Source organism: Mauremys reevesii, linkage group 4, assembly GCF_016161935.1.
Source record: "Mauremys reevesii isolate NIE-2019 linkage group 4, ASM1616193v1, whole genome shotgun sequence".
NCBI classification, from domain to species: Eukaryota; Metazoa; Chordata; order Testudines; family Geoemydidae; genus Mauremys; species Mauremys reevesii.
In genome coordinates, this window is record NC_052626.1 from 121,007,399 (window position 1) to 121,078,638 (window position 71,240).

Sequence of the window (71,240 nt, forward strand, 5' to 3'; positions counted from 1 at the left end):
GAATCTGGCCCCTCAATATTGATATTCAGCAGGGAATTATGCAATAGATTTATGCATTGCATTTTAATTCTTAAAATGTCCTCCTAATTTTAAAGTTGTAAAAGTATTTAACTTCCTTTTCTCTCCCCTGATACCTCCCTCAAGAAAAGAAAATGACTTCCACTTAGCATCACTGTTCTGCAAAGCAGAGCCAGAGGACTAAGCAAAAAATACTCAGAGTCCACACTCTAACACCTGCCCAGCACACGGCTGCACATCTCCAAGAACAAGCCATCCAGCGAGGCTAAACTTACTGCAGCCCAGCTGTCTTCCAGGGTAATTTCCTCATTTTTAATAAAATAGTTTCTCTGCAGTCTGTGTGCGCTTTAAAACTGCTGCTTACAAGAGATTCAATGTGATCGGAACCCAAAGAGTCATCAGGACACCAAATGGATAACTGATACTGAAGTTTCACATCTCTGCACAACTGCATGTAAAAAACGTATTACAAACCTACATGGAAAAAGGTGAAAGCAATGTTTTGTGGAATTCTAGAGAAAACAACCCCTCCATTATATTTTGTGGAAATCAAAAGAATTCCATAAGTGGTGTGAACTGAAAGGTATTGCTGAAAGCGGACAATGGAACTGATTTAATTTTAACTCAAACGTAACTAATCCCTCTTTCCTTATGTTTTAGAAACTAACCAATTTACCAGTTGTAAATAAGCCCTCAAGAATTGTGAAATTTTCAAACCTTCCATTGGAAAAAAACAACATTTGCAGTTCCCTGCAACTGGTGCAATTTGTCCCCACAGCCTTAAGTGGCCAATTGACTATTTCTGGTATCCAACTTTCTCTCTGTATTAGATAGCCTGGAAGGCTTATGAGTCTAGACCTGTTCTCTCTATCCATAAGTGTAGCAGTACTGATCCCAGCTCACTGGGTACCTGCAGCTGCTGAGACTTTTGCACATGCTGTCTCATTGATGCCTACTGTAGACGATCACAGGACAGTGAGACAGCGTTGAATTTATTAGAGTTTGGCAAACATTTCACATCTGGGGCGGGGGAGAGAACAGGTCAGATACGAAGAGGAAATGGTTACTTGAAAAGATTCTCATTCTGCTATTTAGAGCTGTATCTGCTCTCATTTGTAAATAAGTCTATGCTATTACTGTAGACAAGGTTTCTTGTATCTTCTCAATGTTTACTGCAGAGAATCACGTATATGGCTTCAATTAAACTGTAGTAAAACCAAAATAAAGAAATGTGCATGGAATGGCTTGCTGTCATTTGTTCTGGGCTAGCTGGTTTTAAAATGATGATTCCTCAAAGCACAAAAACATGAACCACAGAGCTCAGAAGCAGCAGCCATACTGGCCCTTGTCCTGTAGCAGCTGCACACACAGACCTCCCACTGCAGCCAACAAGCGCTCCATGTGCACAGTGGCCACAGAGTTAAGCCAAGTGACTAGTCTGGCCATGCTGTGGAACTTCCAGTCAGTGCTGCCTTGGCTGGTTGCGTGGGTGCCATTTGCAGTCAAGTTCCCCCCGACCTCACTTCACCTGTAGTAGTCTGAGGCTGCAAAGTGCTGAGCATCCTTGGTCTCACTTAAAGAAGAAATAAGCATTTATAGGCACAGCCCCTTGCAGGATCAGGCCCTAACGCCAGCTTCGGCAGTTCCTTCAGGTGGCACAATGTTGGCATACAATGTTACTGGAGGGGTCAGCATGCACGTATGCTTTAAGAACGGAGTGAGCTACTCCTGGCATCACTGTGAAGCTGTAATGATTCCTACAAGGTTTGGTTAAAAGGAAAGTGTGAGATATACACTGACAGTTGAAGGGGATTTCCAGGTGAAAACGAGTTGTTTACAGCTACTGAATGCTGCCACTTGTTGGGAATTTTATGCAAGGCATAGAGTATGGGGTAATGACAACTTGGACCAGCTGAGGTTTTCCCCCCAGAGTCTGAAGTGCTAGCAGGGTAGTGGTGCTGTACTTCCCGGCAAACATTCTTCAAGCTGACATGTATCCACCTATTGTAACAGGCTGGCTTTGGACATTTTTTCCATTGCATTCAAGTGAGGAACTAGAACTCTAGCAAGAGACTTGCCACCAGATGTGATGAGCGACATAGGATGTCTGCTGATCTCTATCCAAGCCACTGGCAGCAGAAGACAGCACTGTACAAGACACCAGTAGGTCTAGAGGTCCTGTAGTCAAGCGTTAGTAGATCTCTGCTTAGTCCCACCTTATTCGCTACTAGCTGCGCATCTTATTTGTGCAAACAGACCGATGTGGACAGACCACATAATATGGGAGCACATTTCCAGAAATAGTTGGAATAAACTAGAGAAAAAGGCTAAACCGTTTACTCACCATTTTAATACTGCCAACAACTATAACAGGTTGAAACTGTACACATGACAAATTGGGAAAAGTCTCATAATGCAATAGTTTCAGCAAAGGAATGCACTGACTTGTTAAGAATATTACTAGTAAAAACAAATGGCAAACAGGAATTTGGCACCACATTTACAAAGTAAAGGCATGCTGTCAATACAGTTTAGAAGTCTCTGAACCGAAAAGGCCATGGTAAAATGCAGAACAAGGTGCATCTTTTACAAGATTCCCCACTGCTTTAGACCAAGAAACAAACAAACAAACATACAAGGATCTAAGTGGTTGATTTAGTAGCTTTGTAGCAGCATGTATGCTCCATCCAGTTTGGAATTTAGCAATTTGTCCCTTCAGATGGAAGCATTCCTAGGTAAATTGTCACCCAAGAAGCCGTCTTTAAAGCTTACTACCCCAGTACAAATCTCAGTAATCTGGTGACCAGCATAGCCCAGGTAAACCCCAACCACAAGTTAAGACGTGTTATCCTGCTGCAGAAACCTCCACTACCTCTTTTAAAAGCCTTAAGGTATTTGTAGCAGGATGGTAACAAGTTACACATCAGAAGAAACTGAAGCTATAGTCATAAGAATTCTATGGATCTTTTAAATAGTTGCAGAAATATTCAACTCTGACCATACCAAGCATTAAAAACAAAGATTTCCTACTAAGAGGAATACTTTCTGCATGATCTGGTCACATCATGTGCATAGTTAAGTGATTTTTTGTTTTTTAAAACAAGATTCATTTGCAAATAAAGAAATAAAATTTACTAAAAGTTATATAGTTTTCTTGATGGAAAAAATCTTAAAAACAGACTAGTGGTGGCTTGTTAATCAAAGAAAGAGAAAAGCTACATACTGAAGTTCTGGAATCCAGCACCTCAGTTTCACAACAGCTGTACACACTTGAGATTATGCAATCTGACTGCTGCCTGAATGATCAAATCACACTTAACAGTTGTTCCATTTTGAGATCTTTAACTTCAACATCCCAGATCAATAAAAAGGTCCTAATAAAAGAAGATTGTGCTAAGGAATGCAAGAATTTTGCATGCTGTTTTCATTCCCCTGGTCCTGTTCATGCTTGCAGCTGTCCGTGAGGCAGCAAAGAAACAGTCTGCTTCTCAAAACGCCACATCTTAAAAACTGAAAGAAGAACACCAAGTGTTAGAAAAGCACATTCCAGCCCCACACTGAGTTGTCAGTGTAATACTAGAACTCAAAGCAGTTAGATAGCTCAGTGTTACCTTCCTCCTTAATAGAGTCCACATTCCTTCAGGTTGTTTTTAATGATAACATCTGTAACGGCATCAAACACAAACTGCACATTCTTTGTGTCAGTGGCACAGGTGAAGTGGGTGTAGATCTCCTTGGTGTCTTTTCTTCGGTTCAGATCTTCAAACTGACACTGAATGTATGCAGCTGCCTCCTCGTATGTATTAGAGCCTGGAAAATAGGACACCTGACTTTAGCCAGCAGCTTGCAGGAGAGAGCTTGATTCAAATCTTTCAAGCAGAAGTTAAGCTTCTTGCAACCATATGCTTTAGCAAGCTACAATCTTATCTTTAGCCCCTTCATGTCAATGGTCACTAGTACTTAATACCAGTACAGCTTCACCCACTAGATTAAACTACTAAATTGAAGTAGGGGATGAAACAAATGACAGGTATGAATGGAAGCCCCATCAGTTGGGCTACGACTAGACATAACCCCAAGAGGATCACACTAAAGGGCAGATGTGGGTCTGACCTTTAAAAGACTAGGCACAGAGGGATAGATTAGGGAGAATGATCTGCCTGCACACCATTTGGAATAGGGAGGTGGCTGCAAATGGTACTCTAGTGGAAGAAATGGGGACTTTCATTGCTAGGGCAAATGAATGCTCTAGCATTCACCCAGATTCCTTTTATAGTGTCTCCAGAATTTCCATTGGAGCTGAAACACAGTTATCCTTACGCCACCAGTGAGATGCAAAGGACCCAGCTTTGGGGAGCACATGAACGGGTCAGACATCTGTTCTATCCATACGCCAAGTCATATGAAAATGTGGACAAGGGTTCCACGTGGAGCCAAAGCTGCTCAGAAGAGAACCAGTGCTGACCATGCCCCAGATGGGCTAGCTCTTGCCCCTTCTGACCACCTTTAAATCATTAGACATGTACTGGCCCAGCACAGGACAGAACCCTCTCCTTGCCTGTATTGGAAGTCCAGAGGATGGGAATGACAAGGAAAAACAGGCTCAAGTGAGCTTGGATTTCCTGAGCATTTTAACTGCCTGGCTCTAGGAGACACCTTCATTCTATTTCTTCATTCCTGTTAGCCCAGCTCACCTGTGTACTCTGGGTAGCAGATCGTTAATGGGCTCCTCTTAATCTTTTCCTCAAACAGGTCTTTCTTGTTCAGGAAGAGAATGATTGAGGTGTCTGTAAACCATTTGTTGTTACAAATGCTGTCAAACAGTTTCATACTCTCATGCATTCGGTTCTGAAAAGTAATTAAAAAAACAATGCATCATTCCAGCAGTAAGTTGGGAGAAGGGTTTTTCTTTGATGAGCTTTAGAACAAAGCTACTAGTGTTCACAATGTGGTGTGTCACTGCTACGCAACCACACAAATGTTAGTGGTGCTGCATCAGGCAGAGGTCAGGTAATTCTGCACTGTGCTTGACCCTGATCAGAGGTCTGTCCAGGAAAGGTTGAAACTCCCTATGTCTTAATTTTCCTCAGCGTTTCCCCACCCCATAATCCTTCTCTGAGATTGTCAGGGAGGCACGGGTTCCGAAGATAGCGTGTATTTGTAGTGGTTGTCACAGCAACTGATAGGTCCTGGAGAAAAATCTCACTTCCTACAGTAACAAGAAAAGGAGTCCGGTGGCACCTTAAAGACTAACAGATTTATTTGGGCATAAGCTTTTGTGGGTAAAAAACCCTCACTTCAGGTGCATCTGAAGAAGTGAGGTTTTTTTACCCATGAAAGCTTATGCCCAAATAAATCTGTTAGTCTTTAAGGTGCCACTGGACTCCTTGTTGTTTTTGTGGATACAGACTAACACGGCTACCCCCGATACTTGACTTCCCACGGTGTTTGTTATTATGTGCTCTTGTAGAGGAAGAGGCTAGAGGCTGCTCTTGAGAAGCTCATTCCCTGCACAGTGCTACTGCCATATGACTTAGGGGAGAGACTGCTTTCTAACACCCTCTCAAACACACTACTAGCACAGAACAAGTTATGGTTAGAGTCCCATAAACTTAGATACAAAGTCTGTCAGGCAGCTTGAAGCTAACTTCCACGTTAGTAATGACAGTGACATACCATTTCTTCATCTTCTGCAAGGACAAGGTCATAATCACTGAGGGCTACACAAAATATGATCGCTGTCACGCCTTCAAAGCAGTGGATCCATTTCTTTCGTTCTGATCGCTGGCCACCAACATCAAACATCCTGGAAGAATGAAGGGAAAGTGGCTCAGATATCATGCAGCACTCACCTTCCTACTCACAGGAAATGGTGAAGAAAAACTTTTCAAGTATTTTCAGCAAGCAGATTGCAAGGGAAATGTAGAGAGATACAAAGCCTTTCCATCAATAAGGCCAGAAGAAACTCAAATCCTCCAATTTAGGGGATTTGAATTATTTTTTCTAATGAACTCAAGTTTTAATTTAAAATATGATGATTCTATGCCTCCCAGTTGGAAATAACCTTCAACAGTAACTCCAGTGGAAAAAATAGAACCTGCTGCTTCACCTTGGCACTCTTCCTTGTTTGTTATCTCACATTCCCTGCAGCAATAACCCATTGGCTTCACTGGATGCAAAGCACCCACTCTGCATAGGTCAGTTCTTCCAATTACCTGTGCTTGGTTCTCTGAGGTAACATGACCTGGACCTACTATTGGGATGCTGATGGAACTTTTAAGAAATTGGGTGTTGCAGCAGTTTAATATATAGTTAATGAGCTACAGCAGTTTGAAAGCTTGGGGCAAAACATTTCTAAATTTTGCTGGAAGATTTCTGGCTATAAAACAAAGATATGCAAGTTTATTGGAAAGTTACAATGCCCTCCTCTCCCAAGCGTTTTAAAGAGAGGCAGTATTCTCTGCTGGTTTCCCACAATCATTAATTAAATTGGGTCAGATACAAGTCAATATCCAAGAGGTACAAAACCAAAATCCAAGTTGACAATCAGAGCAAACAGGCAGTCAGACAAAGAGAGGCACTATTCAGTGTGTGCCAACAAGAACACAATTTAACGATTCTGATCAAAAGGGCCAGAATTGTGGCTCAGCAACTCCATGCTTTTATTTAAAACACACTGTCCCAGTGGACCACACTACGAAAGAGGGAATTGCATAAAGATATAGGTTATTTCGTTTGTAAAGCTCTCCATTACCTTTAGTGTTATTGCAAAGATATCTGAAAAAAGAACAGTGCCTCTCAACCCCACTTCTCCAAGTTGATCCTGAATTCAGTCATGCCTTTAGAACATCTCAGCCCAGTAGGGAAGTGTAATCCCAGACTCAACATTGTGACTTCATTGCAGGATGAAAGGAAGATACAGTAGGTTGCAAGAGAGAAGACTGATGCTTTGTGTTTAAAATCTATTTAAGCATTTCCCTAAGCAGGCCCATCCCTTTGAAATGAGACACCTTGTGTCTCAGTTTCTATGGATGCCCAATTAGTCTAAGCAGGCCTTGTTAGCCCTGTATAAGCCAGTCTCCTAAAGAGAGGTATGAATGCTCAGCCTTAATCATCTAATTTAAAAAATAAATAAATTTTAAAGACCACAAAACCCCCCCAAAAACTTATTTAGCAATATAACAACTCTCTCTACCCAAGCCCATATGATCTGAAATTGCCTCTTACTTGGCTGAGCCCTTCTACCCTCATCATGTACCTACTCTCACATCTATATCCCATTCATATGGATACACAGAGGGATATAGTCGTGATTGTAGGCCCCAACAGGAAGTTGGGTGAGGGCTGCAGAGCCTTAGATAACATCTGCTGCACAGCAGATAGCTGGAAACTTTCCCTATTCATAGAAATGGTGAAAATAAATGTCTGCTATGCTGATCTCAGTTTCCCAGGAGTCCTAAACAAGTGGCTTTTTAAAACAAGCACTGCACAGCATAGCAATGTTAATCCCAGTACATAGTGATGGAAGACGACAAGTTTCCCCTGAGCTTACCAATAGCCATAAAAATAGCTGATGCAAAGTGCGCAAGCATTTTCTGTTAACAAGTCACCGGTTAGACAGCTCAGAAGCCAAGGTGCCACTATACCCCCCAGAAGTGTGCAATGAGTCAGATTTCATACACAAGTGTTTAGATTGTTCCTATGTCCCATTCAAACCTGGTTCCACAGAAGGATCAAAATCATAGCTGGCAAATTAATGCTTATTTAAAGATCTTATGTAACTAAAACTTGACAACAGAATTCCAGACAGGGAAGAACCTGGTCCATAATACAAACAGCAGTTTCCTATGACAATGTTACACAGCACTAGTGTCCACAACACAGAATTCTTGCTTGTGTGTCAGTGAACACGCTCAGAATCCAAAGCAAGGGTTAGCTAGAAGAATAAATAGCAAGCTGGGGAAGCCTGTGCTAACCCTACCCTTTCCCCCCCACAACAGCTTGCATGGAGGATAAAGAGGGAACTCTGATTCATCATACTTCAAGGAACACTGTCAAGGCTAGGCTCAGTATCTGTACCACTTCAAAAGGTTTTACTTGTATTACAATAGAGGGCAAGTCCCTGCCCCTGCACTCTTGCACAATAAAGGCAGCCATTTTTGCCAACACTTATGCATGCCCCCTGCTGTACTACTGTATCTTGAGTTTTGCTAACAATGCCATGCAGGCCAGTCAGAGCCAAATTAATTTCAGCTCCCTTAGAAACAGGAAAACAATGCACTGCAAATGACAGGAGACCAAGGCTATAGGGAAGGGCTCTTATCTTATCAAATGAAGCAGTTAAATGCAAACTAAAACCAGTAGCCAACAGTGTCCTTTTAGTAGTTTTTGATCCTGTAAGCAAGCATTCAGTACCTGTGTTTGCGATTCCAACAGAAAAGCAGCTGAAAAGAACAAGAGAATGTAAATAAAAAGTCAGCAGTCCCCCAAGTGAGCAACTCCAGTAAGAACAGAGTAATTAACAGGTCTAGTCACAATTTACTTGAAAGTGCTGAATGAGAACAAGGCTCCACAATATGTGTATGAGGGAAAACTGGATACCAACCATCACCAAGCACCAGTGCACTTAGCAGAAGAAGGCAGTGCAATCTGCAGGGAGGAATGACATCCTGCAGTAGCCTGCACCATACTCACTTGAAGTACAGGTCCTTGAAGGTGAAGTGAGTTTCCACAATGCCTGTAGTCTTCACTCTGGTCCGCAGAACGTCTTGCTGAGTTGGAATGTAGGTCTGCTGGGATATTCTATCCAAGTCATTTAGGTAACTAAATGAAAGAGACAATCCAAGACATGCTTTTTTTAGTCTGCTTCCTTCCTATGAATCTTTTATAAACTGTGGAAGAAAGTCATGGTGAAGTGCATTAGTTCTGTTAGCACAGCCCAGACCTCCAACATACACCTCTATTCTAGGGTTTCCTATAGCCGTATATCCAGGCTAACATAGCATCGGTCAGTACCAGATGGTGCTCAGCTAGTCATAAGCTCAAGCTGGGCTATAGAATAAGAGTGTGGAAGACAGAGTGCAGAAACAATGATCACAGAACTCCCACTGTAATTAATACCCTTTGCTAAAGACTAACACTAACGTACCAGAAGAGAAGTGAATAAAGCCCAAGTTTCTGCTCATTGTAAAGTGTAAAAGGCAGAATGTGGCAAAACAGTAAGCCACGTTCATAGCTCTATCCAAAGCATGACAAATCATGCCATCCACTCAGGCAAAAGCAAGCAGGAAACTTTCCCTGACAACTTGGAGCCCCTTACCCACCAATGTCTGGAGAACAAACTCTCAATCTCTAGCTATTATGGGGCAAAAATACTTGTGACCTGATGTACTTCTACCTTCCTGTGCCTCCAGGCCCTCTGAGACCAGAATTCTGAACTGCCCAAGGCCCATCTCTTTGCTCAAGCACCCCTCCCATATAGCTGGGCTATGCACCGGAGCTCCCCAGAGGAATCCTTTCCTGTCTGCACTGAGACCACATTCAACTCCCAGCTTCATACAAATATCCCCTTTAGAGCTCCAAAACATGTAATGGGTGCATCTCTTCTAGTCTGGACCCACAAATCCTGCTCCTGCCTTTCATCCATTTCAGAGGAGGTGTTAACTGCAAGCTCCTCTCTCTTTGGCAACCTGAGAGTAATCTGTAACTGTCGGTTTTGAACTGGCAGGCTTTAGCCTTTGCCTCCACTTCTAGCCCTGCCAGTTCTTGGACTATTGGTAGATAAATTTTCTGGCTAGACCCTCCCTCCCCCCCCCACTGGATAATTTGTCATAATTTGGTTCTACACAGTCCTTCTTTCCACTCAGTAGCATAACAGACAAGTTGCCAACTAGTTCAAAGAGTAAACTTCTCAGCTGTCTACAAGATATGCCAGGGCACAGAATAGGGTATTTTTAATGAGGTTTTAGAAAAAACTATATAACTGCATTTGGTGTAGGTAGTGTTACCTTTAACAGACTTGTGATAAAAGTGTATTTCTGATGAGAAATAAAGATCCTGGGAATTTCTAGTCCAGATTAGCCTAACACCACAGGAAAATGCAACTGCTCTAATCACACACACCAAAACACAGCTAATTTAGCAGCAAAGCACTAATGGAAAAGAAGCTACACAAACCAGACAGGAGAGCCAAGTGAATTAAGTAACAGCACTGGCAATAAGTATTAAACTCTAAACAAGCTGTGTCCTGTTGGTAGAAGAATGCAAGTGCTACCTCAAGAGCTGGCACTGTAACAGCTTGGCTTTGATAACAAGCATGTGACTAACTAGTGAATTATTTAAACAGATGCTCTGCTTCCTCCATTAGCACACTTGTAATCTACTCACTACATTGTCAGGTTTCAGCACAAGACCTATTGGAAGCAAAACTGGTTTAGTTCTCTCATCAGCTCTTTCTACAGCAGATGGAGGAGCTAAATAACTTCAGTCAATATCTACCACCAAATGAATTGAGAAATCCCACACACATGCTTACAACACAAAGCTACTTTAGTCCAGTAAGCACCTTGTTTCCATTAGTGATTGAAGTATGACTCTTATAATGATCAAACAAACCTGGTCTAACTGACTGGGGAGAGAATCTACAAAATACTATATTAAGACTCCATGAAAGATCTTAACTAACTCATTTGAAAAGGTGGAAATGAACAATGCTACAGGCAAATACTCATCTGAACCTCCCTGGTCGGCAGAAATGCATTTTAAAATGATCAGAACACTGGCAGCATCAAAAGGACTCTCCTGACACCAGGAAGTAAGCCTTCACTTTTCAGTTTTCCCCATACGCACTTAGCAACAAAAGCTCCCTCATCGCACTTCCTTATCTGGCATCAGCTGCCCATGACTTGACAGATGCGGTTTGCTCTCTGTGGGAAGTGGCTGCAACCACACCCATGCAGCACTGTCCTGCAAAGAAGTGCTTTCTACAGAGGAAAGCTGCAGAATCCTAGTCAGTTACAAGCTGCTACTAGATCTGTGTGCGCACAGCTTCTGTATAGCACACCAAGTAAAAAATCTGTCAGCGTGAAAAAAAAGTAGAAATGCAAGAAGAGAAAGTGGGGGACGAGAGAACGATGCAGAGACCACATTAATAATCAACCTTTACCCACATAGTAGTGGGAAAACTGAAGACAAACTAAGACAAGACAGATTTATCTACCATTCAAAGAACAATGTGTTTATCCTAATATGAGAGAGTCTTTCTATATCCTACCTGGTTTAACAATGTTCCCTTCCTGGGTGAGCGCCCAGGGCTTTCCCACACCTTGTTAGATAATTTCTTCACTATTTTTGACACAAACATTTGCTCCCTACCCCACATCCTCTCTTGTGGAGGAAGCTTGTTTTCATGCTTCAACTATCCCCTGTAAAACTGGATGTCCTAAAATTAAGATTTCAGCTACAGAGGGGGTGAAGTTTTCATAATTAAGCCCAGGACTTGGCTCACCATTGAAGTTTCCCAGGAGAACCCATACTAGTTTTGGGGCAGCTCCCCAATGCTCGCATGTCCAGAGATTTATAGCTCCAACTTGAAATCAAATAAAATCTGGCAGCTTCAGGTTACTCTGAATCCAAAACTCAGGAGGAACCTCACAGTACAAAGCAGAACATTGATTTCTCAGAGCTTCTCAGGAGACAGGCAGGTTTTGGCAGACGATGTCAATGAGTTGGACAGGATTCAGTTGGTGGCTACAATAGGCTCTCCCTCCTCCACATGTTCACATGAGCACCAGGGTGGTATTTTCCTAACAATGCAGTCATGTTTCCTTTAACTACTGGGAAGAACGGTTACAAGGCCAAACAAATAGCTAAAATCTTAAAGATTCATACAAAGCATTTATTATGGAAGAGGCTGTAGGATACTTAGTAGTCACAACTTGAGCTATGGGAGGAGTTGTCACTAACAGATCTCTAGGGAAACGCAGAGAACACAGAAGACTGCCTTCTGACTCCACACTGAGGAGAGGGTATAAGAGGGCATGAAATCCCCATGACAGTATTCAGCCAGTTCTGTATTTGGGACCACTGAACTACAAGCTTTCTAGAAAGGCTGTACCCAAAAGGCCAACACCCATAAGATATGAGAACCAGGGAGGTACAATATCTTTCAGTGCCTGGGTAGAAGCTCTTCTTCACAGAAGTCCTAGATATGGTCTAGTTATAGCTCTTCTTACTCACAACCAAAGAATATCCATTCATCCCTTCCTATGCGGTCCTCGGGAGCCAGTCCTTCCTGAACTGAAGATAAAAGTCAGGGAAAACAGCCCCATGACAAAGTTCTGATGAGCCAGGCATTGAGATAGGAGACTGAATTCCCTGTATGCAGAAATAGCCTGTGCCCTCCCTGCTGTGGTTAGCTGAAGTTAGGAAGCTGTTGTGGCTAGGTAAAAGTAGAAATGGATGCACCAAACTGAACATGACCTTCAGCACCCACAATGAAGGAAAAGGCAGATTTTATTTAATTAGTTTTGTCAAACTGAATATGTCCCTTCAACTATCAGGCCCAGCTGGGATGGGGTCAGGAGTTCTCTATAAAGGGCTGGGACAGCTCAGGTGAGGAGCTGCAGGAGGGAGGAAGGGTTCCTGAAGTACGCCCTGTAGCAAGGGGAACAAAGGGAAGGTGTGTTCTACTTTCAGCACCAAGGGGGAAAGCCCCTGGGAGCTGGGTGGAGGATCTGCTTTTGTTTCACCTACATTTTCTGTATGAAGAATAAAACTGTGTGACAAAAAGGATTTGGATATGGCAGCGAGTCCTTCCTAGGAAGGTAAGGTGCATGAGTGAGGGGAAGCCAAGGCAGTGAATAGCCTGGCGCCCGACGAGGTAAGGTGATGTTGCTTCAATGGGCCTTTACACAATACAAAGTCCATTGTACACGAAGCACAACAGCACAAGTGGAAAGGTAGGAACGTGTGATTAGCAACCACCTCTGAAAAGCCTGGGTTAAGTGACTTGCCCAGCATCACATAGGGACTCAGACACAGCGAGGGATACAATCCAGTTCCCCAGGAGCCCATCCTTTCTCTTCCTGCAATCCCCTGCCTCATTCACTACACATCTTCCAACTTCTGCAACAACTGAAGCAGGGGGCATTACAGACAACACCCACCTTTTGCTGGAAAGATTGATTCTGTAAACTGAATGAGACTAAAGTGTAGAAAATAATACCATGTGATCACATAATTAGATTGCACCATAATGCATATGCACAATGAGGCTGGATTCAGACTGCACAGGTAATCTTAATTCCAACATTTCCCAGTTTTGGGGTGATTAACTTTGCAACATAAGCATTCGTTTCTTGTACTTTTTTTTTTTAAATGAAAGAACAGAAATTCCATCACATGGGATCATACTGACACCCACAGAGGTCATCAGCAGGGTTGGAACCATTAGATCCACCACACAGACTTCTGACACTTGATAACTGGACTAAATTGTCATCAGCTAAGCCGACCAGCGCTAGACAAGAATGGGACACTGCCATTTAGAGGGCTTCCAGATATTTACTGATAGCAGATGAATGGTGAGACTCAGGAGGGAAGTGTGAGACTTCAGCTCATTTCCTCTGCTCCCACCCCATCCCGGCCCTGTCCTCTAGTTCTGTCTCTTCCCCACCTCGGCCCATCCTACTACTCCCCACACCTCGGCTCCTCAGCCAATTTCTCCTCCCCTACCCCCATCTCCCTTCCCAGACTTCTCGTCTATTCTCATAGTAGTCACCCTCCCAGCTCCTTGTCCCGCTCTTTGCCCAGCCAATCCCAGTTGACCCCTAGCAACCTGGCTCCTCAACAGATCAGTGTCAACCCTTTCCCCTTCTCCCCAAAAACACACACTTCTTCCCCTGCCCTCTCAGTTCCAGTCACTTCTAATCATCACCCCCCTCGGCGACTCAATCTCAGTGTCTCCCCCGCCCCCACCCAACATACCAACTCAGTTCCCTTGCCTTCATCATCTGTCTTCCCCTCCACCCTAATTCCAAGTCTATATCCACCCCACCTCTTTGTCCCAACCTACTTCCCTGCCATTCCACCCTCCCACAAATCCAGCTCTAGCCTTTGAATCAGGCAGCTTCTTCCATGGTACACTGGCCCTGAAGGGGAGGTCAGTGAGAGCACAGGAGAGAGAGGCTCCCCTGCTCACAGGAGCCAAGCATGATCCCCAGCAGCCCAAAACTGCAACTTCAGGGAAGCTTCTACTCAGCATGGACAGAATCTTCAGGGAATTTGGCTGCCAGAAAGGAGTCTCTAGTGAGCATGTGCAAACTGCAATTTTTCCAAAGGTTTATAATTTGGTGGATTTTTGATGCATTTTCACAGGGCTGGCAAAAGCTACATCCCTGACACAAAGGCCAGACCCCTGCCAAATTTCAAGCCCCTGCAAAAAGCAAGGGGGCAATAGAGCTTTCCAAAGAAAAGGTCACCAAAAATTCCAGGCACCCAGGATGGAAAACTTAAACCCAAACAGTTAAAGTTTGGCAAAGTTGTAAGCAACCGAAAACAGGTTCTCCTAATGGGAAGCATCGGGGCTGCCAGACCGGGCTAAAAAAAATCAGGCAAAAGGGGTAGTTCTGTAATTGTTTCCCATCTGGTGCAACACCAGAAGAAACCTGGTAAAAATTACTAAAATGAAGAATTGCAAGAAAATGGTTTTTCCTATATGGTTTTAGGTCCTCACAGTTAAACGTTGTTCATTACATATTTGGTAGCTTAATTATGAATCTAGTTTCCAGGAAATACTAATCCTTACATTAATACTGAGGAGATCTCAAGTCACCTTCCAGATAAGCTACAACAACTTGTCTCACTACACTGATGTTTACAAACAGACTAAGCTACTTTTACACTGGGAAGGCAAACCGACAAGTTAATTTATTCATGACGTTAGAAATTACAAGTAAGTTTTTCATGTGATAAGGGGAAGACAGCAATAAATTCTATAATGGAGGCAGTCAATCCCTTTCCTTTTCATTGCAAGATCTACTTTGATCAGTTAAAGCACGGAGCCACAGAATCAGACATGTAGGACTGGAAGAGCTCTCAACAGAGCAGGCAACTGGACTAGGTGACCTGAGGCAGGACTAAGTATTTAGAGCCAATCCCCTCCTGTCCCAGCATATCCCATCCTGCCAATCTACCCATTTTAGGTAAACACCTCCTGAAGTGTGACTTGTACTCCCATTAAATGCTTTCTGACTGTCCTTTAGAGGAGCACCTAGGCACTGGAAGTACCCATTGCTCTGATCACAACACAGTCATAAGTGGCGTGGTTCCTACACAAAACACTGCCAGTAAAGGTCTCTTACTAGGATGCTGAGTCATTAAGTTGATACTCTCTTGATCTGCTGAAGCAGGCTTGGACCCCAGCATCTCGCCATAATCGTTTAATCACTCCAGCTAGCTCAGGAGTCATCACTCCTTCCTCGGCACTTCCAGCCAACACAAACAACTGACGGGCATCGTCCTGCAGGAAGAGAGCGAAAGAAAGATTCAGTCAAACACCACTACAAGCTAAAATGAGCCTTCACCACCACAAACGCCTGCAGTGGCGCCAGTGATAGGTTCCCGAATGGCATAGCTAGATTCCCCTCCCCCTGCCGTCTACACACACTGTTAAATCAATATTCCTCCTTCAACCAGAAACACATGGACCGAGCAAGAGGCAAACTGCTCAAGAGCACGTGGTTTCAGGCAAGCAGGATGTGTTAATCAGAGGGAGGTGGTGGTCATCTGTGGCATACAGAATGCCCATAGCACCGCAAACCCTCTCTTCTGAGAGGAGGATCATAGTTCCAACTTAACAGGCAATGTTTAGCCGTTTTAATGAGGTACATGGGACAATATGAACCTTCAGCATTACATCTTGTGCCTGGGACATCTCCTCAGACGTGCTGCTGGCTTTCGAAATACCACCAGTTCTGTACAACAAGCTACTGAAGGAATTAAAGCTTTTCCTGTCTAAAACAAGTTACTGTTTATTAGAGGCCATAATGTATAATACCCCAGCAGGGAAAACCCCAGTATCAAAAAGCAAATACTGGGTGATTGAAGGTTTTAGAGCTTTGAAGAATTGCCATCTCCCTTAAGGGCTGTCAAAAGAAAGGGGAATTCCAATTTCTTATTGGGAACATTTCACGGGGAGGAAGGATAGGGACCACTCAGGATTCCAGTGTTTGTTTGCATTGGATTACATGAAACACTTGTCAGAAAAATTATAGGCTCTCGCTTTTCAATACGGAAATTATCAGCCAGATTTGCAACTGAGAAATAGGCTGACCTACTTTGAGGTTTCTGTGATGATGCAACTTGTATCAGCTCTATTTAAGGGGTAATGTTACAAGGCCCTTTTACTCTCCCAGCAAGACCCCCAACTTGAAGAGCCAGTCTGCTCCCAATACTTACTTTCTCCTGAAATCAGTCCTTAAAATGCTGCTGCAGGGCATAGAGTCAACGAAGACCCAAGGTAGCCTGTAGGATAATGCCCAGGTGCCGACTCTAAGGGTATGTCACTGCAGAGTTAGCCCGACTGATCAATATCTGGCCTGGGTTTATGCAACCACACTGCAAATCCCTACCCGAGTTAGAGCCTTCATTCGTGCAGCACTCCTCTGCGTCTTGCTAGGACAGCTGGAGGCATAGCCCAGGGCTCTATGGGCTGCTGTACACTGAGCTGCTTTAGGATTCTTTCCCAGTAAATTGTGGGAGGAACTGCCTGTCCTTCTGGGCACATAGGAAAATTGTACGAAGGCACTGGAGGACTATCAGCACTCGAATGCTTTAGCCTGGATCACCCCTGCAGAATGGACAGGATACCAGCCATAGTGAAAGCAGAACCAGGGCTCTAACCTCACTCCCAGCCATGCCAGCTAGCCCAGGTTGAAAGCACAACTGGACTAAGGAGAGCAGCTTGTGTTTGTGGACAGGGACATCCTGGGGGGCTTAATCCCACAATTACACTATTTACTTCCTGCTCTTTTGTATTTGTGCCACCTTTTCAAGTGTCTCCTGGGATTTCCCTCATTCGGTCTCATTCTTTCTTGACTTTTGTGGGTGGGGAAAGCAGAGAAGAAATGCCAGGAAGTTTGCTAGATAGGAGGGACTCAGAGGGGGGAAATTTTAGTGATATCACAGAGGATTTGGAAAGGAGAAAGTCAAAGAGTTATCTTTGCGATGCTCTTAATCATTTTTAAATTGTGAAAACTCATTAGAGTCTGATTTAGATTAAAAATTTGAAGGGGCATAACTTTCTGAACTACAACTGAACACTGATGCAAGAGGCCAAATATTTTAAATTAATCCATAAGAGTCTTTCGTTAAAAATGTAGTAACTTGAGCTGAATCCAAGTATTTTGTATTAGAAATAAGTTCAAAAAATTGTCAAGGGCTCCTTTTTGTATCTGCAATAAGATACTCCATGCAGGGTGTTACTAATACTTTACAGATTATCAGATGTACTCCACTACTGCTATCTTGTGGCTTAAAAATATTTCCACCACATGTTCCATGGACTGAACTTCAGATCTTCATTAATATGATCTACATTACAGAAGCAAGCTGAAGGAAATGAGTGAAATACTCACTGCTCTGGCAACTTCCCCAAAGTCTATCTTTAGCCTTCCCATGGCTCTTATTATTGCAATGATGGACTGAATGGTATTGCTGTAGACAACCACTTTATACTGTTTGCATTCTTCCTCTGAATAGCCATCCTCATGGATGATCCTGAAACAAAAGCAAGCCATAATCACAAGCTAAATCAGGACAATAATGTTGATTTCTTATTTTGTCTAATACAGAAATGCAATTTATACCAATTTAAATATTTAGGCTTCTACTTACTTCATCTGCTTCACAATGGTGCTTTTACCAGACTCTCCTGCACCTGAAAAGTACATACAAACTCATGTTAGTTTTAACTTCAAATTAAAACTAAGAGCCAAAGTGAGATGTAGCCCCACATCGAGATGTTGATTGGGATTGAAGTGAAGAACTTAATTGTGCAAACTCAACAGTTAAACAGCTATTCCCAGCAGTGATCCACCTCTGACAGTGGCTCCCTGGAGAGACCAGGCACCAGTACACAATGCTCAGTTTGTATCCTCAGCTTGTTTATGAATGCTGACAACCAAGTGTTCATCTGTTCACAGAACAAGGAAGGTTACACTTATGAATTTCCAAAGTTCTGACTACTCATTTACTCTCCATCTTCCAGGCAGATAGGACTGTAAAATGGGGGGGAGGAGGAGGGCACAAAGGTACTTCAGTTTGTACACCGGCCGATCCATCACCTCTTCCTGCAATACAGGGTACGTCTACACTACGGGACTATTCCGAATTTGCATAAACCAGTTTTGTAAAACAGATTGTATAAAATCGAGTGCGCGCAGCCACACTAAACACATTAAATCGGTGGTGTGCGTCCATGGTCCAAGGCTAGCATCGACTTCTGGAGCGTTGCACTGTGGGTAGCTATTCCGTAGCTATCCCATAGTTCCCGCAGCCTCCCCTGCCCCTTGGAATTTCCGGGTTGAGATCCCAGTGCCTGATGGGGCAAAAATCGTTGTCGCGGGTGGTTCTGGGTAAATGTCGTCCGTCACTCCTTCCTCTGGGAAAGCAACGGCAGACAAGCATTTCGTGCCTTTTTTCCCTGGATTGCCCTGGCAGATACCATAGCATGGCAATCATGGAGCCTGTTTTGCCTTTTGTGACTGTCACCGTATGTGTACTAGATGCCGCTGACAGAGGCGATTCGGCAGCACTACACAGCAGCATGCTTTTGCTTTTGCATGACAGCAGAGATGGTTACCAGCCATACTGTACCATCTACCAATCCATAAATTGGTAAAAAGATGATCATGGTTACCAGTCCTTTTGCACTGCACCATCTGTTGCTGTCATAAGTGCCCCTGGCTGCTCTTAGCCAGGGGCATAAAAACAAATTGGGAATGACTCCTGAGTCAATCCCTCCTTTTTGGTATCTAAAAATAGAATCAGTCCTGTCTAGAATTTGGGCAAGTGTACTAGAGAACTACTGCATCATAGAACCAGAGAGCACAGCTGCTCTGTGTCAGATCCAGCAGAAACTATGATCTGTATGCTATTCACAGGGGGTGCTCCTGCAACAACCCCACCTGTTGATTCCATTCTTCCCCCAGCCTTCCTGGGCTACTGTAGCCTTGTCCCCCCACTTGTGTGATGAAGTAATAAAGAATGCAGGAATAAGACACAGTGACTTGTTAGTGAGAAATGAGTGGAAGGCAGCCTCCAGCTGCTATGATAGTCCAGACAGGACAGTAAGGAGTGTGGAGGAGAGGAGCCCAGCATCGCGCTGCTAGTCCAGGGGCAATTGAATCTTTTCTTTACAAATGAAGGGTGGGGGCTGATGGAGCTCAGCCCCCTGTTGCTATGACGACGATGGTTATCAGCCATACTGCACCATCTGCCAGGAAAAATTAGGGCCAGGCACCCTTGATTGACCTAACTGATGCTAGTCAGCATGGTTACCAGTCCTTTTGCACTGCCCCATGTGCCAATAGGCTGATGATGAGGACAGGTACCAGTCATATTGCACCATCAGCCACCCATGGCGGGAGGCGTAAGGATGTTGGTGTTGAGTGCTGCAGCATCGCGTCTATCTGCAGCATTCAGTAAAGATAGGGTGACATGTTAAAGAGTCAAGAGAGGATTTTTTTCCCTTTCACTTCTGGGAGTGGGGGGGGTGCGTAAATTGCCGAGCTATGCCCTGACCCACCGCGGACACTGTGTTTGACCCTAGAAGCATTTGGAGCTCAGCCAAGAATGCAAATACTTTTCGGAGACTGCAGGAACTGTGGGATAGCTTGAGTCCTCCAGTCCATGAGCGTCCATTTGATTCTTTGGCTTTCCGTTACGCTTGTCACGCAGCAGTGCGCTGAGCCCCTGCTATGGCGTCTGTCTGGAGATTTTTTAAAAATGATTTTGAATTTTGTCTTCTGTAACGGAGCGCTGATAGAACAGATTTGCCTGCCCTTACAGCGATCACATCCACATGGTCCATGCGGGAGCTCTTTCTTTATTTTGATTTTTTAACTGCATCGCCACACGTGCTGATCGGAGCTCCACGCTGGGCAAACAGGAAATATTCAAAAGTTTGCGGGGCTTTTCCTGTCTACCTGGCCACTGCATCCGAGTTCAGATTGCTGTCCAGAGCGGTCACAGTGGTGCACTGTGGGATACCGCCCGGAGGCCAATACCGTCGATCTGCGGCCACACTAACCCTAATCAGATATGGTAATACCGATATTAGCGCTACTCCTCTCGTTAGGGAGGAGTACAGAAACCAGTTTAAAGAGCCCTTTATACCGATATAAAGGGCCTCTCAGTGTGGACGGGTGTGGCGTTAAATCGGTTTTACGCTCCTAAAACTGGTTTAAACGCCTAGTGTAGACCAGGCCACACTAATGATCTCCCAAGGCAGTGCTCCCATTACACACAAATTTGAAGGATACAGAGTAGTGTAAGTAACAGGCATTAACACATTGAACTGCTAAGATACCATTCAGCCAGTGATCTCAAAGCACTTTATGAACAGTAAGTCTCAACCACCTAGTGAGGTAGATCGCTATCTTACTATTTTAAAGGATGAGGAAGCCTGGGACAGAAGTTAAGTGATGACCTAGGTGTCTCAGCAAACTGGCAACAGAGGAGATTTGACTCCTAGGCCCCTGCTCTAGCCATCTAACTATTAGTCGATACAGTTTCCATGTGCAAATGGCACCCCAAGGAAGTTCAAGATTTTCTCCATGGCAAATATACCTGCACCTTCCCATTATGTACAGAATATGAGACAGCAAAGTTTGAAATGTTTGTATTTGCTTTAATTTCCCACGCCGCTCTGGGCCATAGGTTTCAAGCAGCGTGATCTTCTGTGATTCAGAAGCACTGGCATGCACAAGACGACTGTACTCTGACTTTACTACACTTGGTCTTGAGGATAATTCCTAGCAGAGCAAATGGGTGAGAAAAAAACTACCGCACCAAGGGAAATCAGATGGCAAACACCCGCCACAGTAATATTCCAACGTGCTAACTTGCATTTACACATTGTCTAATTTTAAAATCAATGCCTAGGTTCTTTGTTTGCTAGTTCTGAAACATCAAAATGATGGATCATAAGCAAGATATGATAGAAACCCAATCTACTGACAAATTCCAGCAGCCCCACCTTCTGCACCAGTCTGTCTTCCTGGAAGTGGAAGAGTCTACTGAAGCCCAGATTCTATTCTGCAGCAGTTTATGGAAACCTAATCTAAAATAGCAACAACACTATGTTTGTTGTAATGATAGGATAGGACTGGACTAAAGAACTCCTTACATGTCAGATCATAATCTCAAGCAAGGAAGGCTCTTCCCCATTTTAGGACGGCAGTCTGGGAAACTTAGGACAGAAGGTTCCAAAGATAATGAGAAGTGAAAGTTTGCCTCAAGATGATCTTCTTGGCTAGATACCAGGCCTCCCAGCTGTACCATTTGGCACACACCCCTCCTCAAGCATTTGTCTTCAGGTGGAATCATTTTGCTGATTACAGAAGGGTGAAGACGACTCACCTTCCCAGAAGTTCACAGACCCAGCCCAGAGTCATCTTAACTATTTGCCTCTAGAATGTTCTACCTTTAGATACTTTGCTTTTCATTCTGGAGCATCCCACAGTGCTTTACAAGTGACATACACACCCTGCAGAAAGGCAGTCCCCCCGCCCCCCTCCCCGCGGGGAGTGGAGGTGATAACCAACTCTCAGAGCAAAGAGCACAGAAGTGGGGTGGCAGGTAAGTTTTAGACAAACATTCTGGAGCAAACAATACTCTTCAATAAAAAGTGCCAAGGGTTCTAATTTTCACCCAGAGCAAACAGGACATCTGTTCACGGTCTCATCTAAAAACAGCACTCAGTAAATTCGAATTCTATTATCCACAGAAGGCTGAAGAGAGGCATGCCTAGGTTTGGACTTGTGGCTCATGGGCTTCTCAGTATTTTAAGACTGATGATTATATGACCCAACCTCCTGTTCGCTTCTAGCATACGTATGCCAGAGCATCTGGTCTCTAGAATCTTGGTAATTACGTCAAGTGAAATCTGTGCTTTTGTATATGTTCTTGTCACTATTGATATAGCAGAAGCTTCGAATGCTTCCTCTGGGAGGCATATCCTCCAGAATAAAGTTCCAAAAATCTTTTGCTAGATTCAAATAGAGATAAAGAGGACAGCCATTGATAGAGAAACTGCTGTATTCAAATTTAGTTATTACATCATTAAGATGTCAGGAAAGCTGAACTCCCAGAAAGAACCATGAACAAGGTTTGAAAGAGTCATTTGGTACATTCCGTCTGTTCTTGGTACTTGATGACACATGCTGCCGGAGAAACCAGGAAATCTGCAGCTTGGATTTCTGAAGATTAGAGAGGTGCCTTTGTTATAACAACTTTTGTATAACAGATAAAAATTACTTTAGATTGAATTTTACAGATGTGTTTCAACTTTGCTGAACTTCTTCCAGTTCCTTTATCATTTTGAACAGTTTTTTAATCCAGGATAAAATGTTTGGCTAGTATGGAAGAGAATTAAGAGCACTTGCATGAGAATGTTAAGTCTCAAGGTACAAATGGCGATTAGAGAGAAATGGAAAGAGCAAACATAACTACCTGATGTTCTAAACACTTACGCAATAGCCAAATACAAGCAGCTATTCATTAGTTATGGAAATATTGTGCAAACTTGAACAGGGAAAACTGTTGTCGCCCTGGAAGCAGGATAACAGACAATAACAATGTCAGAAATTGACTTGGACAATACCTGCAGTCTTTCTAGATGAGAAAAAAAATTATATTTTTTCTGCCATGTTTGCCCTTGGCAACAGGACAAACTGAAATTTATCCCTGGATTCAACCGCTTTATTAAAGTCTACCATAGGTAATATAATAGCAATTCGTTACAAAATTAAGTTTCCCATTATCTGCCAGGGTAACTTTATACTCAAGTTTATATTTCCCAATTGTAGTTTAGATTGTTTTGGATTAAACAAGTGGTCATAGTATTGCCTGAAAACCTTTGGTGGCCAAACACAGTAGGTACAGACCAGCTTCTACATGCCTCAGTGTATTTGACAGTAGGTTGATTCAGTGCATCAAGCTTTAATTAATGGTGTTTAAAATTATCAAGAGGAAGAATGGCTTTTGTGGTTAAGGCACTGAGCTTCCAGAGATCTGGTTCAATCTGCAGCTCTGCTACAGAGCTCATGTGTCCGTTGGCAAGTCGCTTCATCTTTGTGCCTCAGTTCCCCACCTGCAAAATGGGCATACCACTTCCTTTTCCCACTCTTTGGGAAACTGGGGCTCATCTATTGCTATGCACTTACACAGTGCCTTGCACAACATAGCCTCTAGGCACCTCTGTAATACAAAACCACGGCGTTTCAAGGGGTAAGGCTTAATCCATATGGTAGTTCAGGTACATGTGTTCTTTATGAGTTCTGCTATTGAACACATATGTTGATTTAATTCAGATTTACTGCCTGAGGCCATACCAAGTTAGAGGGTAAACTCCCTAAAATGCTCAGAGCTGATCGAAAGATGCTACTTGTTTACCTGCCTCAGAATCCCCATCCGGATAGTAATGCTGATAGCTGTCCCACAGGACAGAAAGTTTGCTTCCAAGGCAGCGTGGGTAGTACAATCAGAATCAATTAGTCATTAGTTTGGGGGTGAGGGGAAATGCTGACTCAGATGTATTTCATCATGAGCAGCTCTGTGCTGTGGAGGCAAAGTACCAGTAATGAGTTTTCAGCTGTTCTGTCTTTGACCCAACCCAAGGCATGAAGTAATGAAAGGCAGCTCAATATTTTAAACAGTATTTCATGTGGCTCAGCCTCATTCATCACTTACACATCAAATACTGAGATACTTCCGGTTCAGTCTCAGACAGTACAGGATATCTATCTGGATCCTGCTGCTAAGGCAAACAATAAATGGCAAACAATGGGAACAGAATGAGGACTTTACACCAGGTCTCAAAGCATGTTTGTTCTCTCCAAGATTATGAGCAGACATCTGCCACAAAAGAAGATACTGCAAGACTGAAAAGCACTGAGGCTAATGAAACACTCAAAAACTTCAGCTTTCACAGATGACTTTAGTAATGCTCCTTTAAGGATCAATGTGATTTTTCCTTTAAAAAAATATCTTCCATTTAGTAAGCTAGCTTTCTTGTTCTCTTCCCCCTGTACTGCCAAAATGGCTGTCCATCATTTCTGAGCAGTGTGCATTTCAACAGAGATGACATCAGGAACATCTATTGCGCTGAGAACTTTGTTGTGTGCTTCTTCCACTGCGCCTCATGCTTTCAATAAAGAAAAATATTTAAGGTTAGGCCTAAGAATTTAGTGGTTCCAATATTCTATATATTCCCTTTTGGAATTTCCACACTGGAGGCAAGGGGACACAGATTCATTTTATTTTGACAGTGATCCTCTAAATTCCCCTTACAAATAGAGGGGATATTTGAAGAATAGTGTCGACGTATTTTGAGCAGCAGAGTATACAGTTTTGTAAAAAAAAAAAAAAAAAAAAAGACTATCCCCATCACAAAAAGCTCTGGTGGCAGGAATTTTCATGCAGACTACTTTCAGATGCATTCTCAAATGACACTCATTTCTCATTGCTATGTTTGCTATTGAAGTTTCCTCAATTTATCTTAAAGCTATTTATTTTCTGCAGCGCAGTCAATGCTGAATGTGTGATACCGGTTATTTCACTGACAAAGTGGCATAAAATTACGCTATCAATAACTGCACTATAGGGCCAAGATAGGCTGTAAGGATATTCTAATTAAAAAAATAATGTATATTTCCTTTTGTTTAAATCTTTCCCTCTGATCCACCAAATCAGCCCCAATGTATCTCAAAAGGGGGGGAAAAAAAGTAGTCCTCAAACTGTATCAGATGAGAGAGCATCTGTCATTTGATTCCTTCTAAAAAAGTAGTTAGAGAAAACATTTTAGGCCATCTGGTCCTCTCCTCCTGCCAGGGGCAGGATTGTCTCCTACAGCACACTAGGTCAGTCAGTCTAGCTTCAAAATTTCACAAGTGACTGGGCTTCTACCACCTTCTCTGGGATACTGTTCCCCTGAAGGAGTCTTTCCTGATATTTAGTCCAAGTTCTCCCTCTCAATTTCACCTCAGCACCCGTAACAGCCACTCTGTGCCAAGTATCACAATAACCATTTTAAACCTGCCCTCAAGACAACCTTCCAGACCCCTAGTGAGTTTTTGCTTTGTGTGCTCCTTCCAATGTGGCAGTCCAGTCTTCCTGGTAATGAGATGTCCAGCACCAGATGCTATACTGCAGGTGAATAAAGAGGGCCTATTTGTGCTCTGCTTTATAACTTGAGTTTCTGTACAAAGCATAAAACTGTACAGGTTGTTTCAGGTTTCTCTCTCACTTTGAATATCTGTGCTTTAGATTGTTCTGGTCTCCCCTACAACCTCAACCAAGATGTATTAGCTTGCATTTTCTCAACTTAATCACATTTTCCGCATACGTTTCCAATCTCTCTAGGTCCCTGTGTTATTTTTGTTTTCAGGGGCATTCACAACTCCTTCTAGATAGATATCTGCAAAGATTAGCATTCTTCTCACATTTCAATTTTCCTTCTTTTTCCAGATCACTTACAAGTGGACCCAATTCTGTACCAAGACTGTCCTAACCAACTCAATAAATTGATGTTTATTTTTTTTTATTTACTTTATTGCTTTCAGTCAGCTTCAGTCATTATGATGTATATTATGCTTAAACATGACTTGAAAAACTTAACCCTAAAGTACAAGACAACCACCTCTAGATTACTAACAAAGTAGGAATTTAAATACAACAGAAAAAACGTTTCCACTGTGATTTCTCATGACAAATATCAGTTTTCCAAGTAGGCTAGTCTGATTGGATAACATTACATCTGATATTCTTGTGGGTCCTGCATGCATCCTCTTACTTAGGGATAAGAGGCAGATCCTGACCAGATGTAAAAATTATAAATCTTTCAAAAGCTTAGAGCTCAGGAAATAAGAGTCTGTATTTTACTGGGCTCAAAAATAACTGGAATTCAGAAGCATTATTTAGACATTTTCATTAGCAAAAATATAAGTGAGGCTGTTCCTTTTGCTTTGATTAGAACAGCTACCCAGAAGATCGCATTTCAGCATGAGAAATCTAAGCTGACTCTGGTTAACCAGTTTCAGATCAGGGATGTTGTAATTATGTGGAGAATAGAAGTCTCAATTCACTTCTTCAAAATTAGCAGTATGAGGACAATGAACCCCAGGGCTCTGTTCGCATATATGCAAAAGTACAAATAAGAGGTGATTGAAAAAATGAGACAGAACTCAATTTACCAAACAATGGGGGAAAAAAACACCATAGCAATAGGTTCACATCAAAGGGTAACTTGTTTAGAACCAGTGTCATCACTGCTAAGTTATTAGGTAATCAGGAAGCCCATGACAGAATTGCTTTAGCTCCCTATGGAAATCAGGCCAAAACCTCGGGTGCTCCCACAGGCAGACATCCACTCCACCTCTACCCACAAAAAACCTAAGAGCTTGCACCAAGGTCTTTAATGGGATATTTTATATATGTTCAACTATTAGAATTTGTATTGTAGGGCTTCTTTCACCATTATGCTGAGGGGTAGAACAGCAAGTCTACCTCTAGTTACACATTTCTTTAACAGCTATTTAAGATCCCACAGGGTATGTATATACTGCAATTAAAAACCCATGGCTGTCTCATGCCCGCTGACTCAGGCAAGCTTGTGGGGCTTGGGCTAAGAGGCTGTTTAATTGTTGTGTAGATATCCAGGTTCTAGAACCCTGCAAAGTGGGAGGGTCCCAGACGGGCTTCAGCCCAAGCTTGTACATCTACACCGGAATTAAATAGGCCTGCAGCCCAAGCCAGCAGGAGGTATCTAATTGCAGTGTAGCTACACCCATAGAGACTAAACAAAGGCCCATGCACAGAACTCCCATTGGCTTCAGTGGGGAGCATTATACACTGCAGCTTCGTGGTCAGCCCCATATTAGTAATAGCACCAGTAGGTGCATTTATGCAAAGGAGGACATCATCAACCAACCACTTCCTTAAAGGAAGCCAGATGCCTTCCTGAAACATGAAGAAAAATCCAACCCTCACAAGAAGCCAAAATTGATCAGTAAACTGCCAAGAAACCACTTTGGATAGAAATTAGATGATTGGGTGTTTCAATATTCTGGGTACAGAAAATTAAATGAATGCAGTAGTATCAAAAATATTTGAAACCACCCTATTGTCCTGGACCAGAAATTAAATATGCCTTTTAGATACTAGCACTTTTTACCCAGTAAACATCATTATTGCTTTGGAAGCAGTGACCAACTATTAGTCTAAAATTCTTGTTTGGGAACCAACTCAATACTGCATTAACCTGGGCTGCGAAAGGAGTGGGCAAAGCTGGACAGGGTTGGAAAATTTCTACAGAGAAATCTGGTCCTTGAGACCACTTCCTCCTAGAAGCTGCAAAGACACCTGGAATACCTGAGAGTGGATTTGGGGGGGGGAGGGGGAGGGGTGTGTGGCGCTGGCTGGCTAGACTTTTTAAAAAGTTCATGATATCATTTTTCCTCTAAGGCCCATAGGTGAGAAACAGCTTATTTGATTCACCTCAAATTATGCCAAATTCTCCTGCTTTGGTCACAGGCCATATGAGTGATCTAAAATGCACAATTTTTCTTCTGGTATGCTAACAGAGACCAAAGTCAGCCTTATATTGCTGTAACAAGATTTCTAATTACTCTGGAGAGTCTAATGTGTGTCTTTCGACAGTATCTGGAGAAAAATTACAAGTGAGGAGTTGGAGTGACTTAAGTCATCAGACCCAAATGGATGTTATCTCCCTTTCTCATGCCTTATTTCGATGTTTCTCCCTAGCAAGTCAACTTGAATAGTTCTCTTCACACAAAGAAAGGCTTACACTTTCCAGTACACTACTTTCCTGGTTTAAAATCCCCAAAGTACTTGAAGGTTTAGAAGCAGCATTCTTTTCTCTAAATCAGGGATCGGCAACCTTTGGCACACATCCCGCCAGGGTAAGCACCCTGGTGGGCAGGGCCAGTTTGTTTACCTGTTGCGTCTGCAGGTTCACTGGCCACAGTTCGCCGCTTCAGGCCAATGGGGGTGGCGGGAAGCGGTGGCCAGCACATCCCTCGTCCTGCGCCACTTCCCGCAGCCTCCATTGGCCTGGGACAGCGAACTGCAGCCAGTGGAAGCCATGATCGGCCGAACCTGCGTACGCAGCAGGTAAACAAACCAGTCTGTCAGGGTGCTTACTCCGGTGAGCCGGGTGCCAAAGGTTGCCGATCCCTGCTCTAAATCAACTATAGCATTTAGAATCAGTGACACTTGCAAAAGACTGTTCTGTGACAAAACTAGAAACCATGTGCTACTTAAGGACTGCTGCTAAAGCAGATAAGGTTGAGGGCAGAGGAAGTGAGGCCATCAGGACGACAGCAAAGCAGGTCAGACAGCCAGATCTACTGTCAAATAAGAAAGGGGCTAATCAGATAGTTTGTCTGACAGAGTGGCCAGCACCCACATTGCTCCATTAAAAGCTGAGGTTGTTAGGAAGGAAGGAAGTTAATCACAATATGACAGGATGCATTCATCACACCACCATCTCTCTAAGTCAGATAGGATCTCAAGTCAGAGGCCAAAGGCAAAAATATTACATCTACCCAGTGCGGCATAACAAGACACCATCTCCTCTTCTGTAAAAGTGTTAGGTTAAAAAATGGCCCCACGCAAACACTAACTGTTGGAGCAGATAAACTAACAGGGGAGATGCACAATCATGTGCGTTTATTTCTGCAGGAAAGATTTATTTTTCAGAGATGGGAAATTAAATACAATAATTTAAGTTCATATAACACTGATTGAAAATTCACAGCATCCAAGTAATTAGAGTTAATATTAGGCAAAGAAATTAAATATAACAATATAGTATTAGGTCATCCAATCTATCTCAATTTTAATTGCACAATCCAGGTTATGGGACCATTACACTGTATATGTATCAAAGACATAAAAGTAACAGTATTTTGAATGTTAACTTTAGACTTTGGGGCATTTAAAATGTTCATGGTACTGTTGTATTATACATTCAATCCCTTAAGTAAAAAATAGGTTAACAACTGCCTCAAGGCTTTTGAAATTATACTTGAGAGGCTGCCCTGCAGGAAGACTTGGAAGTATTTGGAAATTATTGCGTATTGTACTTGAGCGCAATGGTCATGCCTGCCAATCAATCAACAAACAAATTAAGTAGAACAAGAGCCAATTTGTCCATGCCAGCATAAAAACAGGCTAGAAACTTATTTAAGAGTTCCATATAATACTATTTCACAAATGAGGTCACTAAGGCAGGATGGCCAACAGGAAGCTGAAAAATGCGGAATTCAAAGATATAGATAAAATTTACACTTTGTATGTGGTGAAAAATATTACACCCTTGTGACCTTTCATAATGTTTAAGTAAAATCCAAAGCAGCCTTTCAAAAAAGGATCCAGACATATCAGGACATTACAGATTAGGAAACCTGATTTAGCAATTAGAAACTACTAGGGTTGACTAGACAACCTACTCTCTAATTAAAGGTCACTCAGAGAAATGCTGATTATGGAATTATTATAAATAGATTTTTAGATAAAAACTGCAGAACAGGAAACTAATTATTTGGGGGGAGGGGGATGTCTAAACAAGATAGATTTGAATTAAGGATAATTAATACAACAGTCTTCTGTGGAACTGCTTTAACCAACTCTGGGAACTGGGTCAGAACAGTCATCCCCAGATTCAGCTATAAAAGCACTAAAAGTTGTAGCCTAGAGGTTTCAACATGGTTACAGGGATGAAGTAAGGTCTTAGCTGCATTACAACTTGTTGGCCATGTTGTAACGGGGTTAAGGAACAATTGTGTTGTAACCAGTTCAGCTTTATAGTTTTACAGTTAAGACAGGGTCTCTGATGAGGATACTCTGCCATGATTCTCTGAGGATCTTATTCTACTCTAAAGCTCTGCATCATAGTAAAGTTGCTTATTCCCTTTATAGCCTATGAGCATATCAGCAAAAACAGGATATTTGATTATGCCAGAAGGCTCTCTGCATTCAAAAACTGTGTGCAATAATATTCAAATTGCAGCATTCATCATGGAAGCAGTTTGAACTTGTTACTAACCATCACTAGCTACAAAACCATAATGATTAGTTATGGGCAGCAAGATGATGGAATCCAACAGAAAGTAGCAGAAAATAGATAAAACTTGATTTATAGCAGAATTGTCAGTTTTCATATTACACATGAATACTGACAATGGAGCACATCTCTAGCACACAAAATTAACCCCAAGTGCAAAGAATGGCCTTCACAAACCTGACAGATTGCTCAAAGCCTTGTTACTCAAGTGTGTGGGATTTCAGGGCCTTGTCCACACCAGGGTTTGCTCTAATTCCAGCCATCAATGGCCATCTGGTGTAAGCTCCACCAGTGCAAATACTAGCTGTACCTATCTATACTAGGGGCTTGCACCAGCGCAGCTACATCCATGGTCGATAACAGAGCAAATCCATGAGATCGCAAAAGCTCAGCAGGGTCTCATTTCCTCTCCAGAGAAAGATTTTTTAATACAACTAAAGCATAAGAGACTATTTCTATGTATCTTGAACTATGCATACTACCACCACCATCCTCGCCTTTTTGTTTTGTAGTTGTTTTTGCAGCACTTCACACTGCAGCCTTGGGAGCATTTAAAAGCTAATTAAACCAAGGTTACCAACATGAAGCACAAGACATCTATTGATACTAATCATGAAAAGCACTAAACAGATTGTTTGACAAAAGATCAAACAAACATCTCCCAGGTAAACTGCTTTAGCTGCCTCTTTCTCACCTACACAGGTTTACATCAAGCCCTGCTGTCAAACTTAAATGTGCAGGAGAATGAAAGGGACTAAAATGTTGCAGCATTCCTGAGTCAGTCATTTAGTTGGAAGTACTTCAAACATCTATCCCATCACATGACTAAAGTCTTCCTCTTAATGTCCTTTCACAAAGGCTTTTTTCTATTGAATGACATAAGTACTAAGTTGAAAATATTCATTCTTGAAATAACTTAAACATGTCATATGTAGTAGTCACATACACTCATCCTCTGACAGCCAGATCAAATACGGCAGTTATTCTCAACCTTTTCAAGTGGGCAACCCCTTATCTTACCATTTACAGTACTATAAAAAGAGTAAAAAAGTAACATCAATGCATTGCTAAGCCTATATAATTTGTGTGTTATAAGAGCAGACAGAATACTTGATCTTAAAAAGGTAACGGGGCGTGGGGTGAAAAGGAGGGAGATTTTCTTCACCTTAGGCCATGTATATGCTAGCACTTATGTTGACAACATTTTTGTCACTCAGGGGTGTAAAAAAAACAACAACCAACATATCCCTGAGTGACATGTTTTGCTGGCATAAGCGCTCGTGTGCACAGTGCTACGTCGGCAAGAAACACTCTCCTGCTGACGTAAAACCAGGTCAATGAGTGGTGGTAGCTATTATGTCATCAGGAGAGCGCTCTCCCATCAGCATAACGTGGCTACATGAGCACTCTTACAGCAGCCCAGTTGTATCCGTACAGCTGTGCCACTGTAAGCTTGTAAGTGTAGACATGGCCACAGACTAACAAAGCATTCAGTGTTTGTGATCTCCCACTCCTCGATTGTCTTTCATGAGCCAACCTGGGGGTTGTGACCAGTTTAACCACTGAAATAAGATTAGAAACCAGATGCATACAACTGCTAATTTCAATACTGGAAGCAGCAGAAAGTTGTGACATTAAAAACTGAGGAAGTTGGATGTAACAGGAATGTCCCCATTCTACTTCTTATGAAATGAGACATAGCAAAGTCACTATAGAACAAAATGCGTAACTATTTGTAAATATTTAAATTGTAGACACTTATGAAATCATTACGAGATTGCTTTTGAATCATACATACACGAGGAATATAAAATGCTTTCTGCCAGGAGATTAACTTGGTAGTGACTTGTTTAACTTACAGAGAAGAGGACTTGTCTTTGGGGCACCCGTTTCTAGTTGGACAAAACTTGTTTGATGCTATGCCATGAAGATTAATCGAACAAGCATTAATCGAACAAGCATGCCCTGAAGGGCAGGAAATATAGATCCACCAATGGTTAAGCAGTACTTCATAAGTTGTTTGTCCTCAGCTATTAATATGATAACGACCCCAAAAATGTCTCCTAGCTCTTCCACACAAATGGTTTACAGATGACCTAAGACACAAGAAGCAAGAGAGAAGACTGCAAAGCACCATGGCACAGGTCTCATTCCAAAGCTCAGACTTCACCACATTTTTATTCTTATGCCATAAAGTCTGACAGCGGATTTACTCTGATTGGCAGATAGCCTGATGGATCAGGGTTGTCTCCTCAACCTCTAGAAAATTAAAGCATTGTGATGACTGATTAAATGTATTGTAGGTAAATACTTCAGCTCTTTTTTTTGGGGGGGGGGGGAAGAGAATAGAAAGCAGAGGGAGTATAGAATAAGATGGCAATATGGAGGGGACATGACGTTTCCCTGTGTCACCCAATGAAGTTCTGGAGGTGTAATAACTTGTAATTCATGAATCAGAATGCCTTAGACAAGCCTCCTCACAATCTGGGTTGAGATTTAGGTACTGTATAGAAACCCAACTTGTATTAGAGTGCACTTTGTTACATTAGTGCACTGTAATTTCCACTGTCTGCCCTCCAGTTTTATGCAGAGTTTGAGAATTTTGCCCTATGAAACCCCAGATATCCTGTTTTTGAGATTCTGTCCAGAGCTGATGAGCTGTGGCACTAAAGCACTTGACTTCCGAGTTTACAAGGAAGTAGTGGCAAGGCATTTTCAATGAATGGTCCTCACCCCTGGAATTCATCCTCCAGCCCTTTGGTCAGAAATAGCCAAAACCGTTGACCTTCATGGCACAACACAAAGCCTATTATCTTGAGCTCAGGGAAGGGCTAAGAAATAACTGGTGGATCAGGTCTCTAGAGAAGGTGGGGAGTGTTCTTTGTAGAATGTCTCTTGGGTTAACTGGTTACGTAGGTCAGGGTTGTTTTAGGATGGGCTTCTGTTTCAATTATTTTGTATGGATTATGGTTTTGAATTATGTTCAAGTACCACAGAACTAGGGAGTGAAAAAAAGAATGGTAAAATGCACGTTATGCATGAACGGTTCAAACAGGGGAAAGATGCGTCGGAAAAGATGCCATCTAGCAGAATGTTCCATACAAAGGAGTGATACTGACTGGATTCAACAATAGAACTGCCTTCTACAGCCAACAACAACATATTGGTCACTTGATATGACATGAACTTTTATTTTTTTAAAAGCAGCAATACAGTAAATTTATACTGTATGGCATAACTTACAGCTAAGCCCCTTCATTTTTAGTTTTAACTCATTTTTACCAAAAATTTCCCAGGTTTTACAAAAAGTATTATTCAGTTTTTTTCCAATTTTCACCCTACTTTTGTATCATTCAAATATAAAAAAAACTTGTTTTATTAGGAAAATATAATATATTGCATGAGATATCTGCATTACAAATACATTAGTCTGTGCGTATATGCAAAGCTGCCTGTTGAAGGAAGGTTATGATTAGCCTAGAAGATGCACACAGGCAGGCATGCAAGCTCGGAAGTGCGTGCGCATATGAAAGTACAGATGAATCTCACGTCCACCACATCCACATTTCAAGCTGTTAGCAGATAACGGTTTAAAGATCTGACACACTAAAAATGGGAAGAAAACAAAAAATCTATTGGAATACATTTCAGAACACAAGGAATTATTCAAAAGTTTTAAAAACACAAAAAGGAAAAAAGGACGAAGTTGAGTGCATGCGCTGCAAATGGTGTGGCCCAATTATTAAATGTAAATATTTATAGACGTATTAGACTAAGTCTACAACATTAAACTGTTTATTCAAATGAAAAGTTTTATTTGGGGATTAGAGATACATTGTTTTCTTAACTCAGAGGTGGCATTGTGTATAGAGTTCTGCTTCAGTTCTGCAGCAAACCACATTGATGAACGGAATTCAAAGCATTAATCTCCTGAATATTTTATTCCAGTCTTTCTATCCACCAAAATAAACCTAGATATTTACCCCAAAAAATAAATAGTTTTGCACACGCATTTTCACCTGTTTTTGTTGTGGTGGTAATAAACGCTGATAAATTCCCAGGAAAAATTAAATAAAACAAAAACTGAGAACAAAGGGCCCTACTTATAGCACTGGTAAGAGTTAAAATGAACAGGCAAAAATCATACAGTTTCCATACCCTCCCACACTTTGCTGCTCACCGTAACAGGAAAATCCCACAGAATTATACATCAGCTAAATTGCGTGTCTGTTCCTGCACAGTAGCATTTTCCTGGAGGCACTGGTAACAAATGAATAGAAAGGAGGGAGTATTGTCTAGAGCAGAGGTCTGAGCAAGAATTCCTGGGTTCTATTCCCTGCTCTCCCACAGGTTTTCCATAGCCTCCCATATGCTAGGAGATTGACCTGCTTCTGACAGTAGCTGTCAACAATGTTTTCTATAATGTTGCTGAAGACTGGTATCCATCACCAGTTAAAGCCATTTTCAGCACTGGTTCAAAGAGACCCATTAACAGCAGTCAGCAACAGGACAATTACTTACTGCAGACAAGGTCTTGTGTGATCTTGGGCAAGTCACTACTCTCTTCTTATGTTTCCTTATGTCTAAAATTGGTGTAACACTTTGCTACCTAGCAGGCAGGGTCGTGAAACAAGTATTATTTGTAAGGTAATTTGTATGAAAGGTGCTACAGAAATGCAAATATGGTTATATAATTCATCAGGTTACACTGATGACCCAAGAGCCATGAAAGGGCTTAGTGAGCAAGACCAGACAACCTAGCACCCTATTTTTCTTCCACCTCTGGGCTGCTCTCAATAAGTGCAAAACCAAATCAACTGCAAAAAAGAAAAGTAGAAACCCAGAGGAACAAAAACAGCCTGTAGTAACAGGATGTGTAGCTGAAATAAGGCTAGTCCAAAAATTCTAGAATCTCTCTTTTTAAAAGGGGCGGGGAAGAAGTCAAATGCAGTTAGAATCCTGAGATAGGGTGTAACCCACATGTTGAACGATGTAGCAATTTACAAGCATCATAATATTGACCATTCTGTTAAAAGGCTGAGGCAGGGGAAAATGACTAGACCCTGCCTATGTGAGCTTTCCCAACCTACATAATTCTGCAGAGAAGTGCAAAACTAGGCCACTTATTTGAATAGATGCTGGGAAGATTTATATGGAGTCTTCTCACCTTCATTCAAAGTATTCCTGAATTTTAAAAAAGAGGATTACAGAGTGGGTTTGGACTTTAGAAATGTATTGCTTTACGTAAACTACTTTGCATCAGCATTGAGTGGCTTGCTCCAGTTATTAAACACTCCAAAGGTCTCTTTCACTTAATTAAATTGTGTTACTTTGCTTCAATCTAGACATTTGTAAAAGAAAAATGCTATCTCAAACTGTTGAAAATTCATGTGCTATTTGTCTAGCTTTTTGAAATGTTAATGAAATGACTAAAGCATGCATTTTATCCTAGCAATTGATTGTTGTTTTAGCTGTATGTTACCAAATATATAGAGAGCAAATATCTTTGTAGAATCCTTTAATTCAGAGATCTTACTAAGCTAGGATTTTTTAAAAATATGAGTTATATGGAGACGTTTTCAAAAGCACAAATGGCTGTTAGGCCAATTAACAGCCACCGAAAGACAATGGTAGTTAGGTGCATAACCACCATTCATGCTTCTGAAAAGTCTCTCCCACTCTGTGTGAACATTGCTACATGTTTTGATTTGTACAGCTTTTCTGTATATTACTTAGGCCTCTTATGTACAGGCAAAACTGCTGACACCACTGCAAATTCCTTTCAAAGTGGCATTTCAGTGTTGGGTTTTTTTTAATGTGCCATGATGCTGGAATGCACCTATGTACACAGTATCAAAAAGGTTACTAATCCCATTAGAAGTCTCTTCTCTACAGATTTTGCAACTCCTACTTACTAACAAAGGAACAAACCCTCAAGGAAGAAGATCTATCACCACATACAGCCAATCAAAAAATTTTCTATTCACACAAAGGACCAAGAACCTCAGTGCCTCAACACAGTACACACAGATGAAAAACAAGTTAAGCAATACACATATTGCTCTCGGGATTCCCATGGCTGTCTCCCCTTAGGAAACCAGAAATCTTAGTGTAACATTTCCCACACAAATGAGAGAAGCTCACTAGTATAACATACTTCTAAGAAGATCAATACCCACACTAGAGCTATATCATGTCTAACTAAAATTGCAAACTTCACAAAGCAACTGATGATGAAATATAGAAATCAGCTAATCCACCTTCCACCCCAATAAATGCAAGGTTGTTCCTGACACTTTATTCTGTAGCTCATTTTAAATGACTGGGACTGCTGCTGTTTCACTTGGGACTCTATTACGATTTAACAGATTTCACTCTTCAGCAATTTTCCCTAATAGGCCATCTTTAATTTCATTTGCTTCTTTTTATCTCAGTATTCTTCATTAAACTGCTATGCGCAAGTCTCCAACAGGATTAATAAAAAACAGACAGAACATGGCAATTTATTTGTAGCCCCAAAATATTTATCTGTTCAAAGAACTATATTGAAAAAACACAAGTCAGCAGTCTCCAATAAGTAAATCCTGGATTGCAGGCAAATATTCTTGCAGCACCTTAAAATGTTACCATCAGAAAAGTGACCGTATATAAAAATAGCATCTCCTTACTCAGAGGATATGCTTCCTGCACATGTCCAGAGCTCTGACTTTGGTGACAATAAAACATTATACTTCACTCCTGCAAGCACTGTGGAGACCACTTAGGCCATGTCTGCACTACGGACCTTACTGCGGCATAGCTGTGCCACCGCAAGATCTCTTGTGTAGCCATTCTATGCCGACAGGAGAGAGAGCTCTCCTACCAGCATAATTAAAACACCCCCAATGAGCAGCATTAGCTATGTTGACAGAAGATGCTCTCCAGGCAACATAGTACTGTCCACATCGGCACTTTTGTTGGTGAAAGTTATGTTGGTCAGGAAGATTTTTTTTTCACACCCCTGACTGGGCAAAGTGTTGCCGATAAAAGCACTAGTGTAGACATAGCCTTAGTCATGAAAGGAGCCGGATTCTATTTTGGCTGGGGCATCGAGCTCCTATCACAACGGCTGGTGAACCTAGTCTGACCACCAGCTACCAGGCACGAGCACCTTTGCTTGTGAAAAGGAGCCGCTCTCACCTGGAGAAGAGGCTCACACAAGGCCACTTCCGGGGAGTCACTTTCAGAGCAGACCCACACGAAGGATCAGTGCCCGTTTCTGAAGCCCTCCCTCTCCAACAGAGAGCTCAGCTGAGTGCCCAGAGAGCTATTCCCGGCCAGCAGCCCCGCCGGGAGCTTCCGGGGGGGAGCCCCGCGCCACCGCCCATCCCAGCAGGGACAGCCGGGGGAGGCCCTGGAGCCATTTGGCCCTATCTGAGCTGCCCCCTAACCGGGAGCGGGGCGGGGGCAACCAGCCCCGGCAGCTGCGCCCCGGGTGGCCCGTTCGACCGGCCGCAGTCCGAGGGCTGTGCGCGGCGGCCCCCCGTCCCGGGACCGCGCGGCGCCCCTCCCCCTCCCGCGGCGACAGGGTCCGGCCCGAGCCCCCCGCCCCCCCGGCCCCTCCTCACCGAGCAGCAGCAGCTTCACCTCCTTGGACGCCTTCTCGCCGTCCTCCCGCAGGTTGCGGTCGATCATCTTGCTCCGCTCCACCGCCGCCTTGTCCTCGGCGCTCAGCGTGCAGCCCATGGCGGGGCCGGGCCGCGCCGCACCGCGCGGGGCTCGAGGGGTCGGCGGGGCTCCGGGACGCGCCTCTCGCTCTCCTCAGCCCGGCGGCCCGAGAGCGGCTGTGTGTGAGGCGGGGCCGGATATCCGCTCCGGGGCCTCCTGCCCGCTAGCCGCGTCTGGGAGCGCGGCGCACCCTGGGAAATGTAGTTCTGCAGACACGGCCCATGGGCTTAGAGCGTTGTATGCTGGGATCTGTCCGGAGACGCCCCCGCCGCATTGCATGTTGGGACTTGTAGTCTTATGTGCTGAATGGAGGCATCGCATGGCTGGGCCTGTGGGCAGCAGTGGGAGGCTGCGTGCATGGCAAAGGGTTGCAGCAGGGGGCTGCAATCCCCTGTGGGCTGGTGTCTCTCGTGGAACTAGGTTTCCGCTATACTCGCCTGCACTATTCAATGGGGTGCACGCAGGGCCGGCTCCAGGCACCAGCGAAGGAAGCAGGTGCTTGGGGTGGCCAATAGAAAAGGGAAGCAAGTCTGGGTCTTCGGCAGCAATTCAACAGCGAGTCCCTTAGTCCTTATCTTTCTCTTTGAGCTGCCGCCGAAGAATGAAGTAGCGCAATTAAACTGCTGCCAAGGTGTCGCCGATCGGCTTTTCTTTGCTTTTTTTCCCCCCACCATTTGGGGCAGCAAAAAAGCTGGAGCCGGCCCTGGGTCCACATGCACCCTGATCCTTCATGGGCATGACCTACCCCCCAGTGCCTAGCCAGGTGCCCCAGGCCTGGCTTGCGTAAACCTTTGCTGCTGACAGTATTGTGTGCCATGGGACACTCCGGGCACCAGGACCTCACCAGTGGCTCTGTGCTGCATGCCACTCCCACTTGGAGCGGGGCAGTGACAGTGGGGCTAGAACCCCAGCTCTTCTAGCTGCAAAAATCCAAGTCCCTGCAGCTTGAGCTAATAGCAAATTGCTCTTAGCTGCTGGCAGCATGGAGCTTATGGCAAATAGTGTGTCAGTTCTGATTCCATCTTGCAAATGGCAGTATTAAATGTATCTCACTCTAGTTGTGTTGGGGCACTAAAACCAGTGGATGTGGGGTAAAGTGGGGTGGATGCTTGCAGGGGAGACTGATTGACAAGGGCAGGACCAGGGGGAAGAGGCTCTCCAGAGACCCCAGAGGCCGTGGCAGTCCAGGCATGCTCCCAGACATTGGTGGGCCATCAGGACAGCAAGGAGAATGCTCCCCACAGACAATGGCCCACGTGAGCGAGAGGAGGCAGAGGTGTGAGCAGGCGGAGTCAGACAGGAGGAGCCACAGGGAGAGAGAAGCAGAGCTCCAGAGCCAGGAGGAGCCAGAGGCACCAGGCAGGAGAGCAGAGGAGCAGGAGCAGGAGCCAGAGCAGGGCCAGAGAGCCAGAGCAGGCAGCCAGCAGGAGCAGAGCCAGAGCCACAGAGCAGAGCCAGCAGCCAGAGGAGAGCAGCAGGAGCAGAGCCAGAGAGAGAGAGCTAGAGGGCAGAGCAGAGCCCAGGAGAGCAGAGCAGCCAGAGGCAGAGAGGCACAGCAGCAGAGAGCAGCCAGAGAGCCACCAGCAGAGCAGCAGAACAGAGAGCCAGAGGGCAGAGAGCAGCCAGAGGCCAGCCAGGGTGAGAGGAGAAGGAGCAGACTCAGCAAAGAGTAAAGCCAGGGGCTGCAGAAAGCCACACCACAGGAGGCCAGACAGCCTGGCCAGGGGGGCTGGCCACGCAAAGAAGTCCCAGGGAACCAAAGGGGAGCAGGCAAGCCCACCACCCAAGGGTCCCACCACCACCAGCCTGCAGCCCTCAGGCCAGCCTGGGGGCCCAGCACCAGGCCTACAAAGAAGCCTTGATGTCCAGGGCCTGATGTCCCTTGTTTGTAATGTTCCTGAGACACCAGTGCATGTGTGTGTTCCTCCCACAGTCTTATTATATTTATTCTTTTCTTTAAATTGATTGTTAAGTAAACATCTTGCTTTAAAATCAATTGTATTTCTTGTCAGGAGGTTTGCAGTGCAGAGTGTGGTGAGTTAAGTGGGGAGTGGTATGCATGGCTCAGGTGGCCACAGCAGGTGGGGGGTTGGGGGTTGGGAAGAGCCCCCCCCCTGCCTGGGCCCAGTCTTGGTTGGGGCCAAGAGGGAACAGTGCCAAGAGCAGGAAGGGGGCAAGGGAGGGAAGGGGAGTGGAGGACCAGGAGCAGAGGGCTGCCCCAGCCCACTTCACAGACTTCAGGAAGCCAGAAACAAGCGGCAGACATAGCCCGGACCAAGCCAGGACAATTCCACCACATAAATCACCCATGGTCCCAGCCCAAATTGGCCCCATTGAGTTCTAGGTTTGAGTTCTAGTAGTAGTGGTGTGCCTGAGTTAGCCCATCACACCAGTGTCCAGATGGAAGAATTCTGAAACCCAGCTTGAACTTCAAAGGCAGTTGAGGCCAAGAGGGAGGCATTACAAATGATTAGAACTGAAGAACAGCAAGCCTTATCGCTGGAGGAGGCAGTGCAAGCAGCACAGGCAGAACAGCAGAGAACCAAAGCTCAGCATGGAGCTAAAAGACCCCTACTATTTAGAGTTTGGGAGCGGGAAGAAGAAGAGTCAGGGTGGCTTGTGAAGAGTGAGGGAGAGTCTGTGAAGAAGGTGTGGGTCAAGTCTGAAGAACCTGTAGAAGACCATGTAGACTTCATAGAAGAAGAGAGGAACAAGTCGTGGGAACATCAGAAAAAAGAAGGCCAAGGGCAGACAAGAAAAAGGTCTAGAAGAGGCCAAGAAACAGCCTAAGATAGAAGTGTATGGAGGAGACAAGAAAAGGAAAAGGAATTTATGAGAGGTTGGTTGAGACCTGTGCAACTATCCGGGCATATGCATGGAAACATGGAGGAAGAGGATGGAGGAGAGAGAGAGAGAAGCAGTGAGCCCGAGACCAAGTTGAGGTTCAGAACCCAGAGCTGGTGTTGGGGGAAATCCCTCCAGACAGTGGAAGGAGGAGAGTGGAGACTCCGAAAGATGAAAAGGTGAAAACTGATAAGGGAAGAGCATGAGCTCATGAAGTAAGAAAGTTTCCTGAAAAGCTAGAAGTGCCAGAAGTTCTATGAACTGAGGCAAGAGGAGGCCAGAGAAGCCTGCAGCTGAAAAGGAAAAGCCCTGAAGTGGCCAGCAGGAAATGCAAAGTGAAAAGCAAAGCTGGAAAACAGCTGCTGCAAGAACAGGGCCAAAAAAACTGCAACTGATGAATGATGGGATGAAAGAGAAAACCAGCCCACATGCAAAGACATTCACCAAAGGGCCCAGAGAAGAACTGAAGGACACCCAAGAAAAGAGGAAGATATAGGAAGGACACTGAAGGACAGAGAAGGACACCACGAGAAGGATGAGGAGGGGGAGAGAGAACACACCAGGCCAGGCAAGCACCACTGATGGGGAGGCAGAGAGAGGTCCAGAATGAGTACCAATGGGGCAAGTGGGCAGGGGGAGCCCAGGGCCTGGTGTCCTATTGGTGCCTGCAGTGGAAGATACAGTGAGAGGAGGGTGGAACCCAGCATATCTAGCGACTTCTGCGCTGGTCAGTGCAGGAGACTGGAGCTGTGTCTATGCTGCTATATACTCTGAAGACTAGCATGAAGATACTGTCTAACACTGAGTACCATACCCTGCAGGTAAAGATTTAAATTTGAAATTTGAAAAGGACGAAAGAGGACACAGCACAGCACACACATTTTAAACAGGACTTTACTCTGCACAGCTGACCATGTGGCAGGGCAGTTAGAAGCAGACATAGAGTGCCCATGCCACGGCATGCCAAAAAAACCAGGAAAGGAAAGCAGGCCCAAGTGGAGAAGAAATTCCTGCCAAGAAAAGAAAAAAAGATCCATCAAGAGGGAGCATCAAAGGGTGAGCTCATGAAGAAGATAGGAGAGCTTAGGAGAAGACCAGAGACTAGAGGAAACTGCACTGAGCTGCGGAGTAAGAATGCTGTGGGAGAGAGAGAGTATTGGAGAGGCAGAGAGGGGAGATATTGCCAGGAAGGGGCAGGAAGCAAATGGAAAACAGAAAACAGAGGAGACAGAAGACTATTGAAAAGGGGAGAGGAAATGATAAAGAAAACCCAGACCAAAAAATGACCAAAAAAGTGAGGAGATGAGGAGGATGAGAAACCTTTATTCTGTGTTTATTCCAGAAAGATTTAGGTTACCCTGTTCCTGTCCTGTTCACGTGGTATGGGCTGAAGTGGCACATGTGGAGACTATGTATATATGCAACACATGAACATCACATGAAGGATGATGAGATGATGAACATACAATTGACATGACCAAGTTCAGAACCCAAAGATGAAGTTGAATGCAATACAAGAAACCACACTGAAGGCCTAAATGACAGGCACAATGAAGCCTAAGAAGATGCCCAAAAGTCAAAAAGGGGTCGCGATTACAGGTCGGTGATCAGAAATAGACTTATGACATAGAAACGACCAGGGATAAGCGACAAGCCATAGACAAACCCCACATTGTCCACACTCAACAGCGGCCACAACCACCCCACAGCCAGCAATGCCCAGAAGAGCCACTGAGAGAGTAGTACCTGAGAGAGAGTTGCACAGGGACCAGTTGAAAGTCCAGAGGAGGGACCACAGGAGGTACCATCAGAGGCGCAGAGACAGCACACTCAGGAGAGGCTGAAACCACCAGGAACCTGGGGGTCCCACAAACCAACCACAGAGAGGGGGGACAACCTAAAACAAAAACAAACCCTAGATGACCCAAACCCTCCAAAACCCCTAGCAAGAGAATATGAAGGACGGGAAACAGAAAAGTGGGGTAAAGGGGGGAGGTTTTAAAGAGAGGTGAGTGAGACAAAGAGAGTACTAAGGAGACCAGAGGGCTTTATTTAGTGTATTTATATTATGTGTTGATAGTGTTATGTTTTATAGTATTAAGAAGTAGATGTAAGAAGTTGTTATGTATATGTAAATGTTAAGTATTGGAGTGTTATATTTAATATAATATATGATTTTAATATGTTGTTGATATGTGTTATAATATACTGTTGTGATATATGTGTATTAGTTGTTGGGGTGGGGGTGGGGGACACTTGGCTGTTTACTACTGTTCAGTGGGGTGTTTATGGCTTGGCTGCAGCCTCCTGCTAGCTCCCAGTGGGGGTGTTCAGGACCCTGGCCTGATGGGACCCAGGAGGACAACAATGGGCCAAGGAGGATGAGCAGCCTGATCAGCAGGCACCAGGGCAGGCCAATGAATCAGGAGACAGAGACAGCAGACAGCTGTGTGTGGTGTGTGGTGTGTGAGTGTGTGTGCAGGCTGTCCAGAGGGGAGGAGAGCAGGAGGGGGGAGGAGCTGACACAGAGAGGGGAGCCAGGGAGAGAGGGCCAGGGCTGCAGCCAGAGGCCAGAGAGAGAGCAGCAGCAGCCAGAGGGGAGAGCAGCAGGAGAGCCAGAGAGCCAGAGGGCAGAGAGAGAGCAGAGGAGAGCCGCAGGAGAGGCAGGGAGAGAGCAGGAGCCAGAGGAGCTGGCAGAGGCAGAGGAGGCAGCAGAGAGAGAGAGAGCAGTGCTGCAGGCAGGCAAGAGCACAGAGAGAGAGCCAGAGGCACAGCAGCAGAGAGAGCAGATCCAGGCAGAGAGAGCCAGAGAGAGCCAGGAGAGCCAGAGAGCCAAGAGTGGTGAGGGCCAGGGGTGGGCCAAGGGAGGCAGCCAGAAAAAAGACACCAGCCAAAAGGGCCCAGCCCAGGGGCCAGGGGGGGAGCAGGACCTGGGGGCCGGGGCTGGGCACTGGAGGACCTCCCCCCCCCCCACCAGCCCGGAGTGTGTGGTCACCACACCAAGTGTCACCCCCCACCCACCCACAGCCCCACAGCAGGCCAAGGAGAGTGGGGCAGGGGCTGGGCCTACAGGCAGACTGCAGAGTGCAAGGAGCATGATTGTTTGTGATGTGTGTGACCCAGTTCAGAGCAGGGTGCAGTTCCCCTTTTATTTCATATGTTTCTTATTCTTTTTCTTTTCTTTAAATTTTAAATAAATTGTTTTTTAAACATTTTGTAATTGGAATAATCAGTCAATGGGTGGTGCCAGTGCAGTGAGGAGTGCAGGGAGGTGGGACACCCCCTGCCCCTGGCCTAGCTGGCCAGGGTGGAGTGTTGGGGTTGAGAATCCTGGGCCCAGTCTTGTTGGGGGGTTGGGGGCTGCTGCCACTCTGCCAGGAAGGAGAGTCCTCAGGAGGGCAGGAGGAGGGAAGTAAGGAAAGGGCGGAGACGGATCCAGATCCTCGCCAGCCCCACTTCAGGACACAGAGCCAGGAAAGTTCCCCACAATAGCGGGACCATTCCCCCGCTTACACATGCACCCACCTCAGTTCATTACAATGATTACAGCACCACTAGGGGATGGGTGTAAAATGCAGCTGATGTGTGCACAAATAATGGGCTCTTCCATGTAGCAGAGAGTGGTCTAACACCAGGGATTCTCAAACTGGGGGTTGGGACCCCTCAGAGGGTTGCGAGGTTATTGCATGGGGGGTTGCAAGCTGTTGGCCTCCATCCTAAACCCTGCTTTTCATCCAGCATTTATAATGGTGTTAAATATATAAAAAGATGTTTTTGATTTACCGGGGGGTTCCGCACTCAGAGGCTTGCTATGTGAAAGGAGTCACCTGTACAAAAGTTTGAGAATCTCTGTCTAACACCATCCAATGGCTGAAAGTTGAAACTAGACAATTCAGACTGGAAATAAGGTACACATTTTGAGAGTAATTAACCAGTGGAACAATTTACCAAGGGTCATGGTAGATTCTCTATCACTGCCCATTTTTAAATTGAGGTGGGCTATTTTTTCCTAAAAGCTCTGCTCTAGGAATTTGGGGGCAGTTCTCTGGCCTGGGTTATACAGGAGGTCAGATGAGACAATCACAGTGGTCCCTTCTGGCCTTGGAATCTATGAAGTCTCCAGCTACACAGCTGGCAAGGGATATGCATTAGCCCTTTTACATAAGATGCCAACATGAGCCATGGACTCAGCACAAAGTAGGGCTCTGAGCTACAAAACATCATCTGCTGCTTGCTCTTTGTCTGCCCAGCTCATTGTACTCCTCACATGTTTCCCTTTGGAGTGTGTGACAAGGGTATACAAACCCCACACTGGTAAAGAAGGGGTTAAGCAGGTGCTCTGGGCCCAGATGGCCCAGGATTAGTGCAAGCCAATTTAGCAGGCAGTGGAGGTTAAGTGACCTAGGCCCTGAGCTTGTCGGATGGAATACACCAGGGGTCCTGCTGCCTGCAACTCTGTTTGTAGAGACTTTCCCAGACCAAGGAGAGACTCGGGAGATCAGAGACTTCACCTTTGATTTAAGTTATTTGATGAAAAAAACAAGGATCTACAACCTATCCTGGAGGACAATCCCTCACTCTCACAGACCTTGGGAGACAGGCCAGTCCTCACTTACAGACAGCCCCCCAACCTGAAGCAAATACTCACCAGCAACTACACACCACACAACAGAAACACTAACACAGGAACCAATCCCTGCAACAAACCCTGTTACCAACTCTGTCCACATATATATTCAAAGGACACCGTCATAGGACCTAACCACATCAGCCACACCATCAGGGGCTCGTTTACCTACACATCTACCAATGTGATATATGCCATCACGTGCCAGCAATGTCCCCTGCCATATACATTGGCCAAACTGGACAGTCTCTACGCAAAACAATAAATGGACACAAATCAGACATCACAAATTGTAACATTCAAAAACCAGTAGGAGAGCTCTTCAATCTCCCTGGACGCTCAATGACAGACTTAAAAGTGGCCATTCTTCAACAACAAAACTTCAAAAACAGACTTCAATGAGAAACTGCAGAACTGGAATTAATTTTCAAACTTTACACCATCAAATTAGGCCTGAATAAAAACCTAATGTGGCTGGGTCACTACAAAAAGTAATTTTCCCTCTGTTGATACTCACACCTTCTTGTCAACTGTTGGGAATGGGCCACATCCACCCTGATTGAATTGGCTGTGTTAGCACTGACCCCCTACTTGTTAAGGCAACTCCCATCTTTTCATGTGCTGTATATTTATACCTGCCTACTGTATTTTTAACTCCATGCAGCTGATGAAGTGGGTTATAGCCCACGAAAGCTTAGGCCCAAATAAATTTGTTAATCTCTAAGGTGCCACAAGGACTCTTTGTTGTTTTTGCTGATTCCGACTAACACAGCTTCTCCTCTGAAACTAGATATTTGATGGTTATTGTTTATATGTTATTGATGGTTATTGGGAAATGGGACTGGTGAGGAAGCGACCCAGGGAGGCAGCAGAGTAGCACTTTGGGCACAGGATTTAGCTGCCACCCTGGATTGGAACCTGTTGAAGAGGGCTGGCATGGCCTGGGTTCCCCTGCCAACTCCAAGGTCGGGGAAGTGAAGCGGACATTAACCCTTCCCATGAACAGGGAAGAATCTGAGCAAGGGAAGACCCTGAAGGCCCTTCTCCTAATCTACAGTGCTACTCCATTGCCGGATTCTATGTGCCCTGAAAAGGGTGGACAGAAAGGAGTGACCAAGCTGGATTGGAGGGACGAGATGGGCAGACTACTGCAGGGCCAGAGCAGCTGTCCCAGGGCTGCCACGAGGGGGCTTTTTTGACTTTGTGCTGGGCCCAGCCTCCCAACAGCACTAGGGGCTGACGGCACATTGGCTGCTATGCAGGACCCCATTTGTGGCAGTCTAGCTAAGCTCCTATAGTGTACCCCTCACAGCCAGATCCTTACCAACAGTGAAGAGGGAGCAGGCTGCAAATGCGTCTGGAGGACTGGGGGGTGGCTGTGGGGACCATGTGCCCAGAGAAGGTAGAATTGTCTTCTCCCACTTTTAAACTTGTGGAGGGTTCAGGTAACATGCTGCAGATGTTACATCTTGGAGGGACTCTTATATTGTTGGTATGAATTTGATGCCCGGCCTGAAAGCTCTTGGCAATAGGATCCTCAATGCCCTGGCAGTTCCAGAACATGCTACTCTCCCACAGTGCCTCCTGCTCACGTCTCAGTCCTAACCAGGGCTGGCTCTAGGCACCAGCATTCCAAGCATGTGCTTGGGGCAGCCCTTTTCGAGGGGTGGCATTCTGGCCCTTTGCGGGCAGCTCTTTTCAAGGGGCGGCACTCCGGCCTTTTGTTTTGGCTTGGGGCGGCAAAAAACCTGGAGCCAGCCCTGGTCCTAACCCAAAGGACACCCTCAAAAGGAGTATTCAGTCTCTATTAAGTCCTTGGTGGTTGTGCCGAGGTTGCCACCCATTAGTGCCAAGCCTAGTGCCAACTTTTGTGATGAAGATGCCTGTCTGTGGGGAGCCAGCCTGAGACTCACCAAACTCACCTCTCCTGGGGAAAAGAACCACCCTGTGATAGCAGCACCTCTGAGTCACTGCCAAATGGGTGCATTCCAGTCAGTGACCTTGAGGCGAACGGCTCTTCATTACCCAGGCCCGAGCCACGTGCTCCCCCAAGCAAGGAGCCCAATGCCCCTTGCCAACAGCTAGCACGGATGGCGTATGCCCACCAAACCAGGATGGCAAGAACATCTAACTCTTCCCCAGCCCTGATGTATAAATCCACCCGGCTCCGTATTAGGGGACAGAACGTAGCCCCTGTCTCTCTTCCCCAGACAGAGGGATTCTTGCAGCTGCTCCCAGAACAACCACCAAACACAGGAAATATTGTGGCTGCCACTGGCCTTCCCCAATCAGTTCACCAAATAAAAAGTCGTCACCATAAAAGGGCATTCTGCTGCCCTCTTGTGCCTGTTACTCTCCATAACACCCAGCGTCGTTGGAAGAAAACCCCAAGCCGGTCTCTGGATTCCATCAGAGGCAAGAGTGTGGGGTGCCGTTTAGGGGTGCACCAACAATGGGCCTGGTGCATCCCTGGTGTAACTGGATGGGAACTGGGAGTGTGCAGCCCCTCTGATAACCAGGCATTTGTGTAGAGGCTTAACCATAGGCCCACTGGTTTGGCCGTGTCCAGTAAAATCCCAGCCCAGGAGGGGCATATTGGCTGGGGATTCGTGTGCCAGGTGGAGTGCTGTGGGAGGCCTTCGGCTCAGGTAGCCAGGGAGAGAGCCGGAGGCTGCAGGAGAGTTGGGGAGGGTGGGAGAGGGAAGGAACTTAACCTGTGTTTGCACCTTGTCAGTACTAGAAGGGTTAAGCAGCACATGGAGCAACAACCATGTGTGAAGGACGGGGCGGGGGTGTTTAGTTTTAACCCTTGACCTGATGGCCCACTCTGTGCTTCAGCAAAGCAGAGGTAAGTGGCCCAGGGGGCAGCCCTGACATCCCTTTTGCCCCTGCGGGCTCAGTAATGAAGTGGTTAACTCCCATTTCCTCCCTGATTCAGAAAGCTGCCAGCAGCCCTGGTACTGGGAGGTGGGTTTCAAATGCATTTTACACCCGAGGGGGCAATGCCAGCCTTGGCTTACACCCTTCCGAGCCTCACTGAACTCAATTGGACACAGCCGGGGGGTGCTGCAGGGCTTGGGGGACTGGCCATGGGCTTATATCCAGTAGGTTCCAGTCTGTGGGCTAGTGAAATACATTGAGGGGCTCAGGGACACTCCCTGTGGCACTCGGCAGTCTCAGTTCAGATGGGCCCAGACCTGGCTGGACTCCTGCTCACTCCATGGCAGGGAGGTGCTGGGGGCCAGGGTGGGGGTGGGGCGGGGGGTATTGCTTTTGCTGCTCCTGCTCTAGGAATGAGCAAAATTCCAGTCTCCAAGGAAGGAATATCACATGGCGAGATGGGGATGGAGAGCGAGCTGTGGCCACGCAGGGCTCAGGCAGGCTTTCAGAGGACAGGGACCAAATGACTTTCCAGTTGGAGCTCCCCTTATATTACAGGAGCCAACCCTTCCTCCGTGTCTGAGCCAGGATCCCCCGGGGAGGAGGAAAGGGCAGAGGGTCTAAACTCCACAGCCATCCCAAGAGAAGCTGCTCCATCCAGATTCGAGGCCACCAGCATCTCTCCCTTGCACCTGGAGAGCCTGGTGCTGCCGTGGCTCCTATGTCCCTTCTCCGTTACCCATAGAGCAGCTTAGCACACCGATTGCAAGACACAAGCTGCTCTGCCCTGCCCAGGTGTGGGGGAAGCGCTCTTCAAAGCAGAGCTATTTCTGGAGGCTCCAGGCTCCAAGGGACAAGCGCGTGAGCCAGTGCGCACAGAGAGGCTCTGAAGAGCGTGAAAGGTCAGAACTGCTGGATCCTGCAGGAGAAAGAGAGGGAGGTGGGGAGGATGGACTGTGCAGGAGGTGCTGGGAGCATGTGCATGAGATCACATGCGTATGTGTACAGTGCCTGGGCTGGTGCATCCAGAGCCACGCTCCATTCAGGAAGGACTCACTTGTATGTAGGGTGGCTCGGCCTGCAGGCCCTAGGGAGACTCCCTAGGAGGGATCCCAAGAGCAGGGTTGCCAGGACATTTGATCTATCACAAGGCGGTTGGGGTTCAGCTTTCTGGCTGCAAACACCGTGCTTGCTGAGTGCATTCCCAGCCAGGGGGCTTGATCCCAGAGGGGCGGAACTGAGCCGGCTGCCTCAGAGCCTGACTGTGCACCATGATGCCTTGTGGCTCAGAACCTGACTGTGTTCCAGGGCCAAAGGCACCTTCTACCAGAAATACCCAGCAAGGCTAGCCTGGGGAGGAGAACAAAAGGCTCCAGGGGTGTATGGGGAACACGTGGGACTCAGGCCCCCCAGATGGAGCTGCCCCCACCCCTGTGTGAGGCCACTGAACAAAAATGGGCAAAGACTGGTTTTTGAAAAGGCCACTTGCCCAGGCTGCAGCCAACAACAGGAGATGAAAGCTGCATCCCTCAAATGTCTTCCTCCTCTGGGATCCCCAGCTGGGCATGGAGGGCTTCTGCTGGCAGTGTGTCTGCTGGTGCAGCACAGTCACAACTCAAGCCCTGCAGCTCTCTAGAGTTATTATTCATCATACAATGAAACAAGGAGGCCTTGAGCAAGGCCGCAGCCCCTTTGTGCTGGGCGCTGCACATACAGCCCCTGCCTCAAACAGCATGTACGGTGGGGAAGGGAGCGGAAGAGTGAGTCAGTAGCAGAGCCGTGGCTAGAACACAGCTGTCCTGAATCCCCAGGCCCGGGCAGCATCTCACGGTGTTTCTGTCTGTCTGCACTATCCGCTGGCACAATCATTCGCACCAGCCCAATGCCTGTTTCCTGGGGATCTCAAAGCACTTCACACTCATTAGCACCCATGTCACTCCTAGGTGCTAGACCAACTGGCTGAATCGTACAGCACTCTGGGGAAGAGTGTAAATGAGTCATAGAGTTCTTAGGGTCATGCCACTCCAGGCCAGAGGGGACCCCCAGATCACTGTCCAACCGCCTGTATCACAGCCCAATGCCCAAAACGATACCCAGCTATTACAGCCGAGGCCCCTGTAGTGGCACTGCCCATTGTTACAGAGACACAGAGAGGGCCATGACTCACCCAGAGAGACTCGGGCAGTGTTCCCCTGCTCTAACCACTAGACCCTACTGCCTTCCCTCATGATTATCCCATTTGTGGCTATTGGACACTGGCTACCAAGCATGCAGGTGCCAGTTGCCAAATTCCCCTTCCAAAGGCAGGACCTAGCTCCTAGGGGCCCTGTGCAGTCACAGCCCCCAGGTTCCCTGAACAACGAGTGCTTGGGGATGGAGCCTCAGAAACTAGCATGCTGAGTGGGGAGCTGCCTAAGCCAGCTGAGGTGACATGCAGAAGGGAGGGGCAGGGCTTAAGCCCAGATTCACACTTCCAATTCATCTGGGCCTTGGGTGCTTGACTGAGGAGCCAAAGGGAGGAGCCCCTCTCTGCTCTGGATCCCCAGCTGTAGCCCCCTCTGGGAGTTAAACATGCCAGCAAGTCAAGCCTTTCTTAGGAACAAGCAGAGACCCCACCCCGTTCCAGCCCGGGCACTCACCTGTCTTCACATCTCGTCTCTGCTTGATTGGAAGCTGGGACTTGAGCCCAACTTAGGTCTGCCAGCTGGCTGGTGAGTGCCCCAATCCTGTCTGCTGCTCCACTGTGTATAAATAGTGTTCACTGGGCCAGAGACTGACAGTATAGCCCAGTGGTTCGGGCCCTCAGCTAGGCTGGGGAAGGGTCTGGGTCAAGTGCCTGCAGGTGAGCTAGGTGGGGAACGCCTAGTCTGAGAATCCTGCCAGGGCTCTGAGCAGCTCATTCGCTGTGGGACAGTGCCGGGACTCGGGCAGGTCTGTGCATGCCTACAGAGGCACCTAAGTCCCTTTGTGAATCTGGGCAAAGGGCTGCAGCTCTTCCTCTGCCCTGGGGCTCTAGCCCCTGGCACATTTCAGTGGGGTGGTCTCAAGGGAGCCCAGCAGCCTTCCTGCCAGGAAACATCACTGAGTCCCACTGCTCCAGGAAGAGCAAGGGCCAGAGCTCACGGCCCACTAGCAGCCCTCTGCCCGCCAGGGTCCTGCGCATAGGCGGCTAGGTGAATGGGTGAGGAGGCAGGACTCCTGAGTCCCATTCTCAGCTCTGCTATGAGCTCGCTGTCACATCACCAATTCTGTGTCTTTGCTGCCCCAGCTGTAACGGGGCCGGTACTAGCACTTAACCACCTCTGTGATGTGCTTTGAGATCTCTGGAGAAAGGGCCCCGGCTAGTCAGGGTGCTGCCTGCTCTGCCAGCCTGCTCCGCCCAAGGATTGCATCTGAGTTCAGACTCCAAGCCTGCGGCGAGGCAGGTCAGTATCCTCATCCCTGGTACGCAAAGGAGGAAACTGAAGCATGGAGCAGTCTTGAGCCTAATTTTCTCAGGTACTGAGCACCCAAATCTCGAACGGGGGTCAAGGGGAGCTGCTGGGCGCTCAGTACCATGGGACAATCAGGCTGCTTCCTTAAGTGCCTCAATGTGGATTTGGGAGTCTAGCTTCATGCCCATTTGTGGGGCTCTTGGCTAGTTACAGGCACAGAATGCAGTTCATCTGACTCCGGATTTGTGACCAGAGCCCTGTGCTGAAATCACTGCCCCTACCCCGTCCTGAGCTCAGCTACAGCTGACAAGGCCAGGGGAGAGAGAGAGAGAGAGACTAGTTTCCATTAGAGCAAGACCCACCTGGCCACGGCTAAAAGCCCCATCGGAGCAGGATGACATTCCAGGCATTCTGTTCAAGACCCTTTGTTCTGAGCGGCAGGGCTCGGAGCCCGCCAGCTCCCACGCAGGCAGGGAGCCACGTTTCGTAATAAAGAATTTTATTTGGTGCTCCGGGTTGGAACCATCCTACATGAGCATCCTTGAGTCCTAGCCCTTGGGAAGCGGTGACTGAGCTCAGACGGTGCTGCTCAGCTGGGTGTGCTGGCTTGCTAGCTTGGCGCGCAGGACCCGCCTGGAGAGAGCGCTCCCAGCCAGAGCGAGCCCCTGCAGGCTCTGAGATCAGGATACCCTGCAGCGGAGGTTAGTGCATAATCCCATGGCAAAGGTGGCTGGGCCTCTTCTCCTGGCTATTTCCCATTCTCCAGCCCAGGTGGGAAAGGCTACTGATTACATGGGGCCCTGTCCCCGTTCTGTCCATGCCCCGGGGCAGTTTTGCCAGAGATCCCAGCAGGCTGAGGTTGGTTGGCTGAGCAGATCTTTGTTCACGGACTGAGATGTGAATGCCATTCTCCTCTCCTGCTCGCGAGAGAACCAGAACCCCTCTCCCCCTCCCCCCGCCCCATTGCCCTGCACTGAACTGCCTGGGGGTGGGGGAGGGTCAAATAAATAGGACCTGGATTGGAACCACTCCCTTGTTCGGCAAGCCCAAAGCTTGACCACTGAGGTCTTGCCAGACCCCAACTCTTCCCCCACAGTTTTGTTTGACAGAGAAGGGCAGGGTCAGATCCAAGCAGAAAAGGTGTTTGGATAAATGCAGCTTGGATCCCACTCGCCCCTAGCTTGGGCCGTGTGACGGGCGAAGGCTCAGGTTCAGCCTGGCTCTGATCACGGTTCCTAAGTCTCTGTCAGTGATCAAAGATCCCATGAGGGGGCCAACCAGCAGGGATGACTTAGCCCTGCGGCTGCCCCACTCGCGTCACATGGGCTCCTTGCGTTAGAGTCCCTTCTGCCAGGGGCAGACAGACCAGAGGGGGCGGTTCTGGAAGGGAAAAGATGATTAATGTCAATACAAACAAATCATTATCGCTGTTCCCTTCCCCCTACGCAGCGCTCAGGACAGCCTGCCCTGGGGCACTGCTTCCCATGTAGCAGAGGCTCTGTTCTCTGGGGCGAAGGCTGTATCTAGTGTCTGAGCTGGGCCATGCATGGGCGGGGGCTCCCCTGGGGTTCCAGGACAGGGGATCCAATCCCAGGCCATGGAGCAGCACTGGGGGACAGGGTGGGAGAAGAGTGCGGGTTGGGGGGAGCGTAGGGCCCAGCACTTGAGGTGCTGGGGAGGGGGGAAGAGACCCACAGCCCACCTCCTGCTGGGCAGGTGTCATCAGTCATCACCTTTGGAGGAGCTTGAGACAGAGCAAGGGGCCTGGGCCAAGCTGGGGACGGGTTGCTGGAAGACCACAGGGTAGGGAGGGAGATTGTGCTGGAGCCTGTGCTTGGGGGGAGGCTGTGTTGGAGTCTGGGGGCTGGGTGGGAGGAGATGGGTCTGGCTCCTAGGAAACCCCGTCTCACGGCCTGATCAAAGGTCACTAGTTCAGCTTCATTTCCTTGAACAGGATCGCCTGAGTCTCCACCTGCTCCTTCCACAGACACGTGGCTCTGCCGTGCCTTGTCCAAGGCCCAGCCAGGAGCGTCCTAGCCCAAGCTTGTGCTCTCCCTCCTCCTCAAAGGGATCTCAGGGGGGCAAATCAGGGAAGTGGCATGGTGGTGATGGTGGTGGGGATCCCAACTGTCCCCCTTCTCCTACTGGGATTAGGGTGGCGAGGTGCTGTTTTCGACCAGAAAGTCTAGTAAAAAAGGGGACCTGACGGTGTCCAGTCAGATCTACTGACTGGACACCCAAAGTCTGGTTACTGTGAGTGGGGGAGGCGCTGGGTCATCACCTGCACCAACCCCTACTCAGCCGGGGCCGCCTCCTACCTGTGTCAGATGGCTGAAGCTCCCATTATGAAGCTTAAGGTCAGGCTTGACAAAGCCCAGGCTGGGATGATTTAGTTGGTGTTGGTCCTGCTTTGAGCAGGGGGTTCGACTAGATGACCTCCTGAGTTCCCTTCCAACTCTGATCTTGTATTCTATTCCAGACTCTGCAGGCAAGTCCCTCCTGACCCTTGGGGAGGTGGAGGGAAGGTGGGAGGGGAAAAGCAGCGAGCGATGGGAGGGAGGGAGAAAGAGGAGTGAATGAGGGCAGAGGAGGGCAGGGGCAGGGTTTGGGGGGAATAGGCAGAGCAGGGGTGGGGCCTTGGGGGTAAGAGGCAGGGCAGGGGAGGTTCCAGCATTCCTGCTGGAGTGTCTATTTTTTAAATATTACCAAGGTGGTAACCCTAACTGGGACGGAGGTAGGTTCACACAGTTAAGAACATAACATAAGAACATAAGAATGGACACACTGGGTCAGACCAAAGGTCCATCCAGCCCAGTATCCTGTCTGCTGACAGTGGCCAATGCCAGAGGGAGTGAACCTAACAGGTAATGATCAAGTGATCTCTCTCCTGCCATCCATCTCCACCCTCTGACAAACAGAGGCTACGGACACCACACAGTTGAGGGGTAGGAATCAGATCAGAATGGGTTAAGAGGATATTGAATTAGAGACAAAAAAAAAATCAATGCTCTTTTCATAGACTCATAGAAACATAGAGCTGAAGGGACCTCAAGAGATCAGCGAGCCCAGCCCCCCGCACTGAGCCAGGGCATTTTGGAAACTTACAAGGGACAAATTGGAAATTCCAGGGAATTTTTAACCCAAGGAGGCTGTTTCTGCACTTAGTGGAAAAAGGACAAATCATAGAAATGCTACGATATTGATCTTAGCCAGCCAAAATGACTCAGCCACCAGAACCAGCTGCTTGTCAGCGTGGGCGCTCAGGTGGAGGGAGGACACGTCAGTTGCCACGGTTGTGTTTATTAGGAAATCATGCCCTGTCAACAGCTGGGTTCCACATTATTCCACACATCAGAAAGACTAGGTTGTCAAGTGCAAAGGTCTGCTACGGCTCGGGCTTGGGCACGGCCCGGATGTAGCTGTCGGAGACTGTGATGTGCTGGTCAAGGAACTCCGAGGTCTCCTCCGCAATCTGCCCGGGGATTCGGAAATCGATGCTGGGCGGCTCCCTTTTGGGAGAGGGGTGGGCAAGAACATTCCTGCTCTCTGTGTTGCAGCCAGTCCCCTGCAGGAACTGCAAGAAGTTCTCCTCGATGGATCCTTCGCGGCTGGGCAGCCGGAGGTCCTCTTCTGGCGGCTGCTTGAAGAAGCAGGTGAGGTGCCTGCTGAGCTCCCCACGGATCTGCCGGTTGAGGCACCCGTAGAAGAAAGGGTTGGAAGTGAAGCAAAAGTAGCCAATCCAGGTGACTACACTCTCCACCTGCCGGCCAGGGAAGGACTGAGAGCTCAGCGCCGAATAGAGATGGAAGGAGAAATAGGGCATCCAGCAGAAGAGGAACTGCCCTCCAACTGCTAGGAGAATGATAGCAGCCTTCCCACCCCCAAACGTCCTCTGAGGGGTAGTCCGAGGGGCACCCGAGTTGGTCACCATGGTGGACCTGCTACTGAGGGATTCTGATCGCTGCCGTGGCGTATCCATCCAGGTGGGGAGTGGGCCATGGTGCAGGGCAGCCACCCTGGCCACCTTGAACATGCTACAGTAGACCACTAGGATGATCAGGACGGGCAGGAGGAAGTAGAAGATGGCAAAGAAAACCACGAAGAACTTGCAGTAGGAGCTCTGGCTCCACTGCAGTGAGCAGCTCCGGCCGCTGTAGGCTGGGGAGGCACTGAAACGATCCAGGGAGAGCCAGCCCAGGACAGGGATGACGGACATGACCACCGCCTTGATCCACACCCCCACCAGGACACAGACCACCAGGCCAACGGTCATCTTGACCTCATAGCGCATGGGGTGCACCACATAGTAGTAGCGCTCCACGTTAATGGCCGAGATGGAGAGGATGCACATGCTGATGAAGCAGACGCTCAGGAAGAGGTAGACACGGCACATGGCCTCGCCGAAGATGGTGCTGTTGAAGAAGGCGGAGCTTGACAGTATGGCCAAAGGCATGAGGGTCAGGGCTGCCAAGAGGTCCACCAGACAGAGGTGGAAAACAAAGACAAACTTCCTCAGTGCTGGTGTCTTGATGATGACGGTCATCACAGCCACATTGCCCACGATGGCCGTCAGGTCAATCAAGAGCATGAAGAAGAGCCCAATGGATTCTGAGGCCACGTCCCTGGTCTTGGTGTCCAGGGTGGAATTGGGATGCATGGTGCTCTGGGACGTATGGAGCAGTCTTCCCGGCCTGGAGGAATTCCACACCCACTGTGTAGGGAGTGAAGGCTCCATGGAGACTGGTGTCGACGCCCACGGCACCTCCCCTCACAGGTCCATCATCCATCCTATTCTGGGTCCCCTAGAGTAATCAGAGAGAATTAGCCAGCGGAGAGGGAGCAATCCCAGTCCACAGACTCACATTCTGGCTGTCTCCTTCACCAGCTGCCAAGTCCCAGAGGACATGTCCATGCTCCAAGGGCATTTACACTTCCCGATGCCGCTGGGTTACACTGGCCATCCTGCTGCTCAGCTGCACTGAATTTCGCACCCTTGTCTCTGTCCTGCTGGATTGTGCTTGGGTCAGTGATGCCCGCTGGTCCAGAAAGGCCATGGGATTGCAGGTGAGGCTGTGCGCTGGCTAAGGGTCTCCCACCTGTTTTCAGCCCTCTTGGGATCTCATCTTGCTGCTCGCTTTTCCCCAGCAAAGCTTAGCACCTACAAAGAAATGTAATTCCACGTTAATCACTGCATCAGCTAAGCCGAGAGCCAGGGCCAAACCCTGGGCTTGTGCTGACAATGGAAATTTTGCTGAAAGGACAGATACACTGGAGCACGTGCGTACACTCAAGCATGTTCGTAAGTGCTTTGCTGAATCAGGGGCGCAGATCTGAGTAGACACCGAGGATGGTGCTCAGGTTCTGCCCCCCAGGGTCCTATCTGATGCTGCTAATCCATGAAACCACTTTGATTTTGGGAGGATTCCAGCCCCTCTGCTGCTCCAAGGGCTCCTCCCAGCTTTGGACCTTGGTTTCCAACTCCAGAGGCATCTCCTAAGCTCCCAAAATGGACAGGGTAAACCCTCTATCATTATTAGGGATTGAGTGAGATCTTCCCGGAGGGGGCGGAGGGGGGACAGATTGCCCCATGTCTGCCTATTACTGTGGGTTTCCTGCACCCAGGGCTGGCTCCAGGTTTTTTGCCGTCTCAAGCAAATAAAGAAAGAAAGAAAGAAGCCGGAGTGCTGCCGCTGAAGCAAAGGTGCTGCCCCAAAGGGCCGTAATGCTGCCCCTTGAAAAGTGCCGCCTCGAGCACATGCTTGGAATGCTGGTGCCTAGAGCTGGCCCTGCCTGCACCTTCCTCTGAAACAGCTGGCACTGGTCACTGTCCCAGACAGGATCCTGGACTAGATTGGCCCTCGGTCTGATCCAGTCTGGTGATCCCCAGGTCCCTACATTCCCTTTCACCTCACCAGCGGGGCCTGCTGACTCTGCAACAATGTCATGGGAGTTTCGGGTTCTCTCGGGATTCTCCACCGACCCGTCGCACTGGGAGCCCCAGGGCTGCCTCGGAATAGTGCGTGGTTGCTCCATACCCCAGATCCCAGGAAAGGCAGAGGAAGGATGAGCTATGCTCACCCAGAGAAAGAAACCATCCACAGAGGGCCAGTGGCATATCCGGCTCATGGTGGCTGATGCCCCATCAACCTCCTCCAGCCATCCCCACCTCACTGCTCTCAACTAGCCCAGAAACTGGCCAAGATCCTTGGCTGGTGTAATCAGCACCGCTCCACTGAAGGGCCATAGCTCTATATTGATCACTGGAGCAAAGTCGATTTATACCAGGTCCTAGCCCTGTGGCTCCAGCTCTCACTGGCCACTGTGCCAGCTGGGTCTGCGCCTGAGCTCGCCAGATCTCGTCCAAGGGGTCTGTATGTTTCAGAGTGCTCAGGATTCCCTGGTGTATGAGCCTCCGGTGTATTGCCGGGGGTCTGTGATGTTGGGGATGTTCGGCGTATTCTAGGGGATCTCCTGTTTCTCGGGCATCTATTATATTTGAGAGGTAGCCTCATTATTGGGGGTCTGGGGTGTTCCATACCCCCTGCCTACCATCCTCAGGGAAGCAGGAATCTTGGGAGTCCCCCATTATCTAGCATATTTCATGGGCTTGTGTATGTCACCAGGTTCCCATTCCTGGCCATCCCAGCGTTCGGGAGTTTCCTGTCACTCAGAAACTGGCTGGTGTTGTCCTCACACAGGGAGTGGAAGTGTCCTCTGTGGAGCCTCCGCCCAGTTTACAAAGTATACCAGAAAAATAACCTCCCTGAAAGGACAGGAGTTGGGATTGTTCCCCTGTCAGATGGGGAACTAGTAACTTACAATCACACAGCACCTTCCATCCCAAGGGAAATGCCAAAGCACTTCACAGGCTTTAGCTAGGTAGGAGTGACTTTGCTCACAGCTGAAATGCAAACACTTCTGGAGTGGAGCACAGCAGCTGTTTAACAGCACACCACAACACTGCCCAGTTGCTGAGGACAGAGAGTGAAGAAGACCAGGTCCACTTGAAACTACAAGGGGAATTTAGGCCATCCGAATGTAATTACCTAACCTGGAATTTGGCCAGGACATCAGGTTCACATCCTTACTTTTGGGAGAAAGCACGCTAAGATCTTTCATGCTCACAACAGAGATCAGAGCCCCACTTTCCGAGAGGTATAAAACCCCACAGGACTCAGGGGATCTGATTCTTCAGTGCCCCATACTTGATACAGTTATTTCTACCAGTGCATCTTGCTGCTAGAGCTTCATAAATGGGCCTCAGTATCACTGAGAATCACAGTGCCGGGCACCTTACACGTCTCTGTAATAAGAATGGCTCACTGGCATGCTACCCCTCTGAATATAACAGCAATTCCTATCAATGGGTCATATGGGATAATCCATGTAGCTACCGCCACTTGGAAAGGTCAATTCTCTACAGTGATGGGAAAACCCCTTCCATTGCCGTAGGAACCATCTACATCACAGTGCTACAGCGTCATAGCTACATCACTACAGCACCAGTAGTGTAGACATGGCCTAAGCCTCAAGCTTAGGAGGGAACTTACTGCCACCAGCTGTGGAAACGCATGTGACTCCAAAGGGTCTGGGGAGAGCCAGTCGAAGGAACTTTGATGGAATCATATTCCCTGGAAAAATGCAGTTCCATTGAAATTGAAACACTCTGTGAAATCTGGTCAATTTTGCTGCAATTTTATTGGGGGGTGGGGAGTTGCAGCAATGTTGCAATGTTCCATTTTGACATTTTCAGAACAAAACATTTCAATATTTTGTTTTTAAAGAACTTTTCATTTTTGCTGGCTTTGGTTGGTACGATATTCTAACATCACACAAAGTTTAAAAAAATAAAAAATCAAAGCACAAGGGACTGGAAATGAATTTCTTTTCAGAATTTTCCTGAGTGGAGAATTTCAAAGTGTTCAGTTTTCACTCTGATTCGGAATGAAGCCAGATTTTGAAATCTCAAAATCCTTTGCAGCACAGAACTCCCATTCTCCACACAGATCTAGTTCTGGGTGCTCAGATGCCAGCTTCAGCAGAGCTATGTATCCTGAATCTAATGGTGTGGGAGAGCTCAGACATACCAGATCCTCAGCTGGTGATCATTGGCTTTGCTCCATAGACTCCAGTGGAACTAAGGCTGAAGATCTCGCCCTAAATTTTGATTCCTAAACACGGAATTGATCGGATGGAAAACTCCCCCACAGGTGAAGTAGTGGTTAATGGATCTGCTGAAAGCAGCACCTGGGGAGGAGGGCACCTACAGGGAAAGAACAGACAGGGCAACATTTCAACAAACAGCAACAACATTTGCAGCTGTCTGAATAGTTAGATATTGATCACTGATGGAATTCAGTAGAGTAACTCCTCGCTTAACGCTGTAGTTATGTTCCTAAAAAATGCTACTTTAAGTGAAACAATGTTAAGCGAATCCAATTTCCCTATAAGAATTAATGTAAATGGGCAGGGCGGGGTTAGGTTCCAGGGAATTTTTTTTCACCAGACAAAAGACATTATATACGTATCCTGTATAAGTTTTAAATAATTTTAAACAAACAATTTAATACTGTGTCACCAATGATGATTGTGAAGCTTGGTTGAGGCAGAGGCAGGGGCAGGGGCAGGGCGCTCACCCAGTGCTCTTGCCGGGGAGTGGGGTTGGGGCACCGGGGTTTGTCCCACTCTGCCCACCCGGCATTCCAGCCAGGGAGTGGGGTTGGGGCATGGGGGCTTGCCCTGTTCCGCCCGCCTGGCACTCCTGCCGGGGAGTGGGGTCAGGGGTTTGCCCTTCCCAGGATGGAATACCAGGCGAGTGGAATGGGGCAAGCCCCTGCACCCTAACACCGCTCCCCAGCAGGAGCGCTCAGCAGGCGTTATAAGCCAAACTACCTTATAACGGAACATTGCGCGACTTTAAATGAGTATGTTCTGTAATAGATCAGCAACCTAATAATGAAACAGTGTTAACTGAGACGACTTGAAGTGAGGAGTTACTGTACTACAGCTGTTACCAGCTCAGGAATCTGCTGATCAGTCAAGCATCCCTAAATGGGGAAACAGCAACGCACTGCCTGGCTTGCACCATAGGATTGACCTGGAAAAAAGGATGGTTGGATACTGTACAATTAATGTTATTGCCGATTAAAAATGTCAGGCCTAACTCTCAGCAACATAGCTCTTCTCTGTACTACTCTGGCAGTGGGAAGGGATCTGAAATTGGGAGTAATTTACTCTAACTGCAAGGTAAAGGGGCTAGAGCATAGACGAGAAGTGGGCACAGCACCCGCTAACAGTAGGCTGGAGAATTGGGGTCAGCCCTGACTCAGAAGGAAAACCGCCCCCTATTGATTCACCTACAGTACTACTAGCAGCAACACAACACCTAGCACCATACTGTGGCATTGGGGTCAACACTGACTCCACCCATAATGCTCCTTACCGCCAATTGCCCTCAAGGGCTGTGCTGGAGCAGTGGAGTTAGCCCCCTACTGAATGACTCACCTAGCCCAGCTGTGTTTAGTTCACAACAGGAAATGGGATCTCAGCACAAATGGGCCATTGCAGTTTCCTACTGGGGCTGCGGCGGGCACCCAGTGCTGGCGTTTGCAGGTTGTAGCTGGCACGAAGCGGAGTAAGGGGAAGTGCATGCAATCCAGATCACAAAGACTGCGAGGCAGCGCTACCTTTGTGTGATCCACGCTGGGAGCTTCTCCCCCAGTCCATGTAGCCACCCACGACAATGGAGGACGTCCACCAGCCCTCAGGAGCCCGTTCCCCCCCCCCCCAGAGGAGCAGCATGGTAGTAAATGGGCGACTCTGTCACCAAGCACCTTTCCTAGCAGATGAAATCTGTTCAAATTCAGCAAATCTCTCCCCCACCCGACACTGTGGATGTTCCTGAGGCATAGTGCTGTGGGACAGGCAAGGCAAAGGCACTGGGATAGTAACACTGGGGAATGCTCAGATCCTAGCCAGAGCAGGTGCAACTACAGCGAACTCACTGGAGTCACACCCACTGGCACCGTGGCTGCAGTGGTACTGATTGGGATCAGAGGTCTATCAGTTCTTGTGCTTCAGGGTGCCAGCAGAGGGTCAGGAATAACCCTCTTCTGGGGGAACGGTATTACACGGTTAGGTGAACTACATGGGGTGCACTATCCTTCATCTGCAGCATCTGGTGTTGGGCAAGATGAGATGCAGGGTACAGGGTGAGATGGCTGGCTGGTGTGTTCTGTGTTCTCTTTCCCCTGCCCACCCCCAGCTCCCTCTGCTCTCATTGCTGCGATCTTGGTCCCGATCAGCCCCTGAACACAGGATGCTTTACTCGCCCAGGCCCCTTGGCAGGCTGCCCTCTACCCAGCGGATGCCCACCGTGATGCTGTGCCCAGCTCGCATGAGCCAACCTGATCAATCCAAGGGTGACCCTCCTCCCCTATTCCTGCCCAGGCTGCCCCCACAGCCTCCCATTGGACCCTTCACTTCTATCCACGTGCCCTTCCCCTTGCAGGGGCAGGATTCTTACCCTGTGCTTTCCACCTGCGCAGCGAGCCCCAGCATCCTGCCAGTAGGCCCTGGCCAGGGGCAGAAGGGAAGAGAGCCAGGCTAGGTGAGCAGAGAGGAATCCAGCCTGGCCCTGCTCATTCCTTCGCCCTGGTGCTGCTGAACTGGCTTCCAGCATGACCCTCTGAAGGGCTGCCTCCGCCCAGCTCAGGTCCTCGCCCCTCCATTAAAATGGATCCTGGAGTCCCTGGTGGCCAGAGCTCAGGTGCCCAGCTCCGGTTCCGCCCCAGCTCCTTGAGGTTTCAGTCAGGAGACTGGACTTGGCTCTGTGCGTTTCTCCCATCGACCGAGACACTCCAGATACCTGGGGATGCAGAGAGAAATGCTGCAGCCAAGCCGGACCCAGCCCTCTCCTGTCCCCAATCCAGGCATCAGCTCCTACCTTTCCCTGTGCAGCTTGCCAGAGTACTGGGGACCTCTCAGCTGATGCTCCTCCACTGGAGATGATGCACAGAGCCACTGCAGTGAAGGGTGAGAGGCAGCCGGCAGCTTGGAGATCATCAAGGTTTCTGGGTCCTAAAGGCCTCCTTATTTTCAATTTGATATACCTGGTCCTGCCCCTGTCCACGGCTCACACTGGGGATAAGAAGTGCAGGTCAAGGCCTTGCCTGCAAAGCATCCAGCCTCCTTCTAATGCCAGGCCAGCCCCACAGCATTTCCAAGAGAGTCAGAACCATTGCCTTTAACAGCTTCCTCCAGGCTGCGTCCGGCTTCTGCCAGCAGCGCCTGCACCAGGACCAGCATGTCCTAGCACTGGGCTGGGGGCAGAGCATGAAACACACCCACACTGATGGCCCAGTGTGCCCAGTGCTTTCTAATGCCATTGCAGAGGTGGGGCGTGCCCAGGTGACAGAGGACAGCACTTCCAGGAGCAGATACCCCTACTACCACGTTGGGCAATGGAACATGCCCAGACCATGAAGGTCAGAAACTCCAGCAGCACAGCTGACTCCTCTGATCCCAAACCACACACGAGCGATTTAAAAATGGCAATAGCATGATCCAATGGGTAGGACACAGGCCTGGGAGTCAGGACTCCTGGGTTCTAGTCCTGGCTGGGCCACATATACCCTGCAAGTTGCATTCGCCACTCACTCTCTCTCTGTGCCTCAGTTTCCCCCTGTGTGACAAAGGAGCAATGATACTTGCCCTCCTTCATAAAGCTGATTGCTAGAGAAGACAGGTGTATTGTTACCTCTCCTGTGTAAGGGACGGGACCACAGGTGAGGTGCCATGGGGATTACACAGCCCTGGTGGCCCAGCCCAGGGACAGACACAGTGTAGCTGGGGTAGGTGAAGCTTTAGTGGGTGAGAGAGGCACTTCCATCGGGAATCTGTATGTCGTGTAGGGCCAGCCTGGAAGAAGGCTCAAAGCCCAGGGGGTGAAGGACACAAGGGAATCAGAAGAGAAGGGTTGGGGCTGAAATGATGAGCAGTGTCAGGGTCAGGAGCAACCTCCAGGAGAGGGGGAAGATGGGCCGTGACCCCTCAAGGAGCGGGAGCTGGGGACAGCAGAAAGGGCCCTGTCTGGAATGGAGTGGAGGAGGCAGAGAGGGGAGTGGGGAAGGCCAGTGAGGCAGAGCAGGATTGAGTTGAGAATGGGAGTGGTCTGATGTCTCAGCAGCAGCACTGGGGAGCGAGGGAGGGACAAGGATGAGTCTGGGGCTGGGGGCTAGATGGTGACAGGGAAATAGGGAGAGTGTTTGGGGGCAAGGCACTGTGTATGAGTCTAACCCTTGAGGGCCAGGGGCCCTGGTTTCCAGCCAGGGAACACCCAGCTTGGGCAGCAGCTGTGGGCTAGTGGACTAAGCACGGGGCTGGGGACTAGGACTCCTAGGTCACAGCCATGCCATGCCTAGGGGCTCCAGACAAGATCAGGGCCCCAGCGTGCCAGGCACTGCCCAGACACATGGAGTCGGAGACCGTCTTACTTTGAAGAGCTCACAAGCAGGGAGAAAGGAATCCGCCCCATGTTACAGAGGGAGAATTAAGCCTGGGGAGCGGAAGGCCTAGGTTCCCAAAGGGATTTTAGGTAGCACAGCACCTAACTCCTAGACACCCTGCTGCTCAGGGGAACCTACCCACAGCCAACACATGGGGAGAGTCAAGTGGCTCGGAAAGGCATTTGCAGAAGCCAGCCAGCCAGGGTGAAATGCTGACGGGGTGGGACTTAAAGCCTCTATTCGCACAGGGACTTAGTGCCTAACTCCCCTTGGTCTGGGCCTTAGGTACCCGAGTGACAGGGTGGTGCCTACCTCCACTCAGGCTTCCCAGCCCTGACCCCTCTCCTGGTCCTGACCTCTCTCCTCTAACCGTGGCCCCAAGTCTCCTGACGAACCTGTGGTAGAGGCAGGAATTGAACCAAGCTCTCCCGAGTCCCAAGCTGCTGGATTAATGATGGGACCATCTCTGGGCACCTGCGCAGGTCTTGTCCCCTCCCCTTGCCTCAGTTTCCCCTAGGGTTGCCAACCCTCCAGGATTGTCCTGGAGTCTCCAGGAATTAAAGATGAATCTGCAATTAAAGATTATGTCATGCGCTGAAACCTCCAGGCATACGTCCAACCAAAATTGGCAACCTTCTCTGTAGCATGGAGCCGACAATGCACAGGATTAGCAGCAGCTCTGGGAATGGCACATGGAAATGGAGAAATGATAAAGATTAAACCATTCAGAGAATAAACTCTCTGGTTCCTCCAACCTCTCCCAGAGCACCCTGGCAGCTGGGCAGGGGCACCCAGCACAGGTGTGTCTCCTCCTGCCTGGAGCTGCAGTCAGGAGCTGGTCCTGAGGGGCACAATATCTGGTCCTGCTTAGCTTCCTTCATGGCACTAGCATGACTTTATTTAGCATCTGCTTCTCCCCTGGGAAACTAGGCTGCATCATGGCATCTCCCCCAGCACAGCCAGTAACATGACCCCAGCAAGCAGACTAGTCGTCATTTCAGCCTGGCCTTGTATTCATTTTAATAGGTTTGGGGGCTTATGCTGCTGCTTTTCATCTGTTCCCTCTTTGCCACCAGTGAGACTACAGCTGTGAGTTCCCTCATACCAGGGCCCTGGCAAGGCTAGCCAGGACCTCAGGGCTTTGATCTTCCTCCCAGCAGTGTCCTCAGCTCTGCCAGTGCTCAACCATCTCCCTTGCAGCAGTGGCCCTGACTAGCTGGCTAGGCCACTAGCAGTCACGGTCAGAACAAGAGAGAAGGCCGAGCTTGGCAAATCCTTTGTAGTTGCCTGCGTTGGCTGCACGGGCTTCTCGGCTGCTGAGTAGCAGCTTGGAGAAGGTAATGCATATTCAGGCTGCAGCCACCGCTGGTCACGTGCACCTATTGCTAGGTTACAAGAACCCAAAAATAAATCCTTCCAAACTAGATTAGAAACAGAGGGACCTCAAATGACCTGTGTTCCCAGCACCGTAGTGGGGGAGAGAGTGCTGCTAGCAGCAGGGATATTAATGAGTGGCAGAAGGGGAGACACGGGGAAGATCCCTGATGGGAAAGGAGGGCTCGTCCTTCCCAGCCCTCCCTGGACAAAACAAGGGGGCTGCTCCCCCATAGGCAGCTGCTGACCTTCAGCCCCAAGTCTTCATGCACAGCTGAGGATGCTGGGCTGCTTTGATCAGGGCTGGCCAGCTGGGGCACAAAGAACCAGCGCTAACCGGGCTCACAACTGGGAAACCATCTTCGGCTGCGAATCAGTCACGGACCCTTCTACAGCCCATCTGCCTGCCCCCCTCCAGACGGAGAGACCCAGGCAGCCCCATATATAGCCCACCCAGAACAGCATGGCCCTGCAGGATTCCAGCCAGTTACCCGTGTCACCAGGAACAGCTGCATACCGATCTGAATGCACTTGATGTATCAGTGGACCAGATCCCCAGCTGGTGTAAATTGGCATAACTCCATTGGCATCAGTGGGCCAAAACACCCACCAATGCAAATAGCTGCATTGGAGTCAGTGGGCCAGATTCCCCTCTGGTGCCAATCCCTGTCTGCACTGGGTCAGCGCTGCTACTCTGATGTGCATGGCTGAGGGTCTGACAGGCAAATAACACAAGGTCATGGATGCAGGCCACTTCGCTGCTAGGATAAGGTGTGAGGACATGGTAATTGTGCTGTTCTGTCCTGGGTCATTGGCCAGACCCATCACCAGTAAATCTGGGAAGTCAGTCTGCACGGTGCTTTAACCAAGTTAGCCGAACTTTTTTAAACATGGGTTCTGGCTATGACTGAATTAACAGGGGGCTTGAATCCCTCCTCACTCACCTCAGTGAGAATCAAGAGCCACCCCATTGGGCCTGATTCCCCCCCTCGCTGACACTGGTGTGAATCAGGAGTCACCCCACTTGGCCTGATTCTCTTCCCCCCCTCGCCCCCAGAGTGAGTCAGGAGTCATCCCACTGGGCCTGATTCTCCTCTCACTCTGGTGTGAATCAGGAGTCATTAAGTGAAGTCAGAAGCAGGTCGATACAGAACAGTATATGCTGCACCTGAAATACCTAGGGTATTTGGGATACGTATAAATGAGTAATGCAGGAGCCTGAATTTGGGAGTACAAGCCGTGGAACGAAGAACATCTCCTGAATCCATTCCAGAACGGAGATGAACCTAGACAGCAATCCATGCATCCGGCTGTCTCGAGTCACCGCACCCTCTCAGAGTGATCTTCTGCCTCGACCTGGAGAGCCCCACCAGACCAGGTACTGCGGCGAGTGAGACGGCTCCATGACTCTCCATGACGCTGGGACACCTACTGTTGTTGGCAGGGATCCGAGTAACACTGATTGAGGAGCATCTTTGTAAGGGCCTGATAGTCTGATAAAGCCCCGGGACACTGTGATATTGCGCCTTGCTATGTTTGATTCAGGCAAGACTCTCTTGTTTCCATTTGAGTGTGGAGATCATTAGTGGCTGAGCCATAGCTAGGGACAAGAGGTTCCTTTAACCACAAGCCACTAGTGCCCCCTGATAAGCAGCCAGGGACTGCGGGGCAGTGAGATGTCAGACTCTTTCTGCGCACAACAAGAGACAATGCTCAGGCAGTGTCTGTGCCCAGCAAGGCCTGGAGAGTTGGTGTAACCAATCTAGGCACCTGGTGGATGTCATGGAGGCAGGAACGCTGCAGACAGTTGAGGAAACCGAAGCAGCTGAAAGAACCAGGCCAGGCTTTGGAGTGGCTCTTCCCAGAGGGGCTTGGCCTGGGAGGCTGTTGTGGCATGAGCTGGCAAAGGTGCAGTGGAGTCTACTGTGGGTGTCGGAGCTTTGCAATGAGCAGAGATGTCCATCTGATGCCCCAGGACCTCCGCTGGTGCGTCGGGCCCACAAATGTTATGGACGACCTAGCGATCCCCAAGGTACTGGGAGGGCAGAGAGGACAATGCAAACCCAGAGAGACGCTGCAATGCAGGCATCCTTTCCTAGCTCCACTCACCCACAGAGCAACGTCAATAAATAGAAAAAGAGCCACCCAGCACAGCTGAGGGGGAGGCAGCTGCTCTTGAGGATGAGCTATGGCCTTAAATGGCCGTGTCTCACCCAAGTGCCGCAGGCTGACACAGGAGGTGTCAGATGGCATCTCAACCTAAGGGAGCCGCAAGGGCTTGGATGAGAACGCACCTGGCTGACAACGAAGGGTGGAACAGGCCCAGGCAGGATGCAATCCTTCAGGAGAGCCAGGGGCTTATGTACTCAGGAACAACTCCTCAGCTGGTGTAAATCAGCTTAACTCTATTGATATTGATGGAGCCATCTTCATTTACATCAACTGTGATTCTGGCCCTGGCCCATACTGCCCCCTCCTGGCCAAGCATGGCACTGCCAGCATTCCTTGCCTCTGTTCCCTTCCCCAAGGTGGGTCGTGTCTTCTTGGCTCTCCCCACACAGCAGGGCCGGCTTTAGGAAGTGCGGGGCCCAATTTGAACAGTGTGCTCTGAGTCCTCCAGGTCTTTGGCAGCACTGAAGGACCCGCCACCAAAGACCTGGGCCCACTGCCAAAGTGCCACTGAAGACCCAGGCGCTGCCAGGTGAGTAAAAATTAAAGGCGCCTCTAGCCAGGAAGGGATTCTCACTGGGTGGTGGAATAGGCGTAAGAAAGCCTGCCACACAGGTCAGGGTTGGGCATGTGGCTTAGCCGTCCAGCTAAGGCACCAACAAACTCCACACCTTCTGGGGTCACCCATCCAGAGTCCCAGCAAACAAAAAAGTTCTTCTGCCCTTTGGGGGCAGCTCTTCAGCCCACTCTCTGAGCCCTGTTCTCACCCCATTTCTGGGCTCTCTTTGAGAGGCTTTTTCTGCTCTAGTATGGAGCACCAGGCTGGTTCCCCTGGAGTACCTGGCCTCCTGCAGACCGTGGCTGAGAGCCTTCCACAGGAGTGAGCCAGCCACCCAGCCATTCCATACCCCACACTGATGTCTCCCCTTCCTTTTATACAGCCCAGGTGACCATGCAGCTAGTTCCTGACCCCCTTAGTCCCACCCCATCAGGCTGGGAAGCAGAAGTGTCATTTCAGAACAATTCAGGGAGGCGGGAAGTTGTGTCAGTGCATAGAATATGCTATGGGATTACATTAGCACAATCAATTTCAAACACCTAGAGAATAAGAAGATAAGAAGGTGATAGGTAACAACGTGGATTTATCAAGAACAAATCACATAAAACCAACCTGATAGCTTTCTTTGACAAGGTAACAAGCCTTGTGTATGGGGGGGAAGCGGTAGATGTGGTATATCTTGACTTTAGTTAGGCTTTTGGTACTATCTTGCATGACCTTCTCATAAACAAACTAAGGAAATACAACCTAGATGGAGCTAATATAAGGTGGGTGTATAGTTGGCTGTAAAACCATTCCCAGAGAGTAGTTATCAGTGGTTCACAGTCAAACTGGAAGGGCATATTGAGTGGTGTTCCACAGGGATCAGTTCTGGTTCCGGTTCTGTTCAATATCTTCATTAATGATTTAGATAATGGCATAGACTGAACACTTATAAAGTTTGTGGATGATACCAAGCTGGAAGGGGTTGTAAGTGCTTTGGAAGTTAGGATTAAAATTCAAAATGACCTGGACAAACTGGAGAAATGGTCTGAAGTAAATAGGATGAAATTCAGTAAGGACAAATGCAAAGTACTCCACTTAGCAAGGAACAAACTGAATATGAAACAGTAACAATGCTGCAAAAAAAGCAAACATCATTCTGGGATGTATTAGCATGAGTGTTGTAAGCAAGACATGAGAAGTAAATCTTCTGTTCTACTCCGCACTGATTAGGCCTCAACTGGAGTAATGTGTCCAGTTCTGGGCATCACATTTCAGGAAAGATGTGGACAAATTGAAGGAAGTCAAGAGAAGAGCAACAAAAATGATTAAAGGTCTAGAAGCATGATCTATGAGGGAAGATTGAAAAAATTGGGTTTGTTTAGTCTGGAGAAGAGAAGACTGAGAGAGGACATGATAACAGTTTTCAAGTACATAAGAGGTTGTTACAAGGAGGAGGGAGAAGAATTGTTCTTCTTACTTCTGAGGATAGGACAAGAAGCAATGGGCTTAAATTGCAGCAAGGGTGGTTTAGGTTGGACATAGGAAAAACTTCCTAACAGTCAGGGTGGTTAAGCACTGGAACAAATTGCCCAGGGAGGTTGTGGAATCTCCATCATTGGAGATTACCAGCAGGTTAGACACATGCTTGTCAGGGATGGTTTAGATAATACTTAGTCCTGCCATGAGTGCAGGGGGCTGGACTAGATGACCTTGTGACACTCTGCACCCCATATTCCCCATAGTCATATGATTATGATATGGCCATAATATAATTATGATGCAGCTTGTACAAAATATATCATGTGAGGTGTCAATGGAAAAGTTATGGTTTGCTGAATATAATTATCATGTGTGTATGCATTTGTGAAGGCCAAGACAATAACACGGTTCAAAAAAGAACTAGATAAGTTCATGAAGGATAGGTCCATCAATGGCTATTTGCCTGGAGGGGCAGGGATGGTGTCCCTCGCATCTGTTTGCCAGAAGTTAGGAACGGGCGACAGGGGATGGATCACTTGATGATGACCTGTTCTATTCATTCCCTCTGGGGCACTTGGCATTGGCCATTGTCGGAAGACAGGATACTGGGCTAGATGGACCTTTGGTCTGACCCAGTATATCTGTTCTTATGTTCTTATCATTTTTGTATCTGGAGTTATGAATATTGACTACACATCTATATTTCAAATGTGTTTGCTTCTGTGTAACACCCACAAAGTAGTTTACATCCAGTCTAGCCAGCACATTGTGAAGGGGCTACCCAAGGTAATGGATCATCAGCAAAAACAATGGGCCACAGGAAAAGCTGAGCCTCACCTGATAAGCTTTCCTGTGGACGCTTCAGCGAAAATATGGGTAATGGCTGCTATGACTTATCAAAGCATGCAAGGGCATGTGACTAAGTCCTGTGATATTGGACTCCATTTTGGTGCCTGTACTTTTCCACAAACTGTGCTGGGGGCTTTGCTTGGGACAATGAAGTTCCTTCTACATGGAAGAAGCTATTAAAAGGGGAAGTGACATCATCACTGGACCTCAATCCCCCTATAACACAACACCTGAAAATACCTGAGGAACAAAGACTAAACTGGGGAAGGGGGGCTCAGGCAGGACAGAAGAATTCTTGTCTGTATATGCAAACGTTGCAACCTGCTTGTAGCTAACATGGTGAGACACTGCTTCTTGATTCAAATCCTATCTAATTCATAAAGCTTGGATTGCATGGTTGTTTATTTCTTAGGTAATCTGCTTACATATGTATGCTCACTAC

At 47.5% G+C, this 71,240-nt stretch overlaps 2 protein-coding genes across 11 annotated transcripts; both read right to left on the reverse strand.

Moving 5' to 3' along the window:
- Nucleotides 1–2,348: 2,348 nt before the first annotated feature.
- GNAI3 (G protein subunit alpha i3) lies at nucleotides 2,349–38,244 on the reverse strand. The gene is made up of 9 exons (XM_039536675.1): nucleotides 37,993–38,244; nucleotides 17,914–17,956; nucleotides 17,655–17,796; nucleotides 15,381–15,538; nucleotides 8,713–8,841; nucleotides 5,695–5,824; nucleotides 4,713–4,866; nucleotides 3,630–3,828; nucleotides 2,349–3,528 (listed from the first exon to the last, which is right to left on the reverse strand). Exons 1-8 carry the CDS (start codon nucleotides 38,108–38,110, stop codon nucleotides 3,638–3,640), a joined length of 1,065 nt encoding a protein of 354 aa, XP_039392609.1. The 5' UTR covers nucleotides 38,111–38,244; the 3' UTR covers nucleotides 2,349–3,528; nucleotides 3,630–3,637.
- A 16,917-nt stretch (nucleotides 38,245–55,161) lies between these two features.
- On the reverse strand, nucleotides 55,162–63,357 carry GPR61 (G protein-coupled receptor 61). Of its 10 annotated transcripts, XM_039533688.1 has the most exons (4): nucleotides 62,823–63,357; nucleotides 62,403–62,744; nucleotides 59,965–60,140; nucleotides 55,162–57,035 (listed from the first exon to the last, which is right to left on the reverse strand). In XM_039533688.1, exon 4 carries the CDS (start codon nucleotides 56,610–56,612, stop codon nucleotides 55,263–55,265), a length of 1,350 nt encoding a protein of 449 aa, XP_039389622.1. In that variant the 5' UTR covers nucleotides 56,613–57,035; nucleotides 59,965–60,140; nucleotides 62,403–62,744; nucleotides 62,823–63,357; the 3' UTR covers nucleotides 55,162–55,262. The 10 variants fall into 10 exon arrangements, with proteins under 10 accessions (XP_039389622.1, XP_039389623.1, XP_039389626.1 ...); XM_039533689.1 differs by lacking the exon at nucleotides 59,965–60,140 and having other exon boundaries at nucleotides 62,823–63,014; XM_039533692.1 differs by lacking the exons at nucleotides 59,965–60,140; nucleotides 62,403–62,744 and having other exon boundaries at nucleotides 62,823–63,014.
- Nucleotides 63,358–71,240: the final 7,883 nt, after the last annotated feature.

Bases quoted from the DNA above. Each gene is read 5' to 3' on its own strand.
- GNAI3 (XM_039536675.1), bottom strand. From the start codon at position 38,110: ATGGGCTGCACGCTGAGCGCCGAGGACAAGGCGGCGGTGGAGCGGAGC. The intron at 17,797-17,913 runs GTAAGTAGAAGC...CTTTTGTTTCAG, and splicing joins ACCATTGTGAAGCAGATGAA to GATCATCCATGAGGATGGCT. The intron at 3,829-4,712 runs GTGAGCTGGGCT...CCTATTTTCCAG, and splicing joins CTGCTACCCAGAGTACACAG to GCTCTAATACATACGAGGAG.
- GPR61 (XM_039533688.1), bottom strand. From the start codon at position 56,612: ATGGAGCCTTCACTCCCTACACAGTGGGTGTGGAATTCCTCCAGGCCG.